Source organism: Equus caballus, chromosome 4 (genome assembly GCF_041296265.1).
Source record: "Equus caballus isolate H_3958 breed thoroughbred chromosome 4, TB-T2T, whole genome shotgun sequence".
Taxonomy (NCBI): domain Eukaryota; kingdom Metazoa; phylum Chordata; class Mammalia; order Perissodactyla; family Equidae; genus Equus; species Equus caballus.
In genome coordinates, this window is record NC_091687.1 from 83876046 (window position 1) to 83948134 (window position 72089).

The 72089-nt window shown below is 38.9% G+C and overlaps 1 protein-coding gene and 1 long non-coding RNA gene across 5 annotated transcripts in view; both read left to right on the top strand.

Annotated features, from left to right (window-relative positions):
• Window positions 1-896: 896 nt before the first annotated feature.
• On the top strand, window positions 897-24506 carry LOC100051243 (hyaluronidase PH-20). Of its 4 annotated transcripts, XM_023639595.2 has the most exons (7): window positions 911-1219; window positions 4913-4987; window positions 5763-5877; window positions 14864-14980; window positions 15444-16581; window positions 17256-17345; window positions 23145-24506. In XM_023639595.2, the coding sequence occupies exons 5-7, from the start codon at window positions 15640-15642 to the stop codon at window positions 23820-23822; spliced, it is 1710 nt and encodes a 569-aa protein (XP_023495363.2). In that variant the 5' UTR covers window positions 911-1219; window positions 4913-4987; window positions 5763-5877; window positions 14864-14980; window positions 15444-15639; the 3' UTR covers window positions 23823-24506. The 4 variants fall into 4 exon arrangements, with proteins under 4 accessions (XP_023495361.2, XP_023495363.2, XP_070121106.1 ...); XM_070265005.1 differs by lacking the exon at window positions 5763-5877 and having other exon boundaries at window positions 1087-1219; XM_023639592.2 differs by lacking the exons at window positions 4913-4987; window positions 5763-5877 and adding an exon at window positions 11249-11309 and having other exon boundaries at window positions 1087-1219.
• A 25771-nt stretch (window positions 24507-50277) lies between these two features.
• The window catches only part of LOC138923824 (uncharacterized), a 33785-nt gene continuing 11973 nt past the window's right edge, over window positions 50278-72089 (top strand). Inside the window, exons 1-3 of the long non-coding RNA XR_011437977.1 lie at window positions 50278-50466; window positions 50768-50890; window positions 51084-51136. This is a non-coding gene — a long non-coding RNA (uncharacterized lncRNA). The remainder of the gene's footprint in view (window positions 50467-50767; window positions 50891-51083; window positions 51137-72089) is intronic.

Here is a 72089-nt window from a genome sequence, read left to right on the forward strand (position 1 = left end):
GTGGAGAGTAAGGCTAAATTTAAGTCGCAGGTATGTGAGTTATCTCTTTACAAGACAAAGGGAAGAATATGTAAAAAGAGTTGTTAAAATGACATCAGTGCCGGTAGGGTCTGGTTATTGGGTGGTCCTATAACTTTTAGATAAGAATCAAACCAGATTGAGTAAATGGCAGAAGTCACCGCTTAAATATTATCTTCAGCTAAAGACAAAGGAGGATTTTGAGGAGATGTCAGTTACATGAGGTTGCCAGACAGTAAACAATTTAAGTTCTTGCCTTTGGCATTGATTCAGACTTTCTAGAGATAAAGTCACCTCCCTTCTTCCTGGCACAGAGAGGAGGCATCTTTACAGATGGAGGTTTCCCTCACAAAGGTAAATGTTTCCCAACAAAGGGCAAGCAAACTCCAGTCCTCAGAGCCTGCTTCTCATCTGCAGTTTTAAAATACACCAGCCTAAAATCCTCATCGATTGCTATTACCCCCAAACTTCTCTGTACTGTCAGTATCCATGGTAAATACTTCTTCAGAGTTTTGGCCTAGGAGTCCACAATCCCTACATTATTCTAGAGATGTCCTTAATCAAATTATGTATCTCTCCACACCTTAATACAGCTGCTTTTCTTATAGTTTGGGGTAAATGCAAATGAACTATAATAAGTAAGATTTAATAATATAGAGAGTCTGGGGGAAATAATACTGCACTTCAGATTTACAGAGCTTCTTGTAAAAAATAATTCATAGTTATCATTTCACACATCATCCCAGCATCCTCAGGAATTAGACTGATCTAAGTATTACCAATACATTTTTAAAGAGTTAAGTAATATCTGAAGAATGAATAATTTGAATCCTCCAGCTGTTGCATAATAGAGTTAAAAATGGAAATAAAGCCTCTATCCTTTTCTGGATCCGGGCTCCTTAATCCCTTTAGCCATGAGTTGGAGCCATGAGATGGAAGACTCAGTTAAGACAGAATAAAAAGGTTAAAAGTGAATTTAAGAAGAGGAGAGGAAAAGATCTTGTAAAGGGAGACACCAATAAATGTTTCCAGTGCTGCTGTGGCACAAGTATTCTAATCTCGGACTCTATTACACCATTAGCTAGAGAGAATGGTGGCAGTTGGAGGCAGTTGAGAGAATTAGATGAGATTAGAATTAGAGATTTTTTAAGTCCCTGCTAATTGTAACCTCTGAGATACATCTTACTTTCCATATAACAAGGTAAGGTCAAAAGTAGCTATTGTTACTGAAGGTTGATAACTGTTACCTCTTCAACTCTTTATCTTGTTAATGTTTAAGATATTACAAATTGGGTTTTATGCAATGCATGAACTTGTGCTTTGGGAGAATGGCAGGAAATTAAAAGTAATCTAGTGAAACTGGAGAAAAGGAAGAAATAATTTGATCAAGGAATTAACTGATGGATAGACAGTTCACTCATTCACCCACTGAATTAAGTACTTATGGATCTCCTACTGTGTGCCAGGCACAGTACTGGGAATTGGGAACACAACTGTGAACTTAGAGTCTAGTGAGGGAGACAGACATGTTTCAAATTTGAACATAAACTGTGAGTAGTGCTAAGAAATAAGTACAATTTTTTGAGAGCCTTGATACCTTTAAAATAGCCTTGGTGGCAATCAGAGATGAACACTTCAATAGGCAGATCTGTTTGGAAAGGCTGCACAGGGGGAACCGTGACTGAGAGATATATCTCTAGACTCCAAATAGAGACTAGAATAAATCTAGGGCAAAGAGATTTATACCAGAGGTACAAGGCAGGATCCCAGCGGAATGATGAGAACCTGCCATCATAAAACTCTTCTTCCTCAAAAGAATAGGAATTTTCATGTGGATAATGAAAGATTTGGGTTTTATTTTTCTTTAGATCCTATCTGAAAAGCTGGCCTAGATTGAGTTGCCACGCATTCCTTAGAAGTGGAGAAAAAGATGAATATGCTGGGAAGACATTTGATTGTTTGAGACTTAAGCCATAGTTTTGCTTTCACAAAATGTACATTCTTAAGGTAGACTGCAGAACATGGCTTTTTAGGAAGATAAATATTAAACACTTAAAACTGACAAAATTTTTGAACCAGTCTTTTATTTTAAGGAAAAATTCAATCTGCATCATAAGTGCTTCATTATCTCTATAGGCTCCAGATATCTTAAATAGATAAGAGAAGAAATGCCTGGGCTGGCCCGGTGGCATAATGGTTAGATTCATGTGCTCTGCTTTTGCAGCCAGGGGTTCAGCAGTTCAGATCCCGGGCACGGACCTATGCACAGCTTATCAAGCCATGGTGTGGCGGGTGTCCCACATATAAAGTAGAGAAAGATGGGCACAGATGTTAGCTCAGGGCTAATCTTCTAAAAAACAAAAAAGAAGAAGAAACCTGTTGTTATTATCTTTTGAAACTAAGCTCATATCTTTTTTTTAAATAGCATTTATCTTCAGCATTTTTAAATGTGTTTAGTTACATTTGATGCGATTGAGTCCCTATTGCCTTTAGACAAAGGAAGTTCAGGAACAGATAAGTGTTTTCTGTTTGTGTGAGACTGTGGTCGCCATTTGGATCTTTGCTATAATCCCATATGTAGAAGATTTGGTAACTATGACTTTGACAATTCAGAGAAATAAAAACCAAAAGTCAAGCGAAGAGAAACATTGGTTATTGCTAATAGAAGACCAATTGCAAACTCATAGCCCGTGTTATATACTATTATACTTTTGTGAACTTCGTTATTCAAGGCACCGGTGATAACAGAGGTGTTTGTTCTTCTTCTTAAACTTTGACTTGATTGGTACTAAGCCCTTTTGCCTATTCGTGCTAGGCAGCTGAGCCACTGCCATTACAGAACTAGGACTGGTCCTGCGTTTATGATGGTGCAATGTTGGGTTGCCTGCAAGTCAGGCATCACTGAGCTCAGCCTGGAGTTTGACCACTGGCATTGCAGAGAGCATCCCTAGCAAACCTATTGTGTTTTTAATTAGCCTCTGGAATTCAGAGACTCTTCAGGACTTTATTCAATTATTCAATTACTTAGTTTCAGTCATATCTGGGTGTGTTGGTGCCTCATGCTTGGCTCCAACTTCTGAGTCATGTTTGAACTCTGTGGCTTCAGGATGCTACTCTTCGTTTTCTGTTTGGACATCTTCATTTTAAAGCATCACCATGGACCATGATTTTAAGTTTACTGAAATTCAAAGTACATCAAACTCATCTATTTAATAACTAATTAGCTCATTTAGATGCACAAGTGGGGTGACTGACAAAGATTCTCTACATGACCACACTAATCAGGCTCATTGAGCTCTCTTTTTGATTAGGCCTCAAACCCTGGGCCCCTGAGTCCTTGTTGGTGGAGCTCAGTTGTAGCAAGAATCCTGCTAAGTCAGTTTAGCTAGAATCTCCCCTCCTCCATATCTGATCACCTGGGGTATCTAATCAGGTTCCTTATCTTCCACCACCCCCCAGGTAATGCTTGATCACCCTGGCCTGCCTTCAGCAAGAATCCTGTTAACATCAGTTTAGCCGGAAAGTCACCTTACTAATTTTCCATCTGCTGACCCCCTACATTGCCCCTTGGCTATAAATTCCCACTTTCCCTTACTGTATTCCGAATTGAGTCCAATTCTGTACTGAGGTCTCTGTTCCTCTATTGCAATAGTTTTTCTTCACAAAATTTGTCTTTACTACTTTTACTACTCTCCAGCTCTGGTTTTTCTTTGACAGTTCCATGGCTTCCGGATGGTATGTTTTGGTGTTTGTTTGAACATCTTCATTTTAAAGTATCACCATTGGCCATAATGTTGGGTTTACTGAAATTCAAAGTATGTAAAGTTCACTCAATTAACTAATAAACTAATTTAGCTTGTATCTATTGAGTATCAGTTAAGTGGCTCAGAAAGTTGAACAATAACTTAATCCTACAATTAAAGGTATATTATGTACGTTCTTTAATTAGGCTGCTGGGGTCTACAAAGATATACTGGACACAGAATATTACTATAGGCACATTCATATTCTTTCCAAAGGAATTTTCTTCCAAGATGAATTACTTTCTTATTTTCAATTAAACATTCTTAGTATTGACCTGTCATTCATTTTCAAAAGCTGAAATATTAATCTTATACAACATATCAATATAAATTGCCTAAGGACTCAATATTTAGAATTCATGTTTAATCAGACTTCTCAGATCTATTACTTCCTAATTATATCATGGCACAACAGGGTAAACGTTTATTGCATAAAATAAGCATGTATAAATTATATCTCGAACTACAGAAAGGATAGTCTTCATATCTCTATGTTCCACTACAGCAATTAAACAAAATTTGATTCTGGGAATGGCTTTTGAGGGATTTTATTATTTATTTGGCTCTTCCTTTTCTCCCCTCCCCTCTCTTTTCCCACCTTAGGGAAAGGAGCAGGATTCAAAACACCAGGATTTTCCTGTAACTAACAAATGTCGAACATGGCTTTCTTTACCATTTTGAAAAAGTTAATTCTAATTTATTTTATTAATTTTGTAAGGAGAAATTACTTTAACTTTTCCTATAAATGCTGTCCTTCCTTGAAACAGGTGTCTTAAAGTCATTAATTTAACTAAATACTTAACAATCAGAATAACTCCAATGAGGGCTTGTTTTACGACTGGGTTCTTAAACTCGTTTCAAATGCTAATAAAAAACTTATAGCATTCTTATGTAATTTACCATTCTCCCTAATCTTTTCTGCTACAAGGCACTTAAATTTGCTGGCATTCAAACACCACACACACACACAAACACACACACACAGGAGCCCCTTCCCCCATCACATGATTACAACTCAAAAGATTAAGTCTTTCTTTAATTGTCTGGGCAAAGATTTGCCTTTTCTCACCCAACATGTTCAAATCCTGCAGAGCTACTAGATTGTGTGGAGCAACTTCTGACCTACTGACATCTTAGAAGAAAACTTTTAAATTTTTACTTCAAAAGTAAGTTATCTTTTTTTTTTCTACTACATAGCCTGATCAGGAAAATCAGGTAAGGCTTTCTGTGAAAAAGGATTAGAAGTTCCATAATGTGCCATGTTTTGAAGGCTACCTCGTTAACTTTGGGAGTAGTTTGTCTGGCATTTAATTGTACTTGGTAGTGGACACACAGATTAAGGATTAGGAATTTCTTTACCCTTAAGGATCTCCAGTTTGTGCAAAATTTACCAGAGGAAGACACTGACAAAGTTAATACAAAAAGAGAAGACAAGGGGCCGGCCCCATGGCTGAGTGGTTAAGTTCGCACGCTCTGCTTTGGTGGCCCAGGGTTTTGCCGGTTCAGATCCTGGGGGTAGACATGGCACTGCTCATCAGGCCATGTTGAGGCGGCATCCCACATGGCACAACCAGAAGGACCCACAACTAGAATATACAACTATGTACTGGGGGACTTTGGGAAGAAGAAGAAGAAGAAAAAAAAAGATTGGCAACAGATGTTAGCTCAGGTGCCAATCTTTAAAAGAAAAGAAAAAGGAGAAGAAACCAAGGGAGGGGAATAATAATGATAATAATAATAAAGGAAGACGGAAAGGAAAAAGGAGTTGATGGAATGCCACCAAAAATGGTATTAACTTCTCTTGTTGAGTTAAATTTACCATATCCATTTCTCGCCAAGTTATTTATAAAATATCACAGCTTAACAAGAAATTTCCTAGAAAAACATCTTGCTTGAAGGGTCCTTTCTTTCCTGAAAATGTATTTAAATTTTTCCTTTAAGAGAAGAAACTTGCACCTGGATTTTTCTCCCTTGGGGAAATTACGCTGGTCTCTTACTTTAAAAGTTTGCTCCGAACTCAGCTTGGATTGACTGTGCCTTGTAACTGGAGGCAGAAGTAAGTGTTTGGATTGAAATGATAAACTAAGTACTCTGAGAATGATACACCCACTACCTAAGGGGATTAGTGTACAGGGCCTCAGGGCAATAAATTTGGGTGGGCCTGCTGCTCACTTGGAATTTTGCGTTTTACATTTCATGTTAAAGAACGATTCCCAAAGTATCCTGAGGCTTCCTGAGGAGGTGCCATGGGAATGACATTTTAAACTTGGGACTCTCTCCCTTGCCCCTCCCCCCCTCCCTTTAGTAAAGTTATATTCTGGTCACATTTAAAGCACCCTCATCTGACTTTCACCAAAGTTACAATCTTGGCTTTATCAATATTTGTCCATATTTCTGAATTCTCACCTTTATATTTGTAACAATAATTTATATTCAAAATCTATAACAATTTTAAGGGTAAGAGGATTTTATCTAAATTCAATTCTTAATTCCACTGAGGTGATATACACAGAGATTTTTCACAGGAAATAGGAATATTAAGAGTGGATTCTATGGGGCCGGTCCCATGGCACAGGGGTTAAGTTCGTACATTCTGCTTCTTGGCGGCCAGGGGTTCACTGGTTTGGATCCTGAGTGTGGACTTGGCACTGCTTGGCAAAACCATGCTGTGGTAGGCGTCCCACATATAAAGTAGAGGAGGATGGGCATGGATAGCTCTGGGCCAGTCTTCCTCAGTGAAAAGAGGAGGATTGGCAGTAGTTAGCTCAGGGCTAATCATCCTCAAAAAAAAAAAAAAGAAAGTGGATTCTGGAGACAGTCCCATGAGTGACTTCTTTATCTGTTAATTATGATTTTCTAGAAATAAAGTGTTTGTTGTGGAAATAAAGCGTTTGTTGTGGAAAAGAAGAGAGAAGAAATAAGCCAAGAAACTTAGCTCTTTGGTTCAGCTTTTTCTGTCTATGACTCTCTTTTCCTTACCTCAAAAATCTCGATCACCACTCCTCTTCCAAAAACTAAAACAAGAACCCCTTGAACAAGCATCCTAGTGAATAAGAAGTAAGGAGGCGGATGGTTGTTTTCCCTTCCCCAATGAAGAGAAGCTGAGCTTCAAATCTGTTCTGGCAAACAAATTTCTAGGATTAAATTTGATTTTGCTCCCATTTTTAATTTGAGAAACTGGTAGTTGAATGAAAGGAAATTAGAAGAGCAAAATATATAATGGACCCTCAGGAAATAGGAATATTTTTCACATTTCTGGATTTTCTTCTATTCTGTAAGCATGTGCTTAACATTTTTTTTTTTCATTTCATTTTCATTTCAAGGAAGATTCACTTTGAGCTAACATCTGTTGCCAATCTCCCTCTTTTTTTTTGCTTGAGGAAGATTGTCTCAGGGCTAATGTCTGTGCCAGTCTTTTTCTATTTTGTATGTGGGTCACGGCCACAGCACGGCTTGATGAGTGGTGTTGGTCTGCGTGTGGGATCTGAACCCATGAACCCAGGCTGCTGAAGCAGAGCATGCTGGGCTTAACCACTACACCATGGGGCTGGCCTCGATTGACACATTTTGGTATATCTCAGAAACTGCCTGTCTTTAGTAGCATCAAGGCAAGGAGCCAGTTGGCCCCTACTAAAGGGGTTCGGAACAGGCCTCCTCAAGATGCATCATTTTGACAAGTGGAATATTTTGAACTAAAGGCAATCAAGACCCAGCAGGCTCAAGACACTTTTACCTTGCCCTTAAAGAATTTAAATTGGGGGCCTTTCCCATAATAAGAGTTATTACCAGCAATAACTTTTTATGACCTATCTGTATGATAAAGCAAAAATCTAATTACTACTAGGCCAGCCCTGGTGGCCTAGCAGTTAAGTTCAAAATGTTCTACTTCAGCAGCCCGGGTTCGGTTCCCAGGTGCAGACCTGCACCACTCGTCTATCAGTGGCCATGCTGTGGTAGCGGCTCACATACAAAATAGAAGATGTTTGGCAACAGATGTTAGCTCAAGGTCAATCTTCCTTAGCCAAAAAAAAAAAAAAAAAATCTAATTACTGAACATCTGCTCTTCTTGTCATCCTGTGAATTATCCTACTCTCCTCAGAAGCCCCAGGCCCCTATTCTATTCCTTGGCTCAAGATGGCATAAATACCTCATTTTACTTTTCTGTCTTGGAACCTCTCATGTATGTGGCGTTCCCATACATATGCAATTAAATTTGATTTTCTCCTATTAATCTTTCTCATGTGAATTTAATTCTTAGGCCAGCCAGAAGAATCTAGAAGGTTAGAGGAAAATTTCTTCCTCCCCTACACTGTTCCTTATTATTTTAGGCAAACATCTTTACATGCTGCTTAATTATCTTTATAACTAGCTCTATTATCTGCAGAAATTCCCTCAGACTGAAATACTGTATTTATTTAAGTCATTATATCAGCATTGGGTATTGAAGTTATTTTTCACATTTTCCCATTTCATAGATGGTACAATACATAGTAGAGAATACTATATATGTGAATATCTCTACCTACCTATATAGTTTTAGACTAAGCCTCAAACAAGGGATTCCCGGTTGAAAGGATTTAGTTATCATGTGTTCTGTTGATAAAATTCCTTTACAACAAGAATAAGTTTAATTTAAATAGGATTTTGGATGTATTCAGATCTTAAGATTTTAAGTCTATTTTGAGATAAAAGAATTTTTTTAAAGCACGCTATGAGTTGCCAATGCTCTAGGAAGACATTAAATCTACAGCCTTCTTGCCTTGCCACTACTGAAGATGAGTTGGGTGCCCGAACTGTGAAAGGGTTTCTAGTAAGTATCATTGTTAGGGGTTGGGGGGATTTCAAAAACTTAGCAGAAGTGCTTTAAGAAGAAGTTATCCAGACAATGAGCAAAGAGGACATTTGGAAAGGGATCAAGAGATATGATTGAGTACAGACCTTATACATATTAGTGGAGAGAGAAGGTCAGATGTTAATTATGGGGACTTCAGTCAGATAAGATTTTCTAGGGAGTTGAGGTTCTTGTGTAAAATCCTCTATTAGAGGCTCTAAATAAAAGGAAGATGCTATTTTAGATGCTAACCTCTAGGTCTGCCCCCAATTCCGTGCCCTAAGGCTTTGTCCACAGATGTACACTAAAGAAGAGATAGTTTGTTTCATCAAAAAAATGTATATATATATATATGAAATAAATACATAAAAAACAGTATCTTTTACTTAGTGGATTCACCTTTCCTTGGCAAATTCAATAAAATGTGAATTCTCTGAAATATACTCAATGATTCTTTGATCTCACTGATGTTCTTCGATCCTATTGCTCTTCTTTATGATTGAACAGAATTAAAAAAAAATCATTTCTTTTAGATTTCTCCGGATATTTCTTATTATCATTAATAAATCAAAATATTCTCACATGATTTAGGAAGTTAAACAATATATATTAGTGTGCTTCCAAAGGAAAATAGTTTTAGAAAAAATTTCATTCTGTAAGCACGGGATTGATTTATTGTGTTCTCGTTAGGCATTGTCCATTGAGCTGAGAAGAAGTTTCACATGGAGAAAAAAAGTCAAAGGATAAAATAGTCAAAATAGAGTTGAGAAGTGAGCCCCCCAAATTTAGATTTTTAGATATGTAAGAGACTTTAAGTTATGTATTCCAGAAACCTAATGCAAGAATCATATCTACAAGATTCGGACAAGTAAACATAATTCAGAATTTTTTGAATTCTTCAAGAGGCTGTTTATCTTATGATATTTCACTAGCAGATGTCCTAAAACAAGAGGAGTCTAATGACTTTGCCACCATTTTCATTTTCAAAATTTTTTTACTCATACAAGACACGGCGCTTACTAGACATTATTTTTTGATTTGTTAAACTGCATTTAAAATTCGTGGAAATAGGTAGAAAAAGGAGGTGGTGCCAATGCTTTAAGGTTGATTTAATTTCTTACATTTATTTTTGTTTTATTAGTTTAAGAATTAAAATAAGATAAACTTTACTGATAATATAAATTTTGACGCATTTACACATGTATATATTTATAAATGAATATGCTTTATCAGATGTGCTCAAAAAAGTTTAGAGATCATTGGCTAGCAGTTGGATGTATACTTCGGAGTCAGAAACCTGAGTTCAATAACTATATACCAAAATGACAACACCTTTCATGGCTAAATGTTGGGGATTTGTGAACACATCTGCTGTAAAAGGATTTCTTGTTCAGTGGAATTTTGTTGAAGCCACATCATCAAAATGGTACTTGTTGAGACAAGAATATTTTCTCACATTGAGTGGAACATTAAAAACAAATGAACTTTACCATGTAAAATTCTGTGGGGAAGATAAGACTTTTCCTTTACTCTCTCTGGTTCTGTGGCTGGGCTTGAAAATTAAACTGACCGAAGATAGATTGACAGGAGAAAAGCATAAAAAAGTTTACTTAGTGCTAATATTTTTACACGGTGTGGGAGACTTTATAGAAAATAAATGAAGACCCAAAGAAACAGACAGGGCTGAAAGCTGATATACCATTCCAACAAAGAATGATAAATTCCAGGGACTGCCTAGTGGTGCAGTGGTTAAGTTCATGTGCTCTGTTTTGGTGGCCCAGGGTTCGTGGGTTTGGATCCTGGTTGTGGACCTACACACTGCTCATCAAGCCATGCTGTGGAGGCATCCCACATATAAAATAGAGAAGGATTGCCACGGATGTTAGCTCAGCAACAGTCTTCTTCAAGCAAAAAGAGGAAGATTGGCAACACATGTTAGCTCAGGGCCAGGCTTCCTCAACAAAAGAAAAAAAAAAAGAATGATAAATTCTGGAGATGTGACAAAAGAAAAAGGGTTGTGAACTAGGGGTGGTAAATTGTGGGAAAGTGATGAGGAAATGTATGGGGGAAATTCACAGAAGACAAGGGTATTATCTTGGGGTGATTTCCCCACCTCCAGAGATAAGAACGTTCTTTTCCTGGTACTGAAAGGGCATCTTTCTCAGGGGAAATTTTATGTCCTGCTTTTTGGTAGAAAGGGAGAGGTCAGAGAGCCCTTTCTGCATCTGCTGTTTTTCAAGTGCCTTAGGCTCAAAATAACCAATATGCCAAAGTGGCATATTTTGGGGTGGAATGTTCTAATCTCCTTCTATTCACACATACACAAAAGTAGAAGAAATGACCTCCATGTATTCATCACCCAGTTTCTATAATTATTAACTCATGGCCAATCTTTTTCACCTGAACTCAAATCGTCCCCTTCCTCCGCAGGTGCCATGCCACCTTCCCCACCCCCCACCCTGCCCAATTATTTATAAGCAAATCTGAATAGGACATATAACGACATCTTAAAAACAAATTTTTATGTTTATTTCAAGTATCTAGGATATTTTACTATTTTGAAAAAATTTCACATCCATTATCTTTATCGTTACAGCTACTATTACGGTTTTAACTATTCTTCTTACAAATGGAGAATTATGGGTATCAAGAAAGAGGTTGAGTGTTTGTCTTTTTGATGTACTTTGGTTCCATCTAGCTGTTCAAGCCAGAAACCTAGGAGTCATAAGTTACCCCCTTCCTTATTCTTTCAAATGCATTTGGTGACCAATGGCTGTCAAATCTTGTCCTCTTCCCGGCACTGTCACTCTTCTACTCTTCTATTTATTTACACAACTTCTACTTTGTCCCTCTTTAATTGTGTCTTGTATAGAGTGGTTATAATAATCATTCTGAAACAAATTTGATCATGTCACTATCCTAACAACATAGTCTTTTGGGCCTGGTATCCCTGATCGACAGCCCCAAGCCCTGTTAGATGAAATTTTCCCCCCACGATGTTAGAACAGTGCCAACATTTAAATGTATGGAGATTTTTTCCATATTTAAAATTGATATGCCCACATTTGGATAACTGACATAGTGAAAATTAGAAGATTTGGCACCATTCCAAATACCTCCAGCAAAATGGTGGATCTATTTTTAGGACAGGACATGAGATTTGACTTTTGCTATAGTCTCACACACGTTGCCTGCCTAAGGGCTGCAAACAGAATTCCTGGTATGGAATCTGAGTCACCTCATTGCCCACGTTATCTTTCCTTTTCAGCTCCTCCAACTTCTCCCATAATGGATTACCGACTACATCACCGGATCTATTCTTCTCTGTGTCTAATCCTGGCCTCTATCCCCAGCCCCGACTCCTACTTGGGTCTCTCCAACTTAAGTATCATTCTCTGCCTGGAGCCACATCTCGTCTACTCAGGTGTCTTGGGTGTTGGCGCTCATGGTGCTTTTGGCATATCCTAAAACACCATTATTGTGCTCTTAACTTCTGGCTATCAATGTTTGAATTTCTTACACCTGTTAACAAGTGTATACTGTCTTCCTTTTTTTAAAAAAAATTACCGTGCTTCCCCAGTACTTGACAAATTCTAGAGGTTCAATGAATGTTGGATGAATGATTGACTGGCTAAAATATCTTTAGACAATAAGACCCAAGAGAATTGAGAGGTGCTCAGGGCAATTAAGATAACAGCCAGCCCAAATATAGTCTTCTCTACTCATGACGGTCTGGGCTTATGCTACTTCCTCTAACTGGGTCTCAGAAGCGAATGTTGAGAATCCCTAAGGTTCCGCTGATGGTCTGAAAGGAATTGATTTAATTCTTTGACTTTAGTCATAAACCTATGATGTATGATTTCTGGATCTTGCCTTTGTACTTTAGATCTGAAAATGTTTCTGTCTCCTCTCTTCTTTTTTCCCCCTCACTTATATACTAACACTTACTCAGTCTCTCAGCTGTCTGTCTCTTTGCCTAGAGAAATTAAATTCCTTTAGAACCCTTGCCTCTGGGACTCAAACCTGCTTTCAATTTCAAGTTCAAGCAAGTCTTCCTGGCCTGGTGTCCTTTTGACTCTGTCCATGGCCTTGGCTCACACAGATACCAACTGTCTCGTTTTGTGTGAAACAGTGATGTTTGAGGAGGTTATATTGATAAGCATTAGGTGGTCCATAGGTTGGAGAATTTGCCTTTTCTCCTTAAACCCTGAAGTCCCCAAGAAGGCTCTATTCCAAGAATGAGTCTGGAAGATGTGGGTTCTGGTTCAGGCTCTGTCACTAGTTTGGTGTTCTCAGGGTTGGGTAAGAGTTACATTATAATACCTACAGGTATACCAGTCTTTCTCTTGAAGTTGAAACTGGTTTGTGGAAAGAAAAGAGACTTGTAGGAACTATAATCCTTTCTTTTACCCTTGGTGATTATAATGAGTTTCCTAGGGCTGCTGGAACAAATTACCACAAACTTGGTGGTTTAAAACAACAGAAACTTGGGGCCAGCCCGTGGCCGAGTGGTTAAGTTTTTGTGCTCTGATTCGGCAGCCCAGGGTTTCACTGGTTCGAATCCTGGGCACGGACATGGCACTGCTCATCAAGCCATGCTGAGGCAGCATCCCACACGCCGCAACTAGACGGACCCACAACTAAAATATACAACTGTGTACCTGGGGGCTTTGGGGAGAAAAAGGAAAAATAAAATCTTGAAAACAACAGAAATTTATTTTCTCACAGTTCTGAAGGCTAGAAGTTTTAAACTAAGGTGTTGGCATGGCCGTGTTCCCCCTCAAGACACCAGGGAAGAACTTTTTCTTGTGTTTTCCTAGCTTCTGGTGGCTTCTGGCAATCCTTGGCATTCCTTGGTTTGTAGCTGTATCACTTCAATTTCTGCCTCGATAGCCACATGGCCTTCTTTCCTGCATCTCTATGTCTTTGCATTCTCTCCTCTTCTTATAAGGATACCAGCCATCGGATTTAGGGCCTACTCTAAATCTAGGATGTTTTCATCTCAAGAAAGTTAGCAAGTTATATGTGCAAAGACTCTATTTCCAAATAAGGTCATGCTCTGAGGTTCAGGGTAGAAATGAATTTTGGGGGATACTTTTTAACCCATCAGAGGGTCTATCCATTGTATGTCAACAGTCTTATTACTTTTTAAGTTAGAAAAATTTAAATTCACAATTTTCAAGGATAGAAGTATCCATTCTTTTTTGAAGAGGTCTGTGGGTAGAGATTTTCCCAATAGGCTCATCCTACCCCATGTTTTCCTTACATAAAATGATCATGTGGAAATTAGATTTGAATGTTAACTTTTTCAATAAGCTAAACATTCTTCCCTGAGACATAAGGAAATCTAATCTTTTCTTTATTCCATTTACTTCTCCCACTCTCTGCCATTCAGGCATTGCTATCAGTAACTGGTAGTTCAAAGGAATTCATTTTTTCTTCCAATATTACTTTAGGTGAAGATTTTCTAGGTCCTGAGTAAGGAAATTTATTAGGGCTTAAACTATAAAAATCTTTAGGTAATTTGCTATGGTAAGGATACACTTTCCTGGGAAGAATGGCACAATGCCATGTACCTTTACATAGCAATAAACTACTAATCTAACTAAAAAGAGGTTCTTGTTTCCTCCTGGAATCACAGAATGTTTAAATATGTCTTCTTGTAGGTAATTTTTACAAATACCAATGTTAAATAAGACATAGCTTAATTTCTTATCCTTGGGTCAGACCATTTTATTGTACCATAAAATGTGCCATAACTCTTCACTTTGTGACAATCAGAATGATAACACAATATCACTTCTCAAAGACTGTATAATACCAAAATTCAAATATTGCTTTTATTAAGCTAGGCCAGAACCAATCCTCTTAGTGGAAGATGTAAATTAGTAAAATGTTTTATTAACTTTAGACATGAGAGTACTCTACTTTAAGCTATGACTGAGCAGGGTTCCAAAGAGCGCTCAGACTTGTCCTTTGGTAGGAGATTTTGGTTGATTCAATAGTTTCGAGCAAACTTTTGACTTATTACCTCAGGCAGAAGTTGACTTTTACTTCCGCCTCTCCCTGTTCTCCTTCACAAAAAAGGTAAAACTTTACAATTCTATGAGATTGCTGTTTTCACTATTTAGCAGACCACTAGAGAGTGGGCTTTCAAGAAATAGCAAAGAAGAACGAGAGGTTTGACTTGGACTTTACTTTCTTTCAACAGGCTTTTGGGAAGGCGTTGCTTGGTACAGCATTCTGCACGACTGAGAAGGCAAAACGAACAAATAGCTGCATTCACCTCTCTGCAGGCTCACGAATGATTTGGGAAGATGAGACAAACGTGAGCTGCTATAGAATTTGTATCATATACAGGAGGAGATAATTGTATTGATTCAAACATAGGAGGAGGTCCTCCCTCTTCAAAAATTGAATTAAACTGGGGCCAGCCTGGTGGTGTAGTGGTTCAGTTCACATGCTTCGCTGCAGTTGCCTGAGGTTGGAGGGTTCGGATCCCAGGTGCAGACCTACAACTGCTTTTCAAGCCACACTGCGGCGATGTCCCACATAAGATAGAGGAAGATTGGTACAGAGGTTAGCTCAGCAATAATCTTCCTCAAGCAAAAAAAGGAAGATTGGCAACAGATGTTAGCTCAGAGCCAATCTTCCTCCCCAAAGAAAAAGAAAGGAAAAGATTGAATTAAACTGCCTACACTTAAAGTTGAGAACTTCGTAAAGCTTACAATCTCTGATACAGAAATGTAGTGTAACAATACATTCTCTATTTCTTCTTTTTTCGGTTATAGATGAAGCAACTTGCAAAACATTCCTGAAATACAAAGAAGAATAATATTTAAATGTAAATCATCGTTATACCTCTTTATCCATCAGAGTGGCTTCGTTCGACCCTCTCTCTTCTGTGCTTATATCTTGCATCAAGTATTGGATAAAAAAAAGTGTGTAGGAAGAAATAAGTGATTTTCATAGTCATTACTCTTTGCAATGGGAGTGCTAAGGATCCAGCATGGCTTTGTTGGGTCCAGTGGAACATCACAGGTGGTGTTCACGTTCTTTTTGATTCCGTGTTGCTTGACTGTGGATTTCAGAGCACCCCCTATCTTCCCAAATACTCCTTTTCTCTGGGCCTGGAATGCCCCAACTGACGTTTGTGCTGAGAAGTTTAATGTGTCACTAGATCTGAGGCTCTTCTCTTTAGTAGGAAGCCCCCGAGTAAATGTCACAGGACAAAATATTACGTTATTTTATAGTGATAGACTTGGCTACTATCCTTACATAGAAGCAAAGACAGGCAAACTTGTGAATGGAGGACTCCCCCAGTCGGGATCCTTACCAGGTCATTTGGAGAAAGCTAAGGCTGACATTTCCTATTACATTCCAACAGACCACGTGGGCTTGGCTGTCATTGACTGGGAAGAGTGGAGGCCTACCTGGGTAAGAAACTGGCAAGCTAAAGATATTTACAGGCAGCAATCTATTTTGTTGGTTCAGGAAGAAAATGTACAACTTAACCTCACCGAGGCCACCAACATGGCCAAAACAATGTTTGAAAAGGCAGGAAAGAGTTTCATGCTAGAGACTTTAAAACTTGGAAAATCACTTAAGCCAAATCACTTATGGGGTTTTTATCTTTTCCCTGAGTGTTACAATCATTATAAAGGATCCGATTACAATGGAAGTTGCTATGATATAGAAAAGATAAGAAACGATGGACTTGACTGGTTGTGGAACGAAAGCACTGCCCTTTACCCAGCCGTTCACTTGAATAGCAAATTAAAGTCTTCTCCACTAGCTGCACTCTTTGTCAGGAATCGTGTTCAGGAAGCCATTCGAGTTTCTAAACTTCCCAGTGCTGAAAGTCCACTTCCCATCTTTACATATACACGCCCAGTTTTTTCTGATAAGCCTTCAGAATATCTTTCTCAGGTAAGTGAATCAAGGCATAAAGCCTATGAAAGAGTGTCTACAAATGATGTTTAGGGGAATTTAACATCATGTTTGAAAGGAATGAAATTTAGTTTTCAGTATCCTTCAGGAATATGCACACAGGTAGTTCTGCATCACTATATGAATGCAAAATAAGAATATACTTCACTTTTAATGTCATCATATAATATCTTAGCAACCATGGAGAATTAGGCAGTATTGAAAAAGTGTTAACTCAGTTCCCTTTTTTTTCTTTCGTGGGAATGCTCTCTTGTCAATAGAGGTAATTAAAATAATAATAAGGGGGGAGAGCAAAAGAGGTGATCAGGCTCACATGTGAGGGGATGAACTATCATTAGTTTTTGGGTGGTGAACATGATGTAATTCTCACAGAATTCAAAATATATTAAGATGTACATCCGGAAAAAAAAAAAGAAAAAACACCCCTATGCTTTAAAAAATAAAAATAAATAAATAAATAAAAAAGAAAAAATAATAATAGAAAATCTATTTTTGTTATAGTATGGCAGTGACTATGTAAAAGATAGAAATAAATAGTGGGGAAATATTTAAACTATTGTTGTTGTGTCAGCATGCTTAGCTTGGTGTTACTGTCCTAAGTGTAACATTTCATTGAGTTGTTATCTATTAACTCCTGCTATCACATTTGCCAGGATGACTTTGTGAATACAATTGGTGAAAATATTGCTCTAGGAGTCTCAGGAACTATATTCTGGGGAACCTCCGATTTAAGCAGCACTATGGTAAGTTGAATTGATAGGAAATGGATGAGAACATTTCTACTTTTAATGTTTTAACAATGAGGATTGTTGTGGTATTGAATAATAAAATAATTGCTGTGCTTGGCACAGACTGATAGGTACTCAATTAATACTGGCTGAATTAAACTATTGTTTGTGTGGTTATGTTGTAAGGCAGAAAATATTGTACCTGTTTTCCAGTGAGGAAACAGAAATTCAGTTAGATTAATTGAAATTCTCTAGCCTATGTGGCTAGTGAGTAGCAAAGACAGGATTACAATCTCAGTTTTCTGAATCCGTGTTTGGTGTTTTTTCTACTACTCTGTGCTGTGTCTCTTCTCAAAAGAGCTCCAGCTAGTCAATATTCATTCATTCATTCTTCCTTTCATTCAATTACTGTTCATTAAGTGCTTATCTTATGTATTAATTTAGTCATTTAATCTCCATGACTGTTTAGTACAGGAGCCAGCAAATGCTGGCCATGGGCCAGATCTGACCTACTGCTTGTTTTTGTACAGCTCCATGATCTAAGAATGACTTTTTACATTTTCAAATGGATGAAAAAAAAGAAGAATGGTATTTCATAACACTTGAAAATTATGTAGAATTTAAATTTCAGCATCTATCAGTAAAGTTTTATCGGAACATAGTCATGCTCATTCGTTTAGATGCCTAAGGCTGGTTTATACTACAGGAAATAATTGAGTAGTTACAGCAGAGACTGTATTCTCCAAAACCCCGAAATATCTACTAATCTGTTACTTTACAGAAAGTTTGCTAACCCTTGGCTGATTGAACGCCTGTTATGATTAAGTGCTAGGGAGTTGTTTAGGTACTAGAAACATAGCGTTGAACGAAAAGTCCCTTCACCATAGAGCTACATTCTTGTAAGTGGAAACACAACATAAACAGGTATGATATGTCAGGTAGTGATAACTGCAATGAAGAGCAGTGAGGCAGTGTAGGCAGAAATGGAGATTGATGGAATGGTGCTATCTTACATGGGGTAGTCATAGAAGGCCTCTGGTGGGGCACTGTTGGAGCACAGACCTGATGGAAATAAGGGACCAAATCTCTGGACACATGGAGATGGCAGTTGCAGTGGCCTTGAGGCTGGAATGAGCTTTTGAAGAAAGAGGGAGAGGTTTGACTGGAATGCCTGGGCAAGGAAGATAGCGGTAAGACGTGTGGTCAGTAAGATAGCAGAGGGTCAGAGGTAGGGCTTCGTAGTCCATGAGGGGGCTTTTACTCTGAGATGGAAAGCCACTAGAAGGTTTAAGGAGAAGAGTGGTAATTTCTGAAGAACATTTCAGAGGAGCTACGTAGTTGAATTGAGAATAGATCTTACAGAGAAGAGAGCAGGAGCAGGGAGAGGAGGCTGTTGATGGCTTGGACCACAGGGGCCAGCACGTATTTGGATTTTGAATATAATACGATAGCAGAACTAGAGGATGGGCTGAGAGGTTGGGTGAGTAGGTTGGATAAGAGAAGTGATTAAAATAATTCCGAGGCTTTTAGCTTGAAGTAGTTGCCATGGAGCTGGCAAAGATTTTAGGGGGAGTGGTTTGAAGGGGCAGGGAGTTTTAAGGGCTAGGGGAGGGAGCTGCCTAGGCAATTGGGAGTTGGTTTTGGAAAATCCTACTAAATTGTTCAAAGGGAGAGGAAAAGAAACCTTTCTTTTTGTCCTCCACAGGTTAGATTTAGTAGCGTCTATTTCAAGTAAAATTTTTAAATAATACTTGTTTTATTAGGAAAAAATGTTTATTTTGTTCTATATAGAATGAATTTTATTCCTTTTCTCCTAACACCTTTTCTTTAGCTCAAAATCCTTTCACTATCATGATCTAACCCTTTTCTCTCTTCCTTTCTTTTCATCCTTGTTTAATTCTCTGTAACAGGTCTTTGTCCCTCACCTCTTCACTCCTTTTCAAGAGTAAAGCTGTCACATGGGCACTGCTGAATTGGAGCTGAGCTTTTCCTTCTCTGATGGATGTGGAATTACTAGTGACGTATGCGCCATGGAGAATGTCTAATGAAGCTCATGGCCCAGAGGTCTGATCCTAGGATCTATAGCAAAGAGACCTTATACTCTAAGATCAGAAGACAGTTTTTGATCTTTTTCCTTTCAGATAGACTAGCCATATTTTTACTTCATTTATAAAAGTACTTAACAGCAGTCACCTTTGAGACATTCTTTCAAAGTAGTCTAGGCCCTTCTACCTATTTGATATAATTCTATTGTCTCTGGTTTGATCACTAATAAAGAGAAATAACAGAAAATATGAGTTTAGAGAAAAGCGTATGTTCTTTAACAAAATCTTTCATATGTCAGAAAATTATTTAAAAATTATACTTCTAAGTAGATTTCCAATTTTCATTAGTTGTTTTCTCAAATCTATAAACTCCTTTCTCAAGAGTCTTATTAATTCTATGATGGAACCATTTATACGTTCTCCACAATAGTTCCCTTTTTCTTTAAAGAACTGAGAACTCCACCCTTACTGTGATGAGAATGAATCAGGCATTTCCCAATTAGTAGGATAACGTGACATACTATTTACTTGTCACACATGTTTTTTTATTGCACTTTAATCTTAGATTCACATTCTTCTACCATGACTTCCATATTATTCATACAGGGACAGTCCATCAACTTTAATATGACTATTTTCTAGTTAATGACACTGCCTTGTGGATTCTTTTCTAAAGTTTCTGCCACCTTTCCCAACTTATGATTTTGAATGCTCGTTCTGTCATTCCTTCCACTTTTTTCTATGTCATTTGTAATCAATTGAGTCACGGATTATTTATCCTGTTTCCTCTGATTCATTGACAGCTTGAGAAACTGGTAATTGCAGATTTACTTGCAATGACTGGAATTGACTTAAAACAATTGTTATCAAATGTAAGCAAACCATTTTGTTCTATTCCATTTTATTAGATCCAGGAGTGTGACAGAGCCAGCTCCTACTGGCCCCAGCTCATGAGACCTGACTGTTAAATATTCAGAAATTTTGTGAACTGGTTGTAAAACACAGCCATTATTAAGAATTAAATTATAAAAACTTAGAATAAAATAAATTGTTAAAAATAGTAATAAGTACTCAAAATATATCACTTATTTACTTCATTTTACTATTATCCATACTGTTAGGTCATTTACATCTATGGTGTCTATATAAGTGGAAATACTATATAATGGTGTGCTGCTCCATACCATGCTACCATCCTGTGTAATGGTGGGGTACTTGATTCCCAATTCTGCATTAAGTGATGTCAGGTTGGTGGCTTAAAATTGTCCATGGTAGGAGTATTCACACCATGGATATTGACAAATGCTATAACCCAGGCCTTATCCTTTAGAGAGCCACTTTTATTTTGTTTTATTTTTGTGAGGAAGATTGGACCTGAGCTGACATCTGTGCTGGGCTAAAATCTGTGCCAATCCTTCTCTGTCTTATGTGGGATGCTGCCACAGCATGGCTTGACAAGCAGTGCCAGGTCCACACCCCAGATTGAACCTGTGAACCCCAGGCCACCAAAGCAGAGCATGCAAACCCAACCACTATGCCATTGGGCCAGCCCCTAGAAAGTTAGTTTTACATCTTTCCAAAGACCCTGCCTTGTGTAGGCTAACGATTCTCAAACTATTCTCATTCTTTTACTCTTCTTTTTGCCTAACCCCTATTTCTATGAACAACTGCAATGTCATCTGAGCTTGTTGTGAATTCTCATATATCCTCGGCACTGGGGATTCAGTGTTGAAGAATATGGACAGAGACCCTGCACTCATGGAGCTTATATTAAAGTTGGAGGGATAGAAGTAATACATAAACAAGAAAAATATTTTATGTGATAAGCGCTATGCAGAGAATTAAAATGGAGAGCTGTGAGACAATAGACAGGAAAAGTGTCTGAGAAGGGTATTGTCTAACTAAAGATGTGATCTGAAAGACAAGACAGAGTCAATCACGTTAAAAATTAGTGGAAAGAGCATTCCAAGCAGAGGGAACAGTTAGTGCAGTTTGAAGTGAACTGGCCATGCTGGGGAAACAACTAGTATGTCTAAGGCGGAGTGGTGAGGGAAGACCGTACGAGAGGAAGGAAGGACTACGCCACATCAGGCTGCATGCAAGTTGAGAGAGGTTGAATTTTATTCTAAAAACTATGCAAAGGTATTTGAGGGTTGAGAAGAGGTTTTCTACCATTGCCATAAAAATTACAGCGAACAATGATTTAAACAAGAGAAATTTATTATCTTACAGTTCTGTGGGTCAGAAGTCCAACATGGGTTTCAATGGGCTAAGATCAGGGTGTTGGTAGGGTTACATTCCTTTCTAGGGGAGGATCCTCACTTGCTCATTTGGGTGGTCAGCAGGATTCATTTCCTTGTGACTGTGGCAACGAGATCTTTATTTTCTGGCAGGCTGTGGCTAAGGGTCATTTCCAGCTTCTAGAGGCCGCTGCGTTCTTTAGCTCATGACTCACTCCTGTATCTTCAAAGCCAGCAATGCTGGGTTGAGTCTCCCTTACCTTTGGATTTGTTGTCCTTCTTCCATTTAACTTTGTTTTTATCCCCGTTGGAAAAGTTTCTACATTTCTACGGTCTCATGTCATTAGATTGAGCCCATACATATTAATTCAGCATAATCTTTCCATCTCATGGTCCATACCCTTAATCATACCTGTAAAGTCCTTTTTACCAAGTAAGATAACATAGTTCTAGGTTCCAGGGATTAGAGTGTGGACATCCTTGGAAGGCCATTATTCTGCCTACCATCAGTGACATCATCTCAAGGAAGGTAACAAGAAATAGATTCAACTGGAAGCTGCCAAGATTCCTCAACTTTCCTGCTGATCTCCCACCACCGCGTCTGTTGGTCAGCTGAAGGACTAGGACAGCCAGCTCACTCAACGGAACTGCTGATCATGAAAGAAAGTGACTGTCTTCTATGTTTTTAAAAGGACAATGTCCCAGTTTTAGAATGTACCAGTCTCAAGATGAATCATTTTAGTTACTCATCACTCGTACTCTGCCGAATAAGCATATTGGTAAAAGAATTGTCATAACCATAATTTCAACTATACATAACATTTAATATAAAGTATACTCAGTTGACCCTGTTTAGTTGTTCTGAGCTAGCAATTTAGAAACCACTCTTTCCAATGCTGTTTAAACTTGTGTGACAAATGCGATACTTACTACATTTATTTATAATTTCTTGAGGGCTAACCAATGATGTGGTGTGCCCTGGGCTAAGCACTTATATACTTAGTATCTTTTCATCTTCACAACAACCTTATGAGGTAGGTGCTATAATTATCTTTATTTTATAGGTGATGAAGCTGAAGCATAGCCAGGTTAATTAATTTGCCCAAGGTTACGTAGATAGGAAACTAAGACTTAGAAAGCTTGAGAGATTCCCAAGTTCACACAGCTGGTCATTAATGGAACTGGGACTCCAATTAGGGCAGATGGACCCATGAGCCTATGCTCTAACTGGTGTACGATCCTGCACCCCTCTCCATTAGTTTCTGGATTACTGAGGAAGACCAAAGCTAGGGTATGTTAAGCCTCAACTCTTCATTTATTCAGTGACATGAAAAGGCATGTGAACCTTACGAATGCTACAAAAAAGAGTTGGAATAATCTTTCTTGTTAAGGTAAAAAAGATAAAATATTTCCTACCTCTTGTTGGGTCTATTTTTTCGAGTTTCCTTAGAAATTGCTTATTGCAGTGAATTAATTCACATGTGAACTAACTTGGACCTTGATATTCTGACCTTCTTATAATTTTACAGCAAACTTGCACGGCCTTAGACAATCACATGAAGACCGCACTGAATCCTTACATTATCAACGTCACCCTAGCAGCCAAAATGTGTAGCCAAGTGCTTTGCCAGGAGAAAGGAGTGTGTACAAGGAAACATTGGAATTCAAGTGACTATCTTCACCTGAACCCAAAGAATTTTGCTATTCAAACTGGGGAAAATGGAAAATACATAATACATGGGCAACTCACACTCGAAGACCTGCAGCAATTTCCCCAAAAATTCTATTGCACCTGTTATGCCAACACCAGTTGTGAAGAGAGAGATAATATAAAAAACATTGGTGCTGTCAATGTATGTGTTACTAACGATATTTGTATAGATGGCTTTTTAAACTCAAAACCCGGTGATCAACCTCCTGGCCCTTCATCCTCTACACCACCTGCCACGGTGTCTCCATGTGTACATGGGAAACATCCCAAGGGGTGTTCCAAAGTCAGGTGTTCCGGGCAAACTATCTCCAACAATGCCCAAGGGGGCCGTCAGAGTGTTTACCGGAAAAATACCTCCAGTCATTTATATATTCAAAACAAGATAATTAAAACAACCCCTTCGAGTACAAGTTCAGTGCTTATTAAATTTCCTGTCTACATAGTTTATGTTTTGATATCTTTTCCATTTTTATATTTAATAATTTATCTAGCTTAAATTATTTTTTAGGCAAGTGATAATACCTATACACTGGAAGTTTTATATTTGAAATGTAAGTCAAAACTCGTAGCTAAGATAGCACTTTGGTATTTTGAGCAAAAATTGCTCTTTCATGATCAAATTGAACTTGAAATTATTATTGATTGATAAACAAAGGATGCTGACTAGCACTTTAATTTTACAAAATCATAGTCAGGACGCTGTTACTACTAAATCCAGTGATGCTACATTTTGCTTTTGAAACTCAAAGTAGAATTTTGATTGTTTAATATAGTATAGAATTTGTTTTGTAAGATGATATCCAATTTTGTATTTTCTAACTGGCATGAGTCTACAGCAAGTATTTCACATACTGGGAATGTATAGATAGAACTAAGAGGTACGTGTTATATTCTTGGTTCTATCAACGATGATTGTAAGGCCTAAAACACTTGGAGGTCTAGTTTTCTTCTGAGAAGGTGAGCATTTGAATAATGCCGATTTACTGCAAATGGATGTCTTTATAAGTAGTTTGCAATTTGTAATAAAGATGTCAAGAAAATATTAAGGTGAAAAATCTTATCTTTTAAAATGTAATATCCTAAATGTACTAGTCTGCCTCAAGCACAGAACAATGGTTTTAGTTATTTCCTCTTGATAGTTTGTTCAAGTTCTGTTTTATTAAAAGATAATCTTTAAAAAGCGATTGTCCTGTCAACTTTTGTACGTGGTTTAATGTCTTCAAATTCATATATAAACTATTCTAATTTTCTTTTCACTTTTGATCGTCAAATTTGATGATCTTGTGTAGCTAAAATGCCTTATTTCATCCAAGCATCCATTCATATCCTTCATATAGCATTTATTGAGGGTTTATTCTCTCCCAGCCTCAGTATTAAGGGTCACAGATTCAAGGTGACGTAGCATGTTTCTTGCCATCAGTGAGTTTGTTGTGTAACATTGAAAGTGGAACATTACGACATAGTGTGTGATAAATGCTATGAGAGAAGTTCAGCATGTTCTGGCATACAAACGACAATTTGGGGGTGTCAGAGAAGAATTTCAAGGGTTACATGAAAGAGATGTTATGTCCTTTGCCTTGGAGATTGCCTAGCAGTTAGGTAGCATGGGGCCATGAGACAGAAGGGGTGGAACACTGAGCATGGTTATTAGAGTAGTGTACAGTAGATGATGGCCATATGATGAAGCTTTTGTAAATCATACTAACAAGTTTGGACTTTATGAGAAAGACACTCCCAAACCTCTTAACTTGCCCTATTTTTTCCATGCACACACATCACAGCATGATACATTTATGTATTTTTTGCTCCCTTTCACCTCACTATAACATAAACATCATGAGAGCACGTGTTTGGTCTGTTCTACTTGCTGCTATCTCCACAGTGTGATGAACAGTATCCGAGACTTAGTAGGTACTCACTAAATATTTGTTGAAGAAACAAAAGCCACTGAGGAGCCACTAGAGAATTTTAAGCATGGAAGTTGTCATAACCACTTTTCACAGTTCGGGTCCTCTTGGACCAATGCTGCCCTTTTCCTTAGCTCCGTCCTTCATGCTCCACTCTAATTATGATTCTACTATCAAAGCCATGTTTTCATAAGTAAGCCACAAAAAGAAATAATTTGATAATGATCTGGAAAGGACGCTATGTATGGACTAGTTTCTTTAGAATACACAAATGGCTGTCAGGTTATCAAGACTTAGAAAGCATGGAGGCAGCAGGGTGAATTGGAAAAGGCATGGATTTGGGAGTTGGACAGGTATAAGGGCAAATCTCAGCTTCCAATATTTACTAGCTATGTGAGCCCGAGAGAGTTAACCTGGCTCAGCTTCCATTCTAATAAAACAGCAAAAATATATACCTTTTAGAGTTCTCGAGAGGATTGAATAATACATGGAAAGCATTTGGCCTTAGAAATAACACGATAAATGTCTGCGGGAGAAAGGGGGTGGATATGTTTTTATTGGGTGTGGGAAGGGGCCTGTATTGCTGCTGTTAGATGGAACGTAATAACAGTAGACTTCTGCCATGGCAGACTTGAACCAGGTAGGAAAAGAGGCCACTAAATAGAAAAAGAGACTTGGCAGGAATATTTTATGTGATATACAACTTTGTATATGATTAGGTTTACAGGAGCAAAGTTGTATTTCCATCTAGATCAAGGATTTTTGCCAGGGATCATGCTTGTACTTGTGGTACAAAGAGAATACTACAGCGTCCCTTCTCCTTAGGAGCTTGTGCACTGATAGAGGTGATGGACATGTGAGCAGAAATTGTCCATAGAATATGGCACATACACAAAGTGTAAAAATTAAAGGTCTATAAGAACACTTGTTCATCTCATTAATAAACACAGAGTGCTAAAAGAATTGAGTAATTTAGCTTCAAAAGATGTGGAATTAATTTAGTTAAGTGTAGACTGCAACCCTAAACTCTCAAGTGTCATACCAAAGCTGCCTCCCCGATACAGCAGAGGACTCAGTTCCAAAGTTATTAGAGAAGACACCTGCTTTTATTTTTGAAAATGAATTTGAAAGGACAATAGGTAAAAAGTAGACTATTGGATTTATTGTATAATTATATTCAATATTGTTGGAAGAAAAGAGATAGTCACTAAGACATCAGGAAAAATGATCTAAGAATATTCATTAAGGAGTGATGAAGAGCTGGCGCCATGGCTTAGTGGTTAAGTTTGGCACGCTCTACTTCAGCAGCCTGGGTTAGGTTCCCAGGCACATACCTACACCATGCCTTAGTGGCCATGCTGTGGCGGCAAACCACATACAAAAAAGAGGAAGATTGACAACATGTGTTAGCTCAGGGCAGCGCCTCCTCAGCAAAAAAATGAAAAAACCCAAACCAAAACAAAGAAGTGATGAAGACTTGAGATGTTGTTTTTCAAAAAAGCTCTTGGCAGTGAACTTTGGATAAATATATCCATTCAGGAAAATTAGTTGTTGGATTCTTAATATATGCAAACATCGTGCTAACACAAAAATGACTAACAGGAAAATGACAGCCTATAGGAACGTACAGGACAAAGTGAAATGTAGAAGGCCGTAAAATGAGAAATATTTCCAAACTGCTGACCTTTATTTGATAAGGAAGTAATAATGAAAGAAATGAAATTTTTCAAATTTTCCTTGAAGTTGGCTGCTGGAGAAGTAATAACGATCTGTAGACGGCGTCTAACCTACTACTCAAGAAGAGGCGGTCAGGCGCCATACTATTTTGTGACTGGAAACTTGAGGACCATGAGGACATTGACTTGCTGTGTGGTTTCCCACTGCAATGGAAGCGTGATTTCCAGCTCATATCCTTTCCGCCCCACTCCCAGGGAAGCTTGGTGAAGGGACACTGTGTGTTCGAGATCCTATAACATGGCACGATTCCTGGCACACAATTGGTGCTCAATGATAAGTTGAAAAAAATGTTGCCGTGACTATTAAGTCTACTGTTGAGTAGAACTGAGCAATAATTGAGCGATCGACTGAAAATGAATTTGATGTTTCGAATTCAATTGCTTAACTACCATGGATGAATGCATTTTTTTCCTTTGCCACGAGGATATTTATTCTGAAACACTTGATCTGAAATTATTTTTGATTTTGGAAATGCTCCCCACCACTCTCTTCTGTTTCTTTGGGTACCTGTCGCCAATAATCTCACTCCTAAATTACTGCCTGATGAGTCCAAAGTAACGGTGTATTAATCATGGTTTTTAATTTTTTTGTATCTTATGATGTTTTGACATCTTAAAAAAGACCTTTCTAGCTGGGGAGAGACTGCCCCTTCCAGGGCTACCAATTCTTAGAGGCAGCAAAGGGCAAGCTATTTGATATACAAACTAACCAACACAGAACCCTCCCTCCTCCATCTGGCCTGTACACCTCAGGAGGCAATATTCCTCTGCCTTAATCATCCCAGGGCCCGGTACCAGGCAACTAGAGACCACCTTTATAGCCCTCATAGGGTTCAGTACACACTACCCCCAAATATGGCACCTTAGCTTATTGACTATTTTAAGCTGAAGGAATTTGAGAAAACAGCAGAAGCAGGAAGATCACTCTGACCTCCTCCCACCTTGCCCTTCTTCCCTGAAACAGGCCATAAAACCCTCCCATGAAAGGTGGCCTCTGTATATACCTGGAGGAAAAGATCATCCTTATCTCCAAAGACAAGAGACGTCAAGAAGAATTCAAACCCACAGGCTTTGCTGTTTCCCCTGGCTTACTACACCCACCTCACACTCCTTAACCTATCATATTTCTATACTACCGCTCGTTCCTCATCACACCCAGAATAAAAACACACAAGTCTGTTTCTTTGGGTCTTTATTTCTTCGTGAAGACTCTCGTATCACGTAAAACTTATGTAAAGTGTATTTGTATGTTTTTATCCTCTTAATCTCTTTGTCGGTTTGATTTACAGACACAGCCAAGAACTCTAAGAGGGTCGAGGAAGAATTTTTCCTCCTCACAGCCCAAAGCCTGCTGAAATTATTCAAACTAGCCAGTCCGAAACTGTTCAGCCTGCCCTGCCCCTTCCTTTTCCCAAGGAAACTCCTATAAAAGCTGCTGGCCTAGGCTCTCCCTTTGCTCCTGCTCCTGCTTCTTGTCCTAAACCTGGTGTTCCCCTGTGTCATCACTCAGTCACCTTTATAAATTAAGACTCTGGCACAGAACAAATGGGAACTCAGAAATGCTTTCTCTTTCTTAATATTTTGTTTCTCACCATGACTTCTTCTGTAGTGAATTTATAACTTTACATGTTAGCTAAAATGAACAAATATGTCCTTTTTAAAGTATGCTTTTTAGACTAATTAACTCTGAAAGGAGCATCTTTCATTGAAAGGTCATTTTTGGAAGGATCTTTCTAAATTACTATACCTAGTGAATGGCAGTTTCCTTTGAACTTGACAACACTGCAAATCTCAACCCTGGCTTTAGGCTTCATATTTCAGCACTCAGCAGCTTGCCTATCAGTGTTCCCCAGCTTAAAACACTAGGACTCACATTATCTGTTTCACTTGCAAAACTGACAGGATTGTTTCACCACAATCATTCTACAGAAGATACTGTCATTTTGATGACACTGAAATTTGACGAAGAGTGGTTAAGAATTTGAACGCGAAGACCCATTGATAAAATCCATCAATAAAATTGAGAGCCTGGATATTTCTCTTTTCTTCTCTGCTTGCAATAAAAGAGAGAGTAAAGGAAGGAGGTGGGGGAGAGTGGGGGGGAGAGAAGAAAACAAAAGGAGAGAAGTGATAAGGGAAAACAACTCGAATTCTTTGCTTTCTCTGATTCCATTGAAGACCCTAACTTGAACAGGATTGAAAAGAACATCTGATGTAGACACAATTAGCCTTCAACTCCTTGCAAAGGCCAGGAGTGGTTGTACTTGAATGCCCTACTTGAGGTGCCCTGCACAAATGTCACTGCCTCCTCCTTCTTGTCCCCTGGCCTCAGATGAAGCCCCAAAGTGGTGGGACTGTCTGGGACGTGCCAAATCCACAGTCGGCTATGTACTTGCAGGTTGGGGTAAAAGTCAATAAGATCTTAAAGTAAACTCTGAGGCATTAAATTTCCTGTGAGGAAAACGTCTTATTTGTGACAGACCTTATTTCTTTATGTCTAAACTTTGTTTAAAGTTGACTTGAGATGGAGCTGCTAAATTAATTGAAATGATTCAAATTATTATTTTACATTTTTAATCTCCAATCACTTTAAAAAGTGGAAACGCTTGTACAGTTTTTCATATTATGTTGCTTTTAAATCTTTTTTATCCTTATAAAGTCATTGCCGCTTATGGTAAAATAAGACAAAGTTACACAGCGGACAACTAAAAATCTTCTTCCCTTCTCCTTCGACCTGCGATAACTCCGGGTTATAGTTTCTTGCATATAATTCCAAACATTTCCTAGGAATATGGAAGCAAAGGTGTGTGTATATTGTTAAAAGATAAACTGAGACATAATCAAAATTTTCAGAGTTTATTTGAGCAAAAATCGATTTGAATCAGACAGCCCCAAACCAGAAGCGGTTAGGAGTGCTTCACTGACAGGAGCTGGGGGAAGACTTGTCCGGAGAAAGTACGGAAGCAAAGAAAGGAAATTATTTGATTGGCTACAGCTTACAGCCTGGTTGGCTGTTCACGATTGGTTGTCCTTAGCATTTTGATTTCATAACTTTGAGCATTTACCGCTAAGATTTTGGTTTGCTTATATAGGTCAGCACAGCATCAGAGCCACCTCAGTCTAATAGCCTCCTTGTTTAATTAATTTAACAATATATTTAACACAAGTAGGGCTATGGTGTCCCATAATTGTCTATAACTTGCTCTTCCCACAAGATAATATATTTTGGGTGTCTGTCCGTATCAGTACATTTTGTAGTGACCACATTGTACGCCACTATACCACTATATGAAACCTTTTTTAGAAAGTTCTTACTAACAGACATTTCACTTTCTGGAGATTTTTTTCTCCTCTATGAACAATGTTGTAGTAGGATCCTGTGTACACATATATTTTGGCATACTTTTGGCAGGATGAAATGGAATTGCTAATGCAAAGCCTATATATTTCAATCTAGATAGACATTGCAAAATTATCTTCTAAAAAGTTTGTTCCAATTAAGAATCTCACCAATACTGAATGAGAGGGCCAGTTTTTCTTACCAACACTGGGCGTTATCAAATTCTGTAATTATCGTTCATCCGTAGGTGAAAATGGCTATGGTTCTCGTTTTAAGAACTTGCTTCTTAAATAATAAAGTTGACCTTTTTTTCATCGTTTGTTAAGGGTATTCTTTTCTTCTTGGCAAGATTTTTTTCCTTTTTTAAGGGTAAACCTTGTTTTGTTTCTCTTTTATGCACAAATTCTATTTTTAGAAGATTACTGCCCTGTCTAAAAATTAACGTATACTTTTTCAGATATCAATAGTTTTGAATATGAAACAGGAAACCAAAGACCAAGTTTAAAAAGAATATTTCATTTCTTCTGCCTATGTATTTCTTATATGGATTCAGCTTTGATTATCAGTAATCAAATAACTCTTGTATAAGAAGTAGCTTGCACATAAAATACCAGTAGTTTTTCATGGGATGCCTAATCCTTGGTGGTGGGATACAGGGAAAGGACAAGCCAATCCCAGCTTAGCCACCTGCAAGTTGTTGACTTGGGGCTAGTTACCTAGCCTCTGAGTTTGCTTCCTCTATTGTGGAAGGACAGCTGTTGAGAACCTGAGAAAAAATAAAGTCAGCTAGCACAGTGCTTGTCATAAGAATGGTAGGCACTTGACAAACAGTGATCATTATTTATTTGAAGCTATAGGGGAGGAAGACGTTTCCTCTACCCGCTGGGTCCTCTGGCTGGGCTATGAATTAAATCGACATGAGACAGAATAATGGGGGAAAATCAAACAAAGGCTTATAAAACATATACATGTGAAAGACTGAGGAAAACTGAGCAACTTGTCAAAATGGCACAGGCTTTCATCTTAAATATCATCTTCAGCTAAAGACAAAGGAGGATGTTGGCGGGGTGGGGTGGGGTGGGGGTTTGGGGCTTCCCAAGGGGAAGAAGACAATTCACATAGAAATGGAAAAGCAAATGTTTGGTAAATAAGATTTTGATAAGAGTGGACTTAGCAAGGATCCTCCCAAATCTACTGGATACCCAGAGTTATCTATGGTGATGGCCTGTCCTGGAGACAGCCTGTATTTTAAATTTCTTTTAGGCAGTTAGGAGAAAAGTCAAAGCTTTTTTCAGAGTCTTTTGTTCTTAAAAATAATCCAGGCAAGGCAGAGAGACACATTTTGGGGTGGCCCATTCTGATCCCCTACAAAGCCTTTACCTACTTTCCAGAATTTTCCTCTGTTAGATGATTTAGAATTTACATTTGAAATCTAAAACTGGCTTAAAAATTTTCATTTTGAGGGCTAGGATATTAAGTAAAATGTATTTATAATTGTTTTTACTTAAAAGGGGTACATATGTTTAATTTTACTGAAAACCACAAATAATCTAATTTTGGCACAAGGTGCTATTAGACAGATGCACAAACACTATCAGAAAAAAATTAGTACCTCTAGGGGTCTCTGTCTTATGCCTGATGTGCTACATCTCTAATTAGACCTCATAAAATTTTTAACACACTTTGTTCATTTTCTTGGTTCCCAATCATTTCATTACAGCACATATTTAATAACAAACTTCAAAGTAGTAGGTAGCACATATGGTGTTTGAACTTTTCAAACATATATTACTTCCTTCACACCAATGAACAAATCATTGTCAATGATTTTATTTTTCTCTCATTAGTTTTGATCAAAGACCATAGGCAAAAGAGATTTCTAGGTTAATCATTGTATAAAAGCAGGAAAAAACATTAAGATTGTAATATGTAGTATACAAATGCTTTTGAGAGCTGAGCAGCCAAAAACAAATATACTTTTGTACCCTATAGAAAATTTAATCCTTGTGTGGTGAGAGTTGAGTTCAGTGACTCATCATTTTGGTGACGTCTTATTATCCGTGCGAAGTTGGGGACTAGCCTGGCTGAAATTGTCAATCCCTACTTTATAACTCTTCATAAATAAGAAGAACTTCTGTTTGTCATTCAACACTTAATTATACGCTTTACCTACAACTTCTAATTTAACTATTTTTTTTCCAGATAAGGAAACTGAGCCTTAGATTAAGTGACTTACCGAGGGTCACATAGGTAGAGCTGAAAAGAAGACCTGGGTGGCTTTGACTCCCAAGCCTGTGCCTTCCACCATTACACAATGCCGCCCTCCCGTGAGGTAATGAAATGAAATAACATCTCGGCACATAGAACTTGGAACTAGTTCTGATTTCTTCTTTCTACTCCACGCTCCAAAACAGCATCTGACCACGGGTATCTGACAACTACTGAGAACTTCTCCGAGTGCTAGATCATAGGACACAGGTGATCAAAGGAGACTTACCTGTATATATCTTTTCAATAAGTACCTTTTATGGATTTATGGAGAAACTGGCATTCAAAGAAAGAGGAAGCTTAGCTGGGCTACCAGAAGTTTGCATCATCTTGACCTTTCCCAGGCTCGTTCACCACACACAAGGTGCACTTTGCATTTACAGCAGCAGGGGGCAGTAGGATAATGGTGTCCGTGCCCTGGGCTTCTTGGACAAAAATGTCTCTCTGTCCTGAAACCTTTTGATTTTGGCAGATGTGATAACTAGTCACATGCTAGCCCATTATATCACTAGAAGAAAATAAGCTTATTTTTCAAATAAAAAATGGGGTATTAAGATGCTAAAACAGAATATAATGTTGCTGATTTGTAATTGTTTTGGAAGTTATATGTTGTAGAAAGACAGCTTTTGAAAATTTTACTTATAAAACTGATTTAAAAAAATTTTACTTATGAAACTGATTTAAAAATGACTTTTGTTTCTTTTTTACAAGTAACAAATTTGATTTTGTGGGTGTTTTGGCAGTGAGGGAAATGGTGGGTGGAAAATAAATGATCATATCTTCCCTGTGGTTGTTTCATGTATTCTTAATAGATAATCTGAATAATGTTTTAAAAGGTAGACGCTAATATACTAGTTGTAAAACAGCATGGGACGTGTGTGCGCGCATGCCTGCATGTGCGCCCACGCGCGCGCGCATGTGTGTGTGTGTGTGTGTGTGTTAGAGAGAGAGAGAGAGAGAGAGAGAGAGAGAGAGTGAGCCTCTAGCGATTGTTGATGTCTGAGGGGGAAGTGGGAGTTGGTGGGAGGTGGGAGTTGAGGATGGAAGGGGAGACAGGAGTCAGATATGAACAGTCTTGTCTTGGCTATGCTAATGAATCTGTAATTAATCCTTTAGGCAGGATTGAAATGGTCAGATTTGAGTTTGAAATCTGTGGAGATGAGTTGAGGAGAAATTGGAGCCTGGAGGCAGGAAAACCAATTAGAAGGCTGTTGCAGAAACGATGAAGTCTTGAACTAGGGAAGTATTAGGGATGGAGAGAAGAGGGTAGAATTAGAAATCAATAATTGACTGACTGGCCGTGGGAGGGTCAAGGGAAAGCAAAAAACCTACTGTGACACTGAGTTTCTCACGAAGGCAGTGTCATCCACTCCTGAGGAAGGAGCGCGGGTGACAGCAGGTTTGGGAGGCTCACTGGAGGATGTTGTACCTGAGGTGTCTGTGGGGTATCCAGACACCTGGGTTTTTTTAAAGCCCTATGATTTGGAAGTTCAAGGGAAAGATTAGGGCTGTGTCATTAATAACGAATAATAATAGCCAGAGAGACATAGTATGCCTAATAGTTTGAGAACAAGGTCTCTGGAGTCAGGCTACCTGAGTTTGGGTTCTAGGTCCATCGTTTACTGACTGTGTGAGCTCGGGCAAGTTTCATGACTTCTCTGTGCCTTCATTTTCTCATCTGTTGTGAGAAGTAAGTGAGTCGATACAGCTAAAGCTTTCAAGTCCATACTTGGCATGTAGTAAGCACCACAGGCTTATTTGTTGCATTGTTGTTATTTTTATTTTAGCTGTCATTTATTGGATACTTGCTCCAGGCCAAGCCTGTGCTAGGAGTTTATAGGCAATTTGTTTCTTTTTTTTCTTTTTCTTTTCCCCAAAGCCCCCGAGTGCATAGTTGTGTATTCTAGTTGTAGGTCCTTCTAGTTGTGCTATGTGACACGCTGCCTCAACACGGCCTGATGAGTGGTGCCATGTCTGCACCCAGGATCCGAATGGGCGAAACCCTGGGCCACCATGTGGAGTGTGCAAACTTAACTACTCGGCCACGGGGCCGGCCCCGGCAATTTCTCATGGACGCTGCATAACACCCTGTGATGGTGATACTGTGACTATCTTAAGAAACTCAGACCTCAGGGAGGCTGAGCAACTTTCCGAAAGTAACCTGCTGAGAATTGAAGGGCAGAGCCAGGATGCAAACCCAAGGCTGAAGGACAACAGGAGTCCAAGTCCATTTAGAAGATATATGAAACCATGAGCGTGAATGGGGTTTATTCTGTCTATCTGTACTAGTTGGCCAGGGCTGCCATAACAAAGTACCACGGGCTGGGTGGCTTATACAACAGAAATCTATTTTCTCACAGTTCTGGAGGCTGAAAGTCCGAGCTCCATGTGTGGGCGGGGCTGGCTCCTTCTGAGGGCTGTAAGGCAAGGACCTGTTCCAGGCGTCTCCCCTTGCCTTGCAGATGACCATCTCTTTCCATTTGTCCCTGTGTCCAAACTTCCTCTTATTATAAAGACACAGTCATATTGGATCAGGACACGGACACAAGCCACCCTAACGACCTCATTTTAACTTAACTACCTCTGTGAAGATCCTGTCTCCAAACGAGGTCACATTCTGAGGTACTGCGGGGTAGGACTTTATGAGTTTTGAGGGGACATAATTCAGCCCATAACAATACCAACACTCCAATGACATTTACTTCAATTGTTAAAGACTTGGATGAAACCAGTATAGAAATGCAGTACAAGTAAAGAAAATATACTCTACCCTACCATTTTTTGGTATCAACCAGAGGAAAGAAGTTTTGGTTTTACATCCTCCCAGTCAGATCTTCCTTCTCTAATTCATAAGATGTTTAAGAAAGAAGCTTTCCTCGTTCTCTTGATAAGAAATAAAAATTTGCAGTCGGTTTTGGAGTCAAAATCTCTAGGTATCCCTGTTCATTCAGAAACTCTGTCTCTTGTGGTCAGTGTCCTTCAGCGAATGGGAAACCCAGGACTATCTTGACAACCATCCCTGGGTGTTAAGTGCAGACACTCTCCTAGGTGCTGTGGGGACGAGGCAGTTTACAGAGATGGCCCTGACCTCAAGATACTCACAATTCCATGCTCTTCTTCTTAACCTTTTTGGCATCATGGAGCCTTTGGGAATCTGAGGAAAGTTTGAGCTTCTCTTCCCAGAGATATTTATATAATTATAAGCAAAATTCTGTACACAACTTATTTTGTTGTATTGGATCAAAATATTTTATATGAAGAATTGTGCCTTTTTCCTCACCTTTTGCATGCAAAATTAATTTCAGGTAATATTCTAAAAAAATAGAAAGAAGGAAAGAAAGAAATCCAAAATGTGCAAATAAAATAAAAAAAAATAAACTTTGGTTTTGCTAAAAAATAAATTTCAATGATAAAGCATCTCTGTCTTGGCTTGAATAGGAAGTGGAAATTACCGAGGGGGTCCTTGGAATGGCAGCACATGAAGTTTCCGTTTTGATGGTAACTGAAATGCTGGGCTCACAACCGCACATTGTATCAGAACAGAATCAAACAGAATCAGTTCATGTTCACAGATGACATAATGACAAGCGAACACCAAGATATTCCAAGATTATCTGAATTGGATTTATGACCTTGAATTTCCATTGGCTTCACGTCACTGAGTTTCATCGCCAGTGAGGGGATGCTGTTGATGTCAGCAAAGGGAGGATTAAGGACTCATGTTTCCATTTTCAGGTTGTCTGAGCAGAAGTACTTTCCAAAGAGTTATGCAGAGTTTCAAGTTGTCTGCAACTTTTACAGATTTGTAAAAAGGAAGTTCATATTCTGCTTTCATTTCAGGAGAAAACATTTTGAAAATGCAGGGAGTCAGGGCCCTGGCTTTAACAAAGTTGATGCCTTGCTCTAGATAAGCAGGACCATGGAAGGCAATGGGTCATATAGCCCTAGTCGTGTAAAGATACTTCCTCTAAGAAGTGTTACCAAGCACCGCAGGTGTTCTGTCTGTTCACAGAGTCCCCAATGAGTTTTACTTGCAAAAAGAACTTCTCAGCATTTCAAAGATGTTGATGGATTTTGAATTTCAAAAAGGCCTTGCTAAATAGGAATTCATTTTTGAAGGCATCAGCTGGCTGTGTAAAGAAGCTTTCAATTCCTCCATCACACGCCTTAAAATATTACTTTTAAAAAGTCGACCATCGTGGAATAATTTCTTTTGTTGAGGCCTCCTCTGCTCCAAACCGCACACTAACTGACCATTTCTGAGGTGCACAGCTTTGCCAGTTATCTTGTTGCTATTTTAAGACCAGGCTGCTGCATCAGGGCAGATCAAATTTTGGGAAAGTCTTGCCTTTTCAACTCCAGCTTTTTTTTTTTGAAAAAGACCTGCACTAATATATTTTCGGGACTACAAGTATGAGATTCTACTTCAGCATTTTTGGCTTCAGGCTCCTTCCCGTGGCAAGAATGTTGTCATGCGACAAGCACTGGGGCTTTCGTGTTCAATCGCACACGGTGAAAGCAAAGCCAAAGCATCTTTGATATTTCTTCTTTATGATTTTATTCGAAATTTTCTAACTTAAGCCAATCCTAAAGTAAACAAAGACAGACAATCATGATCATAATGGCAGGGCACATATTTTTCTAATTCCTACCAGTGGAAAGCTGTTATGACATATTGTGCCAACACTGATGACTATACTGTGCCTGTCAAAAGGAGTAGCCATACTAGACATAAAAATAACGTATTCACCAAGATGATTTGGAAAAATCACATAAAATGTTACTGCTGTTTATGTGTGTGTGCATTTCTGTCCACGTGCATGTGTGTGCACGCATCTCCACATGCCTGATTCACAGACCTCTCTCTGATGCACTTCGGTGGACGTTGAGCTAAGAGCCCTGCTGTAAAGGCGTGGACAGTAGCTTCAACCAAACCCAAAATCCAATATGATGACAAAGATGGATGTGAGCCTAATGGTGGGAGAGACCCACTTGCTCTTGACTTTAAAAAAGGCCTCACAAGGACCCAGTGAGATAACATTGGAGCTGCAACTTGAAGGTCAATTAGTAGTTTATTAGATTGAGAAGAGGAGAAAGGACATTCCAGACAGAAACTAAAAAGGGAGATGCCACAATCTGGGAAAGGAGGGTAGTGTAGACAGCTCTAAGTTGTATGTTGGAAGCATTCACCTATGCAGACAGCACAAACTACTTAGGCTTGAATTTGAACTCTGCTATTTGTCTATGTGGTCCTGGACAAGTTACTTAATCTCTTTTTGCCTCAGTTTCCTCATTTCTAATTTGGGAATGGCCATTGGGAGGTCACCTCGTGCCAATTATCTTGTGTTTGTTCACATAAAATTTCTTTAATCCCTCTTTGCCATGCCATGAACATCCTATAAAAATGGATACAGCCATCCTTCCCTTTGTGTAGGGTAAATAACAGTAATAGTAGTAGTAATTCCAATCACTGGAATATAGTGAGCCTCTACTCTGTGCCAAGCATTGCGGTACTGTTTTGTAATACAGTACAACAACTTTTGTATACATGTTTTATACGTATCATCACATTTCGTCTTCATGACATTGACATAGAGGCTGCCATTGTGTCCATGATGAGGAACTGAGGCTTAGAGAGGTTAAGAGACATAGCCAAAGTTTCTCAGAGAGCAGCCATAGAGCCAGCACTTAAATCAGGCTCTTTCCCGTTCTGAGTTCTAAATTCCCTCCAGGAGCTGGTCTTCTTTAGTTGTGTCCAGTGAGCTCTGTGCCTGGATTCACTCTCTCTGGCCAGCCCCTCAGAAGGATGCTCCCCTTGGATGGTCTGCTCACAATCGATTAACTTCTTTTCATGAGGCTCAGATCACTCTGGCTGCATATACCTCAGTCTGTGTGCGAGTGACACATGCCCCACTTGACCTGGTTCTGGGGGACACTGTGATTCTGCTAGGGCCCACAGCTGCAGGACCCTGTTTATCTGGAAGAGGAGATTTGATGCACTAATGAGCTATTGTCAGGCCCAAGAAAAATACTTTCTTCTGGAATGTCCTGAAAACAAGTGCGCTTTACCTCTGAGTGAGATGAAAATGTGTGAAGCAAAAGCTGTGACTGCCCTGGGTCTCACTTGTATGTTTAGGAAACTGAGCGTAGGAAGGACAGAGAAAGAGAGAAAGAAAAAAAGAACACTCAAAAAAAAAAACACCCCAAAGCCAGATTTTTTAAAAAGGTTTCATGGCGTGGAGGCAAGGTATTTCTCTGGGGTCTGTACACACATTTGCTGGGCTCCTTTTCATTTCTTTTCAGGAATTTTGCCAGATTACAATCAATGGAGGAGCGCATTCTGCCTGAGGGAAATGATTTCAGCTGGATCTAGCTTGATTTAACAGTTTGCATTTCTGAATTTCCTCCTTCATATCTTTCCCTGTCCAATTATCTTATCCACCTAGCTCGAGGTTATAGGAGGACAGTATCTTAGCTGACGTCTTAGTCCATTCAGGCTGCTATAACAAAATACCACAGCCTGGGTAGCTTATAAACAATAGAAATTTATTGCTCACAGTTCTGGAGGCTGGAAGTCCAAAATCAAGGCACCAAGATGGTCGAACCTTGGCGAGAGCCCCATTCCTGATTCATAGCTGGTGCCTTCTTCCTGTAGCCTCACCTCATGGGAGGGGCTGGGCAGGCCTCTGGAGCCTTTTTGGAAGAACACTAATCCCATTCATAAAGACTCCACCCTCGTGACCTAAGAACCTCCCAAAGGCCCCACCTCCACTTGCCATCATCTGTAGGAATTAGGATTTCCGCACATGAATTTGACAGAGACACAAACATTCTAATCATGGCAGTTGATCTCTGCCTTTTTAATTTATTTAGGTTGATTTTGCAAAGGAATGTGGTAAAGAGTGAAAAGGACTGGAAGCAGAAAATTAAACTAAGGACTTCCCAACCTTGACTTCCTGCCCACCCCACCCCTCTGGAGAAGATTTGGGCTAAGGGTACAGTCATCCACAGCCCTGTCAACTCCCTGGGCTCCTGTCTGATTCCAATTTGAAAACAGTGTCTCATGCTCCCTGCCGCAGTGGATAAATCTTTCCTCCTGCCTAAGATAGTTACACTGAAAGTCACACAGATGGACCTTCTGAGGGGCATCATTTGCTTTCCTTAGTATTCCTCACCCAAATTTTGACTATACAATGTATTTTCAGCTAGATTTGTTGTCACTTCAAAGGCATGTTTACAAATATTAATTAGGGAGTGATTTCTTTCAGGAAAACATATTTAAAAAAAGTTTAATAATATGAGAAACCTCTCTCATAACTTACTTTCTGTACCATAAAAAATATTCATACACACCGTGGCATGTATTAACCACGGAGTCTCTGACATGAAAGGCTCTAAATGAGGAAGCCAGGATAAAGAAAATGTTCTATTTATATTTGAAGCAATCTGTACACAAGAAGGAGCTCAGTGCTAATCGTACTTGAGTTACCGTTACATCCGATGTGATGGCTGACCACACTGCAGTTTCATTTCAGTCTGGTCCTACCTCAAGGAAGTTGTTTCTAAGGCCCAGTCACGAGAGCTTGTTACAGGCTGCCACGTGTACAATGAACACGCGCAGCCACGCTGTCAAGAACTTCTGCTTCCTCTGCCTGAGACCAGGCAGGTTCTCAAAACACTTCAGGAGCTTTGAATGAGTCCTCAAGAATCCCCTGTGAAGTGGGACATTTTCATCTGCCTCCAAGCAGGATGTAAAACATTTATTTGACTTGTTTAAGGTCACAGAGAAAGAGAGCAACAGAGAGAGCCAGAGCAGACAGAAACAGGAACTGAGCTCCAGGGTGAACCAATCCCATAAAGTCAAGGAGATGAGCACAGGTGGGAGTGGCAGGGCTGGAGGTGTTCTTCACAGGATGACACTGTGAATTCAGGAGAATGTATTCTATGTGCCTTTCCTCGACTGAGAAGGCATCAGAGAATGGAGTGGGAGGAGAAAGAGGCAGTGTGGGGAGACAGGAAGAAGAAAGCAAGATCAAAGGTCAAATGTCAGGATAAGGGGCGGGGAGAGAGACACTGAGGCCGAATGCGGAGGTGATGGGGTTGGAGGAGTAGCATCGGAAAAGCAGACAGAAACAGGTCTCAAAAGAGTGGCAGGCAGAGGTTTGTTTTGTGTCTGGGTCTTAATTTGTGAAGGGGACTGAGTGACAACAGGGAGAGGTCAATGCCACTGGAAGAAGAGTTTAATGTTACTCACAGTTGTTCTAGAAACAAGAGGCACAGCTCACCACACATGGACACATGAGAAACACCAGGTTTTGGCCAGGAAGTAGAAGCGAGAGTTGGGGTGAGGGTGGGTGGATGAGCGCTTAGGCCGTGGCCTTTATTGGGGCTTCTGTGAGAAACCCACGGCAGGGCAGGTTAAATAGTTTAAGATTGACTAGTTTGAATAATTTTGGTGGGTTTTGGGCTTTAGGAGTGGTCTCTAGTTGCCTAGTGCCTGGCCCTGGGATGATTAAGGCGGAGGAATATTGCCTCCTGAGGTGTACAGGCCAGATGGAGGAGGGGAGAGCTCTGGGTTGACAAGTTTGCAATATCAAATAGCTTGCCCTTTGCTGTCTCTAAGAATTGGTTAGCCCTGAAAGGGGCAGTCTCTCCTCAGCCAGAAAGGCTTTTTTAATGATGTCAGAGCATCATAACATGCAAAAAAATTAAAAACATGATTAATACAAGATTTGGTTGGCCTAGGAGGTAAAATAGGGAGGTTAGAATGGATGGGCACGTGGCTGAAGGTCCCTCAGACTGTGATACTTAGTGACTACAATGGAAAAGGCTGGAGTGGGAAATTATCTTCAAAGGACATGGACCCATCTCTGACATTGATGTAGACTTGCTCCATCCACTGTGAGGTTTTGCTATTTTGTCTGTAGAAATATTTTCTGGCTTTTGTGTGGGTATGACGGAGCTTATAATTCTCAATTTGGAGGAACTGGTATATCTTGGAAAAGATTCTAACTTCATCCAACGGAAACTACTACCAAGTTTCCCTTTCCCAAACCTGGTTTAATTCTGCAGCACCAACTATATCTTCTCCTTGTTGAGCGTAGACCTTGCAGTTTTGATCTTCCCCATCCTGTCTGGCTTCTCCTACTTTATCCAAACCATGATTCCCAGAGCTGTCCACCAAGCCTCAAGCCTGCCCAGGCTTCACTTCAGAGACCTGTCTGCACTGGCTAACCTCCTTCTACTTTCTGACTCTTCCTTCCCCTCCTGATCCAGAGCATTTATCCTGAAGTGCTTTTCTCTTGGTTCTCTGTCTGTTTTACCTTTAACTCCAGCCCAAATTTGCCATGGTCTGTGGCTCCTTAAATGAGTTTCCCCATTCTCTGCATGGAAATCAGATTAAACCCCCCTGCTTCCTGCCAGTGGATTTGGTCTCTGGGGTGTGTGGAGATGGAAGGAGTGGACAAGTTTTCAATCCATTCTGTATTATAGTTTCTCCTCTAGCTCTATAAGACAGTTGTAACAGATCTCACAGCTCCAGAAAGATTATTTATAATCTTTGTGACCTCATAGCAAAAGTGTTCAACTCCCTTTTGAGCAAAAATAGTGAAAACAGTAACAACAGGAACAACAAAAAACCAGCTAATATTCATCAAACATTTACTAAGCCCCGGACACTGTTCTAAGCATTTTACATACTGAACTCACTTAATCCTCACAACCATCCTATGACGTTGGTACTCTTACCAATCACAATTTAAAGAAGAAGATTCAGGCATAGAGAGCTTACGTAACTTGTCCCATGATGCCGGGGAATGTAAATCCTACTTCCAATCTCTATCCCTCAGCGCCCTTTGCTTGTGGAAAAAAGCTGAATCGTTTAGTCACTAGGAAATGGGAATTTAAACCACAATGATATACTCACTAAAATGGCTAAAATAGCAAGCGGTGGTGGGGCTATAGAACAACTGAAACTCTCACACACTGCTGATGGGAATTTAAAGTAGTACTGCCACTTTGGAACACTGTCTGACACTGTCTTGTGAAGTTAAACACACATCTACCATCCAACCCAACCACTCTACTCCTACATATTTACTCTAGAAAAAACAAAAACATATGTCCCCACAAAGCCTTGTTGTGAATGTTCATAATGGTTGTGCATAATAGCTGAAAACTAAAACCAACCCAAATATCTATTAACTGATGAATGGATTAAGTGTGGTATATCCATTCAATGGAATACATTTCAGCAAGAAATGTATTCAGTAAGAAAGAACTAACTACAGATGCATGCAACAATATAGGTAAATATCAAAAGTATTATGCTAATCAAAGGAAGGCAGACACAGAAGACTGCAGAATGTGTGACTCCATTTATATGAAATTCTGGAAAAGGCATAACTATAGTGACAGAAAACAGATTAGTGGTTGCCAGGCGCTGGGGATGGGAGAGAGGATTGACTGCAGAGGGCAAGAAAGACTGTTCTCTTTCTTGATTGTAGAGATCTTACACAGTTGTATACATTTAACAAAACTCATTGAATCGTACATTTAAAATTGATGAACTTATTATATATAAAGTATAACTCAATAGATCTGATTTTAAGAAGGAAAATAATACACAGCTCAGTTAAAAAAAAAAAATCGAACAGTTCTAGTCCCAGAGCTACAACCAACATGCTCTCTGACTTTAGGCAAATTACTTAGCATTAATGGCAACAATTTCTCCTCTAATAGGAGGAAGCTAATAAATGTTTTCCTAACGTACAAGATTATTATGAAGACAAAATAAGATAATGGATAATAGGTAAGAAAATACTTTTTTTGTGTGTGCGTGAGGAAGATTGTCCCTGAGCTAACAGCTACATCTGTACCAATCTTCTTCTATTTAACGTGGGGTGCCGCCACATCATGGTTTGACAAGTGGTGCTAGGTCTGCGCTTAGAATCCAAACCTGCAAACCCCAGGCTACTGAAGCAGAGCATGTGAACTTAACCACTACGCCACTCGGCCGGCCACGAGAAAACACTTTAAAGAGAGAAAAAGGGGCACTGTTTGGCACAGGGCATCAAAGTCGCCCAGAGAGTGCCCCTCCTCTACTTGATGCTGTCACCAGGAGGCTCTACCCAAGATACAGCAGCCCTTCAACAGCCATCACACAAGACACCTGGAAAAGTGGCCAACCCAACCCAAATGAATGCTATCCATTTTCCGATGGGACTACAGCCGCTTGCAAGTCCATCAAATGAAGATATGTATCAAAATAAAGCAAAATGTGAAGAAGAGATGAAGACGTATGTCTATTTCTAAATTCTTAGACTTATTCTTGCCATGTAACTAGCCAGCATGGATTGTGGAGTCAGGCAAATGTGGTTTAAGATCTGGATGCACACTTCTGAGCCGTGGATGCTGCATAAGTGTCAACTCATCTTGAAGCCTCCTTCACTGGTAAAATCAGGGAATTGTAGAGAGGATTACACGAGATAAAGCATAAGGAACTCAGTGCGGTGCCTGGCACAGAGGAAGTGCTTCGTGATGCTAATAAATAAATAATTAGCTGATTTATTGTTATTGAGGGGTTATTCCTCATTTCATTTATAACTTCTACTTTATCATCGCTAATAATTTCTTCGAATCGTATTTCCTGGGTGTAGCTTGTTATTCCCACTTGATGAACATTGGCTAGGATTAAAGACGTGTATTTTAGGAGACCTGGAAGCCACTACTGACAGTGATAAGGACAAGCTTACTCATCCTCCTTAAGCCTCAGTTCCCAGAGGGTGAGAAAAGTTGCCATCCAGCATCTAGATGTCGATGGGGATGTCACCCACATTCGAAATCTGCTCAGCTGCATTTCAATCTCTGGGAAAGTTTTCCCACTAGAAGTACGTTCTTAACAGTAGATTTGCTTCTTTTTCCAAGATCGTTTCTGACCTGATAGTTTATTAGTTGGTCCCTCTAGTGGTCTGAAAGCAATAAGACACTCCACCAGTAGGTTCCTTGGAGGTGTCTCACAGCCCATGTTTATACCACTGAGGGGCCTCTGAAGGGGACATTTGACTGAGGACTGCCTTTGTTGTTGGCTAATGTACTTTTATCGTGAAGCTTTGTCTTTTCTTTTATTTTTCCATTAAACTCAAATAAGGATGTAGAAATATGTATTCCTTATAGATGGAAAGTTCTATAGTCTATAAAACTAAGTTCTATATAGTCTGTTAAACATCGGAACTACTACATTTTTCAGTTTATGATCAGAGCAGACCGCAGAATATAATTCCTACTGAAAACTTTAATACTAGAAAATTAAGCGGGAAAAACCAACTCTGAAGAAAAGTTGAAGTTCATCAAATTGCACTGGACTAGTGGATGTTACAGAGGCAAGGTTAATAAAAATATGAGAATGACATGTTTTAAAAATGAAAAAAGACCACATGATAAACAAAGTAATGGGAATTACTTCAAAAATAAAACAACTTTTACCTAGAAGAGAATTAATACACTAGTAAATGTCCTCCTGAATCAGAAATGTGTCGTCGTGTTAGGGAATTGTTTGAGCTGAAGTTCGATGATTCTTTCAGATCCTCTTCAGCTTTCAACTCTCTTAGATTTGCAGCTCATAATCAATTCCACAATTGAGGGTTATTGATATAATTTTTTTTTTGAAGATTTTATTTTTTTTCCTTTTTCTCCCCAAAGCCCCCAGGTACATAGTTGTATATTCTTCACTGTGGGTCCTTCTAGTTGCGGCATGTGGGACGCTGCCTCAGCGTGGCTTGATGAGCAGTGCCATGTCCGCGCCCAGGACTCGAAGCAACGAAACACTGGGCCGCCTGCAGCGGAGCGCGCGAACTTAACCACTCGGCCACGGGCCAGCCCCTTTTTTCCTTTTTTAAATTATTGTCTTATTGAAGTACAGCCTACATACAGAAAAGTACACAGATCATACATTGACAGTTCAAAGCATTTTTACATTGAATCGCTTTTGTATTTTTCCCAGTTATTCTCCTTTCCATCAAAGATAATTACTCTCTGGCTTTTATCATCATGGCTTTGCTTTTCTGTTTTATAAATTTATATAAACAAAATCATACAGTATTTACTCTTTTGTGCCTGCCGTTCTCTCACCCCCATATTACTTTTGTGCGACTCGTTCATATTGTTGTAATAGTAGTTTGTTCATTTTCATCACTGTATAATATTCTATTGTATGAATATATATATATATATATATATATATTAATTTGTGTAATAAGCCACTCCTACGTTATATGGTGGAGAAACGTATATAAAGTGCACCAGAGGACAGATTCCAGAATGCTGATAGCAACACTAGTCCAACCTCAATGTCTATCAGCATATTTTCTTCCAGTTTTGTAGTTTGCCCTTTTCCTTTCTTAATGATTTCTTTTGAAGAACAGAAGTTCTTAATTTTAACGTAGTCCAATTTATCAGTCTTTTTCTCTAAGGGTTATGCTTTTTGTGAACTGCTTAAGAAATCTTTGCCTAGACCAAGGTCATTAACGCATGGCCTGTTATCTTCTAGATTTATTGTCCTGTCTCTCATATTGAAACCTGCAAGCTGCCTAGAGTTTATTTTCTTCTGTGGCATAACGTAGGGTCAAGGTTCATTTTTTTTCCTATATGGACATCCAATTTAACCAGCACCATTTAGTGATGAGACCATTACTCTTCAGTGTCATGTTTTTCTACTGGTTTTAAATAACACTAACCAAATGGAGAAACACCTGAGACAAACTTTTTTTTCCATTATCTATACATCTTTTTATTTGTGTGAGTATCTGGAATCTATGGTAAAAGATTTCTCTATTTTTTGCTAAGGCAGACTTGCTTTTTAAGATACGTTTTAATGATCCTTAAACCAAGACCACCACCAGATTTGACCACGGTCTTGGATTTTTCCACGGTCTTGAGAAAGCAACCGAAATTGGTTTTTGTTTTGCTTTTATTTCTTTTTGAATAATTGTCATGAAATGAAAGGGATAATGCTTGAGGTTAAACTTCTTTCCCAAGATAAAATATATGTTTGCTGAAAAAAATCTGTGCTTTCATAAAAGGAAAAAAAAAGCAGACTTGTCACTGAAATGTAGTTGGCATCATGGAACTGAAAGATACATGAGTTTCTGGGATTATTGAAGAAATGTAAACATTTTTTTAAAAGTCTTGACTTCCAAGCTTCAAGAAAATCACACACTTGGCTTAGGTGTCAAGAGTGGTAGCCTGATGGGGAGAGAGTTGAAAGGGCACTGGACCGGGAGTCATGTCCCTGGGCCCCATTCCCGCTCTGCCGCTTGATGCTCCTCCAACTATTCTTCATTTTCTTCCTTCATGCAGTTAAAGTGCTCCAGGGCAGTAATCATTGTTTTCTTCCTGATGTGACTGTGTCACATGTGTTTCATTGCACAACCTGTTCCAGATGCATGCCTGGGCCACAGTCTGGTCAAGCTCATTAGTTTCATTTCTAGCTTTACCTTGTATTCAGGAAGCTTTCCTGAAGGCAAGAAAATAAAAGGCTACTACATAGCAGTCAGCTTTCACCCTCTGTAATTTGTTAAACCTAATTTTCAACTCATTATTACTATAAGCTCTCTAGTGACCACACTACACTGAGAACTTGGAATAGCCTATAATTCTTCATGGACCCCTCTCATTTTTTTTTCCTCAACTTTCGTAACCCCAAATCCTAGACATTATTGGCTTGTCTTGCGATAGGAAGAATGTTGATTTTTCCAGTAGTGCAAAGGAAATGTGTGGTTCCTCTTACAAGTTCCCAGCTAATTCCACCTTTGACCAGAGGCATGTATTTATTTGCTAAGAGCTTAAAGATTGAAGATAAGTTGTGCCTATGAAATACAGTATAATTAACTCACAACTTGTAACAATTGTATTTCATTGACTCTAATATATTATCAATTGTAAGATGCATCATTTTGTTAAGCATCAGTGAAAAGGAAAAAGAATGCTCTTAATTAAACCATGAGATGTCAACCATAAGATACATTCCAATTTAAAAAAAATATTAAAATTCATAAAAATGTCTTAGAATTTATGAAATGCAGTAATCATATTAGTTCTCTAACTAAATGATTTGCAGCATCATATCCAAGAAAAAAAGGTATAGATAGGAGCATGGTAGTCCCCAGACTCAGCTGTTTATCAGACTACCTGGGGATCTCTGGATCCTTCCCCTTGCCTGTTGAACTGGAATAGCGGGGGATAGGTCCAAGGAATGTACATTAAAATAAACCAGACAGCAAGTTAAACATTTCCGACTTGGTTCTGCTGGTCATTCATATTTGGAAACGATGGGAACAGAGGAAGCTTATCTCTGAAAATTGGCTTTTTGTCTCTATTGCTCTGTGGCTGTTGCCTAATCTCTAGAACCAGCAAAATGGGGTGTCAGTGGAAGAGCTACTTGGAATGTTACATTTTTTTTTTTCTCTTCTATAAAAAGTAAAAGGATTGAGGCCGGCCTCCATGGTGCAGCGGTTAAGTTCTCACGTTCCGCTTCAGCAGCCTGGGGTTGGCCGGTTGGGATCCTGGGTGCTGACCTACCTACACACCTCTTGTCAAGCCATGCTGTGGCAGGCATCCCACATATGAAGTAGAGGAAGATGGGCACGGATGTTAGCTCAGGGCCAGGCTTCCTCAGCAAAAAGAGGAGGATTGGGGGCAGATGTTAGCTCAGGGCTAATCTTCCTCAACAACAAAAAAAAGAAAGAAAATGGATTGATGGTGGTCTAATGCTGTTCATGTTTTCAAAAGCTGAGGGTGTGAGTTCTGTTAATACTGAAATTCATTCCTGGGAAAAAGTTTAAAACAAGTATTAAGCAGACAGTTTGGTATTTTAGAAAGGAATAAGTTGATCACAACAATCATAAGATAAATTTGATACCCAAATTAACTTGTTTTTTCTTCTTTTTATTTTTCAAGTAAGATTATTAGGTTATATACATAGTGTTTTTCAAGTGCAGCAAGGCTCTTGAGAAGCCTCCAATGATATCCTTGAGGATTCGATGATGAATGATGTACTAGATAATATTAAGTGAGTTTACTTCAAGGCTGGCCAAATAAATGAAACAAGGTTCTATCCTTGACCCTATCTTATTTATTTTTTGGGCAAATTATTTGACTGAAGACATAATAGCACACATTTGTCCAATTTGAATGTGACCAAAGCTGGGAGCGCTTACTAGCACTAAAATCAATCAAACTAACATGGGTTATATGATCTTGACATGCTGGAACATTAGGGGAAAAAATTAATTGAAAAACTGTGAGCTCTGATATTTTAATTAGAAAATTTAATCTGAACAGTTATGGTGTACGTACAGTTGAGAAGTCTGAAAAAGTCTTGAGCATTTCAGTTGATCTGAAGTTTACCGTAATTATAAGGTGCAATGTAACTATTGAAAAGCTAAAAATATTAGCATGCTACCAGGAAAGTCGCTAGCTCCCTTAATAGAATAACTTTCTAATTCTCCAGGCTTGGCAGTGGACGGAGTCTCCAGTTATGGAGGAGTGGATGGACCTCATTACTGTTCCCCTACTCTTTAGGAGATCCTGTTGGCACCAACAAGCTGTACACTGTATATTCTTATTCTGGAACAAGCTATAATTTAACTAAAGGCTCCAGGAAACTGGAGGGAATTTCCACACAAAGACTACCATACACAATCAGCCTCTAGGAATGGCACTTCTTAGAGAACAGAACCCTAGCTCTTCTCAGGGTCCCCTGTGGGGGTGACCTCCTGTCCAGCCAGAGGGTTATAGCCCCTTGATAACCATCCATTCGCTTCCCTATGCAGCATCTAATTTCTCCATCACCCAAGAGCCTCCAAACACTTCTAAAGACCCATAGTAGAGTAAGGAAGATGATCCGTTCCTTTTTAATTGTAGACTCCCTTCCAAGTTACAATTCTATTCCCAGGATGTTTCTTTTCCATGGATAACTGACACTACTCTGGGAATGACTACTTCATTACAATGAGACCTCAATTTCTGCTCATGTGATTGGCATTTCCTTGGCCTTAATAAGACAAACATGTCATAATACAATAAACTGATGTTAGTACAAGATACACACATACGAGCAGAGCGTGGATGTCCTTTCTATCACACTGTATTATTACCAGTATTAAGAAATAATGCCTCTGATTTTACAGTATACCAAATCTTTTTTCTTTTCTTTTTTTTTTTTGAGGAAGATTAGCCGAGTTAACTGCTGCCAATCCTCCTCTTTTTGCTGAGTAAGACTGGCCCTGAGCTAACATCCGTGTCCATCTTCCTCTACTTTATATGTGGGACACGTGCCACAGCATGGCTGGCAAGCAGTGCCATGTCTGTACCCGGGATCTGAACCAGCGAACCCAGAGCCGCCAAAGTGGAATGTGCACACTTAACTGCTGCACGACCCGGCTGGCACACAGTATACCAAATCTTGAATGTTAAATTCAATTCTGCACATCAAAACTCAAGGGAAACTTTAGCAAACTGTTGTGTTTCCCAAAGAAGCAGCCTAGATTGAAGAAATTGGGAAAATGAAGCTTAGAGAATCAGGAAGATATCACAGCTCTCTTCAAATTCCATTCAGATGAGGAAGCTCTTGAAGGACGTTCCAACAGTGTAATTTTCAAGGTTCTTTTCCTCTCAAAGATTTCTGATTCTCTGAGTTGTTCTGTTTCATTCTAGATATAACCAAGACCATTGGGTACAAATGCAGGGAAGCTGACTGGGTCAATATGATTAAAAACAAAAACTCGCAAATACATAGAAAGGTCCCCATAAAAAGGCGGCCTTAGGATGTATGCTGTCTATTGTTTACAATCTCTCAGGAATTCCACTGGAATGAGTGCTGGCTAGTGAGTGGTAAATAGCACAGGGTCTGCAGCTGGATTGTTTGATTTAAATCCTGGATCCACCACTCACTACCTGAGACCTTGGGCATGCTATTTAAACTCTCTGTTTCCCACTTACTTCTTTAGCTGTGTAATGGGGATAACAATAAGGTCGTTAATGGGATAAAATGAATTCTAATTGAAAACTTCATAGAACAATGAAAGGCATATATTAAACGCAATAATTGTTGGGTATTATTAGGTCCTTCCAAACACTAACATTCTGTGATTGTAATCTTAGTTGTTTTCATCTTTCCTGACATTTTTTATAGATAAGAAAGAGTTCATTAATATAACACCCAGATAGGGCAAATGCTTGGGTTGATGAGCTGTTTTGGCTGTGTGCTACGGTTTAAAGGCCACTTAGTAGAAATATGAAACAGGTTTTAAAATAAGTAAGTTTATATTGTTGCAAAAACTATTTATAATTTGGTGCTTCTTAGGTGACTTTGAATTAAATTTAATTTAGCATTAATAAGAAAAACTTAAGTACAAGAATAGTAAATACTGAAAAAAATGTAAGCAATGCAAAATTGCCTAAGTAAATGAAAAATTCTTCTGGGCTAATTTTTTTTTTTTTTTAAACAGGTTCTTCACATCACATCTATTATCTTCTTTAATTCTCCTAGCAATCCTGTGAGGTAGGTACTTTTATTTAACTCCATTTTCCTGAGGAGAAACTTGAGGTTTGAGAGGTTAAATACCTTCCTCAAGGTCACATAATTAGTAAGCGGAGTCAGGATTAACGCCAAGTCTGTCTGACATCAAAATCCATGCCCTTAAATGTTACATTGTTCCCAACATATTCAAGAAAAATCATGTAATTAGAAGCATGGCTATGAAAACTTATGGGGCACACGTCAACAACCATAACAACAGTTACAGTATAAGATTTCATCATCTTATTTGATAAGGATTTATAAAAAGAAAGATTTTTACATATTTATTCACCAAAGATTTACTGAGCACTGTTCAGAGATTCCTGTCCTTATAGAGCTTACATAAAGAGGTCTTTCCAGGAAGCAAAAACATTTCAAGGAAGTAGGAGAGAGGCACTACAAAAATGACAAAGAACCAAATGGAGATGGTAAGCATGAATAAATTTCACCCAGGTTCTGGGTGATCTAATTATCATTGGCTCATACATGAGTTGCCAGTGAATGAAATACCAAGAAAATAGTGAACTTGGGGACTACATTAAAAGCTTATACTAATTAAAGCCTGCATATGGAAATTAGTAGCCTTCGAATTTCTATAATTAAAATCCAATTATCTTTTTTCCCTGTATCTGTATAATAGTAATATTAGTGATTTGGACTCATCTTTATTGTAAACTCCTTAAGACAGAAATAAAGATATATTTATTATCTTTGACATGCTAACAGGTAGTCACTGAAATATGCTTGTGGGTAAAAATGGTCTGAATTAAATATGAATCCGTTACTTGTTACTTGTGTGACCTTAGGCAACCTACTTAACCTCTCTGTCTGTCTCAAGTTTCTTATCTGTAAAATAAAGATAATAAGAGTTCCTACTCATATAGTTTGTTGTGAGGGTTATATTAGATAATATGTTTAAAGTACTTAGCACAGGATTTGACACAGTAAGTACTCAGTAAAACTTAACTGTTATTAAGTACTGTCTCTCTTTTTTTTCCTGTTTAACATTATTTACTTTTTTTTAATTAATGTTATGATAGATTACAACCTTGTGAGATTACAGTTGTACATTTTTGTTAGTCATGTTGTGGGTACACCACTTCCCCCTCTGTGCCCTCCCCCCACCCCCCCTTTTCCCTGGTAACCACTGATCAGATCTCCTTATCAATATACTAATTTCCACCTATGAGTGGAGTCATATAGAGTTCGTCTTTCTCTGACTGGCTTATTTCGCTTAACATAATACCCTCGAGGTCCATCCACGTTGTTGTGAATGGGCCAATTTTGTCTTTTTTTATGGCTGAGTAGTATTCCATTGTGTATATATACCACATCTTCTTTATCCAATCATCAGTTTCTGGGCATGTAGGCTGGTTCCACGTCTTGGCTATTGTAAATAATGCTGCGATGAACATAGGGGTGCAACGGACTCTTGAGATTTCTGATATCAGGTTCTTAGGATAGATACCCAGTAATGGGATGGCTGGGTCATAGGGTATTTCTATTTTTAACTTTTTGAGAAATCTCCATACTGTTTTCCATAGTGGCTGTACCAGTTTGCATTCCCACCAACAGTGTATGAGGGTTCCTTTTTCTCCACAACCTCTCCAACATTTGTCACTCTTGGTTTTGGATGTTTTTGCCAATCTAACGGGTGTAAGGTGATATCTTAGTGTAGTTTTGATTTGCATTTCCCTGATGATTAGTGATGATGAACATCTTTTCATGTGTCTATTGGCCATATTCATATCTTCTTTTGAGAAATGTCTGTTCATGTCCTCTGCCCAGTTTTTGATCGGGTTGTTTGTTTTTTTGTTGTTAAGCAGTGTGAGTTCTTTGTATATTATGGAGATTAACCCTTTGTTGGATAAGTGGCTTGTAAATATTTTTTCCCAATTAGTGAGCTGTTTTTTTGTTTCAATCCTGTTTTCCCTTGCCTTGAAGAAGCTCTTTAGTCTGATGAAGTCCCATTTGTTTATTCTTTCTATTGTTTCCCTCAACTGAGGAGTTACAGTGTCCGAAAAGATTCTTTTGAAACTGATGTCAAAGAGTGTACTGCCTATATTCTCTTCCAAAAGACTTATTGTCTCAGGCCTAATCTTTAGGTCTTTGATCCATTTTGAGTTTATTTTGGTGTGTGGTGAAAAAGACTGGTCAATTTTCAATCTTTTGCATGTGGCTGTCCAGTTTTCCCAGCACCATTTGTTGAAGAGACTTTCTTTTCTCCATTGTAGGCCCTCTGCTCCTTTGTCAAAGATTAGCTGTCCATAGATGTGTGGTTTTAGCTCTGGGCTTTCAATTCTGTTCCATTGATCTGTGGACCTGTTTTTGTACCAGTACCATGCTGTTTTGATCACTGTAGCTTTGTAGTATGTTTTGAAATCGGGGATTGTGATTCCGCCGGCTTTGTTTTTCTTGCTCAGGATTGCTTTAGCAATTCGCGGTCTTTTGTTGCCCCATATGAATTTTAGGATTGTTTGTTCAATATCTGTGAAGAATGTTCTTGGGATTCTGATTGGGATAGCATTGAATCTGTATATTGCTTTAGGTAGTATGGACATTTTAACTATGTTTATTCTTCCAATCCATGTGCAAGGAATGTCTTTCCATCTCTTTATGTCATCGTCAATTTCTTTCGAGAAAGTCTTGTAGTTTTCATTGTATAGATCCTTCACTTCCTTGGTTAAGTTTATCCCAAGGTATTTTATTCTTTTCGTTGTGATTGTGAATGGGATTGAGTTCTTGAGTTCTTTTTCTGTTAGTTCATTGTTAGTGTACAGAAATGCTACTGATTTATGCACGTTAATTTTATACTCTGCTACTTTGCTGTAGTTGTTGATTATTTCTAATAGTTTTTCTGTGGATTCTTTGGGGTTTTCTATATATAAGATCATGTCGTCTGCAAACAACAAGAGTTTTACTTCTTCGTTACCTATTTGGATTCCTTTTATTTCTTTTTCCTGCCGAATTGCTCTGGCCAGCACCTCCAGTACTATGTTGAATAGGAGTGGTGAAAGTGGGCACCCTTGTCTTGTTCCTGTACTCAGAGGGATGGCTTTCAGTTTTTGTCCATTGAGTATGATGTTGGCTGTGGGTCTATCATATATGGCCTTTATTATGTTGAGGTACTTTCCTTCTATACCCATTTTACTGAGGGTTTTTATCATAAATGGGTGTTAGATCTTGTCGAATGCTTTCTCTGCATCTATTGAGATGATGATGTGGTTTTTGTTTTTCATTTTGTTGATGTAGTGTATCACGTTGATTGACTTGCGGATGTTGAACCATCCCTGTGTCCCTGGTATAAATCCCACTTGATCATGGTGTATAATCTTTTTGATGTATTGCTGTAATCGGTTTGCCAAAATTTTGTTGAGGATTTTTGCATCTATGTTCATCAGTGATATCGGCCTGTAGTGCTCCTTCTTTGTGTTGTCCTTGTCAGGTTTGGGGATCAGGGTAATGTTGGCTTCATAGAATGTGTTAGGGAGTTCTCCATCTTTCTCAATTTTCTGGAACAGTTTGAGGAGAATAGATATTAAGTCTTCTTTGAATGTTTGGTAGAATTCTCCAGAGAAGCTGTCTGGTCCTGGACTCTTATTTTTGGGGAGGTTTTTGATTACCGTTTCTATTTCCTTACTTGTGATTGGCCTATTCAGATTCTCCATTTCTTCCTGATTCAGTTTGGGGAGATTGTAGGAGTCTAGGAATTTGTCCATTTCTTCCAGGTTGTTCAATTTGTTGGCATATAGTTTTTCATAGTATTCTCTTATGATCTCTTGTATTTCATTGGTATCTGTTGTGATTTCTCCTCTGTCATTCCTAATTTTATTAATTTGTGATTTCTCTCTTCTTTTCTTGGTGAGTCTGGCTAGGGGTTTGTCAATTTTGTTAATTCTTTCGAAGAACCAACTCTTTGTTTCATTGATCCTTTCTATTGTCTTTTTTGTTTCAATATCGTTTATTTCTGCTCTTATTTTTATTATTTCCCTCCTTCTACTGACTCTGGGCTTTGTTTGTTCTTCTTTTTCTAGTTCTGTTAGGTGTCGTTTGAGCTTGCTTATGTGAGCTTTTTCTTGTTTAGTGAGGTGAGCCTGTATTGCGATGAATTTCCCTCTTAGGACTGCTTTTGCTGCATCCCAAATGATTTGGTATGTCATGTTCTCATTTTCATTAGTCTCCAGATAAAATTTGATTTCTTCTTTAGTTTCTTCAATGATCCATTGTTTGTTGAGAAGCGTGTTGTTTAGTCTCCACATTTTTGCACCTTTCTCTGCTTTTTTCTTGTAGTTGATTTCTAGTTTAATCGCATTATGATCAGAAAAGATGCTTGATATTATTTCAACTCTCTTGTATTTATTGATGTTTGCTTTGGTTCCCAAAATATGGTCAATCCTTGAGAATGTTCCATGTGCACTTGAGAAGAATGTGTAACCTGCTGTTTTTGGATGAAGTGTTCTCTATATATCTATTAAGTCCATCTGGTCTAATTTTTCATTTAATTCTATTATTTCCTTGTTGATTTTCTGTCTGGATGTTCTGTCCATTGGTGTTAATGGTGTGTTGAGGTCCCCTACTATTATTGTATTGTTGTTGATGTCTTCTTTTAGTTCTATTAAGAGTTGCTTTACAAATTTTGGTGCTCCTGTGTTGGGTGCGTATATATTTATAAGTGTTATGTCTTCTTGGTGGAGAGTCCCTTTTATCATTATATACTGTCCCTCTTTATCTTTCTTTATCTGTTTTGCTTTGAAATCTACCTTGTCTGATATTAGTATAGTGACACCTGCTTTCTTTTGTTCATTATTAGCTTGGAGTATTGTTCTCCATCCCTTCACTCTGAGTCTGTGTTTGTCTTTGGGGCTGAGGTGTGTTTCCTGGAGGCAGCATATTGTTGGATCTTGTTCTTTGATCCATCCTGCCACTCTGTGTCTTTTGATTGGGGAGTTCAATCCATTTACATTTAGAATGATTATTGAGATGTGGGGGCCTACCACTACCATTTTGTGTCTTGTTTTCCGGTTTTCTTCAGTTTCCTTTGTTTCTCGTCCCATGGTTTAATCTGTTCTGATGAAGAGCTGCTACTCTCTGTTGTTGTCCTTCTACTTATCTCCTCTGCTCTTGGTTTTGTAGCCCCTTTCCTTTTTGGATTTTTTAGGAATGAGGGTTTTCCTGAGGATTTCCTGAAGAGGAGGTTTTGTGGCAATGAACTCCCTTAATTTTTGTTTATCTGGGAAAGTTTTTATTTCTCCATCGTATTTGAAGGATATTTTCGCTGGGTAGAGAATTCTCGGCTGTAGATTTTTGTCCTTCAGATTTTTGAATATATCATTCCACTCTCTTCTCGCCTGTAGGTTTCTGCTGAGAAATCGGCTGATAGCCTGATGGGGGTTCCTTTGTAGGTTAGTTTCTTTTGCCTGGCTGTCCTTAGTATTTTCTCCTTGTCGTTGACTTTTGCTAGCTTCACTACTATATGGCGTGGAGTTGGTCTTCTTGCATTGATAAAGTTTGGAGATCTATTGGCTTCTGTCACCTGAAGATCCATCTCTCTCACCAGGTTTGGGAAGTTCTCAGCCATTATTTCTTGAATAGGCTTTCTGCCCCTTTCTCCTTCTCTTCTCCCTCTGGTATACCTATAATCCTTACGTTGCATCTCCTAATTGTGTCTGATAATTCTTGGAGAGTTTCTTCATTTCTTCTTAGTCTTGCTTCTCTCTCCTCCTCTGCCTGCAGCAATTCTATATTGCCATCTTCCAAATTGCTAATTCTTTCCTCCATATTATCGGCCCTACTGTTCAGAGCATCTAGATTTTTCTTAATCTCCTCTATTGTGTTCTTCAATTCCAATATTTCTGTTTGGTTCTTCTTTATCGTATCAAACTCTTTTGTGACATAGCTCCTGAACTCGTTGAGTTGTCGGTCAGAACTCTCTCTTAACTCATTGAGAATTTTAATGATGGCTGTTTTGAAGTCATCATCATTTAGGTTATATATCTCATTTTCTTTGGGATTGTTTTCTGTGTATTTGTTACTTTCTTTCGGTTCTGGAGATCTAATGTATTTTTTCATATTGCTTGATGTTGTTGATTTGTGCCTCCGCATGGAGATAGAGTTTAGTTGCTCCTTTCACTTGTTTCAGCTGCTGCGGTGGGGGAGCAGCTGTTTATACTGCACCAACCAGGAACCCTGTCCGCAGTTGCTAACTGGGCCTGGACCCCTCCTTGTAGCCACAGTGGCCCTTTGGATTCCCTCCTCTGCCATGGGTGCCGTCACAGGGGGGCTTCAGGCTGCTGGTGCCTACTGTTGCAGCCCACCTAGATGTGCTCTCTCCTTGGGGTCTGCAACGGTGTTATGGGCTTTTCCAGCGGCCAGGGGTGGGATCACTTATATTTGTCGCTCCGTTGCTGTCGGCACCCACAAAATCTCACTTGTCCTCTATGGGTCGCAGGAGAGCTATTGGCATCTTCTACAGTCTGTGGTTAGTTCACCTAGCTATGCTGCTTTTGCCCTGGGGTCTTCCAGCCTTGTGGCTGGCGGCTGGGTGCCTTCTACTGGTGCTGTGCAGAGGCTTTCCCTAAGGCTGCTGTGAGCCTGTAGGGTTTCCCCCTAGGCTACGAAGCTGGGTCTCTGGAACTCCCCCCAGCCCCAGTCCTCTCTGAGATCTCCGGCTATCCCTAGTCCCACGGGGTGGGCAACGGCAGCTGGGGGTCGCCCCGCCCTCTGGGATTCTCTCCGGGCCTCTCCCAGAGCCGTGAATGCTCGGCATGGCCCCTCTGCTAATGGCAGACAGAGAGTTTTGTTTGCTGCCCGGGCGGAACTCCGGTGCTTCCCGTCCGGGTCGCAGAGCCGGCCTTTGAAAGTTCCCCCAACTTCTGGGCTAATTTTTAAGCATATAAATTAACATATATAATTTTATACAGTTTGCCAAAAAATGGAATCATTCTCACACACTGATTTGAAATTTCCTTTTTTAAAAAAAATTAAGACAATTTTTTTGGAGTAGTTTTAGGTTCACAGCAAAATTGAGGGGAAGGTACAGAGATTTCCCTGAGACCCACTACTGCCACACAAGCACAGCCTCTCCCGTTGTCAACAGCCCCCACCAGAGTGTGCGTAAAAGAAACATCTCAGACTATTTCTTCAAACTCTGAGCCTGTGCCCAGTTGGGACATGAGCTGTTTGGTTTTAAGCAACAATGATGCCTTGCCTTTTTAAATAAGAGTAAAGAGTCACTGATTTGGAATATTAACAATGAAGACCACATGACAAAGGAGACAACGTGTCAATGTATGGAGTAAGCGGAAGTTTCTTATGTGTAAACAAAAAGTGAAGGTTGTCGTCAATTGAGAGTGTTTACCATTTTTCATGTGAATTGATGATGTGAGGTGCCATTTTCACTGTCTGCTTAAATCCTATCATGAAAGGATTTTTCTATTGGTCTGGGAACAGCAAAGAAGCAAAATTAGTACATCATATTCCTAATAGGTTTGAAATTAATAGAAAAACAGTTAAGTCAATTCTTTTTCCACTCCAGGTTTCCTTTGAATAATGAATTTCTTGAGCATTTAAAATGTGATAGGATTGACTCTAAATCAATTTAAACATTTTGTGACTGGAACAATCCATTTTATAACACAAGAATAATTTTTCATGTCACATTTCTAAAAAGAAATAAGTATTCACATATGGAAGAGAAGCCATGACTTTTTAAGAAAGATCATACATATGTACACTAAGAGAGAAGTTATATGCACTACAGTGTTCTAGTTTCTAGACATATCTGGAAACCACGTAAAGATATTATTCACATATTAGATTTCCACTTCCTATTAATTTTGACACCGGTTTAATTAAGTCAATTGGTAACACTGAATAACTGATGTGACCTTTGCAGAAGTAAAGTGATAGCTTAAGCTTAATTCTGAAAATGTGCATTATGAAGACAAGACATTGATTTCTACCCAAACATTGCTTATTGGATCAGAGACTTTTAAATTCATAAATGGAAAATTATCTTGCTAATTCTGTGCAAATCATCATGGGAATTGGAAGTAGATCCTGATTTATTCCTTTGCAGGGTCATTCCTATGTTGCCTAGTCATGCACCAAGGTCAACCCAGCTCACTTCTTAGTGCCATAGTTAAGCTCTTTTCAGTGCCTGAAGTATGGACTTGTATAGGATACTAAGATACTATCTTCTATACACTACTATTTCCTTTTATTTTTTGCTTAAGATTTTGTTAAATCTTTGTAGGACATAACTCTTCTATAGGAAGGCATTTTGTAGTCTATGTTGTCTTTAATTCTTTTATTCGACATGTATTAATTGAGTTCCAACATGGCCAGACACTGTTCTAGACAGTGGGGCTACAACTGCGAAGAACAGAGACCAAGATTCCTGCTGCGGAGATTCTAGTGCAGAGAGAAAAAATAAACTATAATAAATAGACAACTTAAATAGAATGTTGGAAGGCAAAAAGTGCTATGGAAAACAGGAAAAATGGAGTAGAAAAAGGGAGGTCAGGAGCTCCTGGTAGAGTTGTGGCGCAGTTTGCAGTGGTAAATGTGATAGTCAGGGCGGGCCTCACTGAGAAGTGATATTTGAGTAAAGACTGGAAGTGGTGAAGGAGCATTTGACAACAACAACAAAGACATGCTTTTCATTAAAACAACATGTTTTTAAAATATTAAGAGAGCATCGCAGATTTCCCTACGCCCAACCTGTTTTCCTATTAACCCTAGATCTATGGGTTAGCATCTTTTATATTTCTATTCCTTTCAGCTGCATTTATGTTGCTTAAATATAGAATTGAGCTTATTATTACATAATTGTTTCCTGATTTTTTTTTTTTAGATTTTGTATTAATTGAAGGCAGAAGGAAATGCTGAAGAAATGATGCTGTATTTTAAGCTAGGAAAGATATTTTGGAAATCCTTTTCTTCTTGATTTTTTTAAGAAAATGTTTCTGATGTGCATAGCATTGCTTTCATCTTCACTAAGAAAATGTAGCACGTAAATTATATAAATAACACTAAGAGCAGTAATGAATATTTATTCAGTGCTTATCATATACCAGTAAGATCTGGGGCTTGGTATTTACTCCACATTATTATCCTAACAAAATCCTTATAATAGTCCTGTGAGGTAGCTCACATTATCCCCATGTCACAGGTAAGGAAACCCAGATTACAGAAGTTAGTAAATGGCAGAACTATGAATTTAACTCATATCGCCTTCGATCCAAAATTTTACTGCTTAACTTGCCACTGAACCCAAGTATACACAGCACAGTTGTAAAAGGCAAGATCATTTTGGATAGCATGGACACGAACAATTTTTATTTTAAGAACTGTGTATTTACATGAAATTGACATTCTCACTAGGTCTCACGAGATGTGAGAGAGAAAGAAAGAAAGAAAGAGAAAGAAAGGGATCCTGACATTTGGAATGGTGACATTTGGGAAGATTTGGAGAAAGCTAAATCTCCGAACTGCCCAGAATCACTCACCTTTTCTCTTTCATATCTTGAGGAAGATATGGAAATCAACCTTTGATTGTTGAAAACAGCTAAACATTTCTCTTAAGAAAGTACTATCTTTTCACTAGTTACAAGAATATGAAATTACAGAGCCTCAGGGATAAAATGCATATTTAGATTTGGAAAAGAAAAGTTCCAACCAGAATTGACTAGTTTATATCTTTGAAAATTTTAGTTATATCATTTTCTCATTCAGTGTAGTAATTATTGATGAGAAGCTTCTGTGGTGAGGTAACCTGTTAGATCCTGATCCCTTGACTTCAAGAAGATGGCATAACACAGAGCCATTAATATTCCAGCCAATATAAAATGGCATTTGTGACATGTACATCCAAAGAATGGTCTGCTGCTCTATGAACAGCTGTGAAAGGAGGCTTGATTGTTCAGGGGGAAGTCTTCCCTGATGGGTTGGCGTTAACCAAGCAAAGAGGCAGGGACTAGCATTTCAAGTAGGCCAAATGGCATGTGCACGTACTCTGTGGTGGTAGGGATAATGTAAGAAGGAGGGACTTTAAGAAGGCCACCATGGCTAAGGTGGAGAGAGCAGTGTGAGCGAATGAGGTACAGTATGAGACTAGCTTTTTAAAACATTTTTTATTTTATTGAGGCCATAATAGTTTGTAACATTGTGAAATTTCATTATTTGTCAGTCACCATATATATGTGCCACTTTATCACTTATGCCCACTCCCCAACCCCCTTCCCCTTTGGTAACCACTAATCTGTTCTCTCTGTCCATATGTTCATCTTCCACATATGAGTAAAATCATACTGTGTTTGTCTTTCTCTGTCTGGCTTATTTTACTTGAAATAATACCCTCAAGGTCCATCCATCTTGTTGCCAATGGGATGATTTGGGGTTTTTTTATGGCTAAGTAGTATTCCATTGTATATATGTTCACCATATCTTCTTTATCCAATCATCAGTTGATGGGCACTTGGGTTGCTTCCACTTCTTGGCTATTGTGAATAACGCTGCAGTGAACAGAGGGGTGCATAAGTCTCTTTGAATTATTGATTTCAAGTTTCTTGGATAAATACCCAATAGTGGGAAACCTGGGTTGTATGGTATTTCTACTTTTAATTTTTTGAGCAATCCCATACCATTTTCCATAGTGGCTGCACCGGTTTGCATTCCCACCAGCAGTGTAGGAGGGTTCCCTTTTCTCCACATCCTCTCCAACATTTTTTATTTTTTGTCTTAGTAATTATAGTCATTCTAACAGGTGAAGGTGATATCTCATTGTAGTTTTGATTTGCATTTCCCTGATGATTAGTGATGTTGAGCATCTTATCATGTGGCTGTTGGCCATCTGTATATCTTCTTCAGAAAAATATCTGTTCATATCCTCTGCCCATTTTTTGATCAGGCTGTTTGTTTTTGTGTTGTTGAGTTGTATGAGCTCTGTATATATTTTGGACATCAACCTCTTGTTGGATATATGATTTGCAAATATTTTCTCCCAGTCGGTGGGTTGAATTTTCATTTGTTCCTGGTTTCCTTTGCTTTGCAGAGGCTCTTTAGTCTGATGAAATCTCCTTTGTTTATTTTTTCTTTTGTTTCCCTTGTCCAACTAGACATGATATTTGAAAAGATGCTTCTAAGATCAATGTCAAAGAGTGTACTATTTATATTTTCTTCTTGGAGTTTATGGTTTCACATCTTACTTTCAAATCTTTAATCCATTTTGAGTTAATTTTTGTGTATGGTGAAAGATAATGGTCTACTTTCATTCTTTTGCATGTGGCTATCCAGTTTTCCCGACACCGTTTATTTATTATTTTTTTGCTGAGGAAGATTAGCCCTGAGCTAACATCTGTGCCAATCTTCCTCCTCTTTATATATGGGTCACCAGCACATCATGGCCGACAAGTGGTGTAGGTCTGCACGTGGGAACCAAACCTGTGATCCTGGGCTGCCAAAGTGAAGTGTGCCAAATGTAACCACTATGCCATGGGGCTGGCCCCCCAACACCATTTCTTGAAGAGACTTTCCTTTCTTCATTTTATGTTCTTGGCTCCTTTATCAAAGATTAGCTGCCCGTAGATGTGTGGTTTTGTTTCTGGGCTTCCAATACTGTTCCACTGATCCATGTGTTTGTTTTTGTACCGGTACCGTGCTGTTTTGATTACTATAGCTTTGCAGCATATTTTGAAGTCAGGGATTGTGATGCCTCCAGCTTTGTTCTTTTTCTCAGGATTGCTTTAGTTATTTGGGGTCCTTGGTTGCCCCATATGAATTTTAGGATTCTTTGTTCTATTACCATGAAGAATGCAACTGGGATTCCAATTGGAATTGTATTGACTCTATAGATTGCTTTAGGTAATATGGACATTTTAACTATGTTTATTCTTCCTATCCATGAGCATGAGATATCATTCCATTTCTTCATGTCATCATCAATTTCTTTCAATAATTTCTTATAGTTTTCATTGTATGGGTCTTTTACCTGCTTGGTTAAATTTATTCCTAGATATTTTATTCTTTTTGTTGTGATCATAAATGGGGTTGTATTCCTGAGTTCTCTGTTAGTTCATTATTAGAGTATAGAAATGCAAGTGATTTTTGTAAGTTGAATTTTGTCCCCTGCAATTTTGTTGTAGTTGTTGATTATTTCTCATCATTTTCTGGTGGCTTATTCGGGTTTTCTATGCATAGAATCAGGTTGCCTGCAAACAGTGAGAGCGTCACTTCTTCCTTGCCGATTTGGATAACTTTTATTTCTTTTTCTTGCCTAATTGCTCTGGCCAAAACCTCCAGTACTGTATTGAATAAGAGTGGTGATGGTGGGCACGCTTCCTGTTTTCAGAAGGCTGGCTTTCAGTTTTTCCCCAGTGAGTATGATGTTGGCTGTGGGTTTGTCATATATAGCCTTTATTATGTTGGGGTGCTTTCCTTCTATACTTATTTTATTCAGAGTTTTTATCGTAAATGGATGTTGGATCTTGTCAAGTGCATTTTCTGGTTCTATTGAGATGATCATGTGCTTTTTATTCCTGATTTTGTTAATGTGGTGTATCACATTAATTGATTTGCAGATGTTGAACTATTCCTGCATCCCTGGTATAAATCCTGCTTGATCATGGCACAGTGATCCTTTTAATGTATTGCTGTATTCGGTTTACCAATATTTTGTTGAGAATTTTTGTATCTATGTTCCTCAGTGATATTGGCCTGTAATTTTCCTTCTTTTTGTTGTCCTTGTCTGGCTCTGGGATCAGGGTGATGTTGGTCTAGTAAAATGTGTTTGGAAGTGTGCCATCTTCTTCAATTTTTTAAATAGTTTGAGGATAGGTATTAAATCTTTGAATGTTTCGTAGAATTCTCCAGAGAAGCCATCTTGTCCTGGACTTTTACTTTCAGGGAGGTTTTTGATTACTATTTCAATCTCTTTATTTGTGATTGGTCCATTCAGATTCTCTAATTCTTCTTGATTCAGTTTTGGGAGGTTGTATGAGTCTAAGACTTTATCTATTTCTTCTAGATTGTCCAATTTGTTGGTGAATAGTTTTTCATAGTATTCTCTTATAATCCTTTCTATTTCTGTAATATCCATTGTAATTTCTCCTCTTTTATTTCTAATTTTATTTATTTGAGTTTTCTCTCTTTTTTCTTAGTGATTCTGGCTAAGGGTTTGCCAATTTTGTTTATCTTCTCTAAGAACCAGCTCTTAGTTTCATTGATCCTTTCTACTTTTTTTGGTTTCTATTTCATTTATTTCTGCTGTAATTTTTATTATTTCCCTCCTTCTGCTGAGTCTTGGGTTTATTTGTTCTTCTTTTTCTAGTTCTGTTAGGTATAGTTTAAGACTACTTATTTGAGATTATCCTTGTTTGTTACGGTGGGCCTGTGTTGCTTTGAGTATCCCTCTTAGGACTGCTTTTGCTGCATCCCATAAGAGTTGGTATGGTGTAATTTTCATTTTCATTTGTCTCTAGATACTTTTTGATTTTTCGTTTAATTTCTTCATTGATCCATCGGTTGCTCAGTAGCATGTTGTTTAGTCTCCACATATTTGTCACTTTCCCAGATTTTTTCTTATAGTTGATTTCTAGTTTCATAGCATTATGGTCAGAAAAGATGCTTGATATGATCTCAATCTTCTTAAATTTATTGAGGCTTTCCTTGTTTCCCAACATATGATCTATATTTGAGAATGTCCATGAGCACTTGAGAAGAATGTGTATTCTGCTAATTTTTGATGGAGTGCTCTATACATATTTATTAAGTCCACCTGGTCTAGTTTTTTGTTTAATTCCACTATTACTTTATTGACTTTCTGTCTGGATGACCTATCCATTGATGTAAGTGGGATGTTGAGGTCCTCTACTATTTTTGTGTTGCTGTTATTTCTCCTTTTAGGTCTGTTAATCGTTGCTTTATGTACTTTGGTGCTCCTGTGTTAGATGCATACATATTTATAAGTGCTATGTCCTCTTGGTGGAGTGTCCCTTTTGTCATTATATACTGCTCCTCTTTGTCTCTCATTGCCTTTTTTCTCTTGAAGTCTACTTTGTGTGATATAAGTATGGCAACACCTGCTTTCCTTTTTTGCCATTAGCTTGGAGTAGCCTCTTCCATCCCTTCACTCTGAGCTCCTCGTGGTTTTTAGAGCTGATATGTGTTTCCTGGAGGCAGCATATTGTTGAGTCTTGCTTTTTAATCCATCCATCCACTCTCTGTCTTTTGATTGGAGAATTTGATCCACTGACACTTAGAGTGATTATTGATATATGAAGGCTTAATACTGCCATTTTATCTCTTGTTTTCTAATCATTCCATATTTCCCTTGTTTCTCATCCCATATGTTTCCGACTGCCAATTCAGTTTGGTGTCTCTGTATGATTACTCTCATTATTTATCATTTGTGTCTCTATTTTGATTTTTTGTTTAGTGGTTGCTGTGAGGTTTGTATAAAAGTTCTTATAGATGAGATAGTCCATTTTCTGATAGCCTCTTATTTCCTTAGTCTAAGAAGGTCCCATCCCTTTCCTCTTCTCCCTTATTCTGTTTTGTATTGTATTTGTGATTAAAATGAAGTGATTATATTTATTATTGATGCTTTCCTTCCTTTCACTTTAATATTATAGTTAAATGTTTGCTAACCTGTTCTGATAGAAAGCTGCAATTTTCTAATTTTGGCTGCCCATCTCCTTGCTCACGGTTCTGTAGACCCCTTCTTTTTTTTTCTAGTATGAAGGCCTTCTTGATCATTTCTTGTAGGGGAGGTCTTATGGTGGTGAACTCCCTCAGCTTTTTTTCATCTGGGAAAGTGTGTATTTCTCCATTGTATCTGAAGGATAGTTTTGCTGGATAGAGTATTCATGGCTGAAAGTTTTTGTCTTTCAGAATTTTGAATATATCATTCCATTCTTTCCTAGCCTGTAAGGTTTTTGTTGAGAAATCTGCTGAAAGCCTAATACAGGTTCCTTTGTAGGTTATTTTCTTCTGTCTTGCTTCCCTTAATATTTTTTCTTTGTCATTGACTTTTGCCAGTTTTACTAATCTATGCCTTGGTGAAGGTCTTTTTAAATTGATGTAATTAAGAGTTTATTACCTTCATTTGCATGTAATTCTGGCTCCTTTCCCAGGTATGTGAAGTTCTCAGCTATTATTGCTTTAGAAAAAGCTCTCTGTTCCTTTCTCCTTCTATTCTCCTTCTTGAATACCTATAATCCTGATGTTGCATTTCCTAACTGAGTCAGATAGTTCTCAGAGAATTTCTTCATTTCCTTTTAGTCTTAGTTGTCTCTCCTTTTCCATCTGCCGTATTTCTATATTTCTGTCCTCTAAATTACTAATTCTGTCCTCCACAATATCAGCTCTGTTTTTTAAGGATTTCAGATTTTTCTTTATCTCATTTACTGTGTTTTTCATCTCCAACATTCAGCTTTTTTTAATAGTTTTAATCTCCTTTTTGAAGAATTCCCTCTGTTCATTAATTTTATTCCTGAGAACTGTCTTTCTGAGTTTTCTTGTAACTTGTTGAGTTTCATCATGATAACTCTTTTGAATTCTCTGTCATTTAGATTGTAAATTTCTGTGACTTCAGGACTGATTTCTGGTTACTTGTCATTTCCCTTCTGGTCTGGAGTGGTAATATACTTTTTCATACTATTTGATGCAGTGGACTTTTGCTGTTACATAGCGGTAGTATCTGGTCACAGATTCCACCTATCACCACTAGGGGGTGGGGACAGGAGCTGTGTTTTCTGAGCCTGCTGCAACCCCTGGCAGATGTGTCCATCTGTTGGAAGCTGTGCTGACAGGGCCTGTTTGCATTTGCCCACTGGCTGCTGCTGCTTCACACACATAGGTGTAGGCTTCTTGTGGGAATCCTCTGCTCTGGCCAACCAGCCGAGCTGGTGTGCCATATGGGAAGGGGTAGAAGGATGCTTTGTTTTGGATGCACAATCTCCCATGCTCCTGCTCTGTACTCACTGTCTGCCTGCCTGGGCTTCTTGGCTTGGTGTGGATGCCCTCATCATTGCTTAGCCACCTTGGTGTGGAGTGTTTCCACAGGCTGTGAGGCTACTCCGAGAGTGCAAGCATTCCTGCGGACATCTGTCTTCCCCCTTCTCCTCTAAGAGTCGCATGCCATCTGCTGCATGAGGCCCCATGCCCTAGATCACTGCCACTCAGGAGGGAGGGGACATACACTTACCTCCTTCCACTACCTCCCAGGGGGGTTCAGCACCATCACCTTCAGATATATGGGTATGTGCATCTCTCAGACATCAACTGTGTTGTGTGAATGTCCTCTGTTGGTTTATGAATGTCCTTTTGCTTGTATCTTAGTGGGGAGAGACTAAGGGAAGAGCTCACTTTGCCGTGATGCAGACATTACCCTGAGCATAGCTTTTTAAGGAGTTTTGCTTTTAGCAGTAAATCTTTTCCTCTTCAAATTTCAATTATGACTTTAATTGCGATGTTTTGTTTTAATTATATTTATTTTTAACATTATCTTTTTAGTACATACTAGTTTTCCTTTTACTATAGTAATATAATTTTTATTTGGCAACAAGTTTATTTAAAAATAGAGTGAGCTTTGATTTTATAATCATTATTATTACAGATGTGCACAGATTTAGAAAAAACTATGAATGTGGTATGGACATGACTCAAGTTTGAGAAACATAAGACTAGGCCAGTGTTTGGCTACTTATGGCCCTTGGGCCAAATCCAGCTCTCCACCTGATGCTGTAAATAATATATGATTGGAACACAGTTGCACTCATTTGTTTTATTATTGCCTATGGCTGCTTTCCCCTATTCTGGCAGAGCTGAGTGTTTGAGACAAAGACTATATAACCCCCAAATCCTAAAATATTTACTATCTAACCTTTGACAGAAAAAAATTTTCTCACCCTTCCACCAATCTATACTATTAAAGCATTTTTAAAAATTTAACAATCAGTATAATCATGGTGTTTGGAGAGGTTCAAAACAGGAAGCTTTGTGCCACTGTGGCATGTGATATATTTTGAGCTAAAGGCAATCGAGACTCTGTGGGCTCAAGAGAAACTATTATCTCTCCCTTAAAGAATTTGGGAGCCTTTCTCATAGTAAGAGTTATTACCAGAAATAACTTTTTACGACATATCTATATGATAGGACAAACACCTAATGCCTGAACATCTGGTCTTCTTATTATCCTGTGAATTATCCTTCTCCCTTCTGAGCTCCCAGGCCCCTATTGCATTCTTCAGCTCAAGATGGCATCAATACCTCATTTTACCTTTCTTTTTTCAAACGTCTTGTGTATGTGGGGTTCCTGTACATATGAAATTAAATTTTATTTTTTTCCTGTTAGTCTGTCTCATATCAATTTGATTATTAGACCAGCTGAACGAACTTTTGTAGGGTGGAGGAAAATTCTTTCTCTCCAACGTTTTACGAGGCACAGATACATTTAGCAACCAAACTTGTCCTTTCACTATATTGCCCCTTTTCTATATTCAAGACAGTTAAGTGCCTTTCTACAGATCAGGGGCATTCCAGGACACCTAAGTCTTGAGGCCATGTGAGAAGACTGGGCTATTATGAGAGGTTCTTTGTTTACTGTTTGACAGGATAGAGTCTGTCTTCTCCTCAAATTCTGTTTGATCAAAAACACTGATGTAATAACAGGAGCAGATGCATTACCAAGGCCCCAAGGCTCCATTAAAGATTAGAGTAAAACTTACGCTTCAAAGGATCCTAGTATGGAGGGAAGGTCAATGCTTTGAATTCTAAGTGGGGATGAGGCAAGGGGACTTGGGATGATGGAGGTGGAAAATATAATTTCTAAATGAGCATTTTCAGAGCAGTGTGGAGATTTCTTCATCTGGTGGTGTTACCAAACATAGGTCATTTTTGCCTGTCACTTGGAAAGCCAAACACTGAGATGACAAGATTGCAGCAGAGAGAAGGTTTTAATCACAAGGCAGCCAAGTGAGGAAGCAAGAGAATGAGTCTCAAATGTGCTTCCCTGAAAATGGGGTCTCAGGGATATTTATGGGATAGGGGGCATGGTGGTCTTAAGTATGGAGATAGATGATTGGAGGTGAGGAGAGGTGAGGTAATTGATGATCTGTGCAAGCATATTCAAAATTCATGCTTCTTTGTAGGACACGTGTTCACAAAATGGTGGTGTTAGCATGATCTAAGGGTAGATTTTTTAGCCTCTTGATGTCAAAAGATCACTTATGGGCCCAGTAGATGAGTTGGTGGTCTCAACGGACCTGAACTAGACAAGAGGTCCTAATTCCTGAAAACAGTTGAAACACCCATTACCATGGTGACCCAGGTGCCAGGGAGATGTTATCTATAGGAACCTAGTGGGAGTCAGATAGCATATTGCCTAAGCAGCACAGTTAACAACGGGTTAACTATGGGTTTTCTAACAATGGGTGGGTGAACGAATAAAAGCTATAATCAGTAATTGCAAAAAGGAAAAAGCACCTTTAGTCACTAGCTACCTAATCAATGGCTAACTTTTTACTGGTTTCAGTGGTCAACATTCTACCATGCTCTAGTTTCATATTCCTTTTCAGCTTAACAAATACATTCTGACCAAGTCTTCCATAATCAGTATTCTTGCAGAGAATGCTTCTGATTACCTGTGTGTGTCCTGTGAAGGGTGGTAGGCGTATCTCTGCATCACATCTAGTTGACATTAGGAGCCCTTGCTGTCTTAAGCACTGTTTCCAGTGTTTGACATCTATTATCTCACTTCATCCTTCCTTTGAGCTCATGAGGTAAATACTATTATTATCCCTATTTTAGGGCACAGAGGCATGGACAGATTTAGTAACCTGCTCAAAATCATATAGCTGGTACTTGGTAGACTAGGGATTTTAACCCAGGATTTGACTCCAGTGGTGTATTTTAATTGCTACCCTATCTGCCTCTCTTCTGACCTGGACATCCAGCTGAAGGCACAGTGTAAAGTCACACCCCATGCTTAGGGGGCAGAGCCTCCCTTGAAGGGGCGAATTTTCTTAGTGTCAATCTCTGAAGAAGAGACAGGGCTTTAGGCAGGAAGCTGGGACTAGGAATGCTGGCTTTGGAAAGGCTGGAGAACGAATTCCTGGCCCCACACTTGGTCTTTTTCTCTTCAGACTAGACTTTTAGGGAGGCAAGGGTTTAAACATTAGCCCTTGAAAGCTGCTCGCCACGGTCAGCCCCTCTACTTGGAAACAAGGCATTGAACCTTAGAGAGCAAGTGGTAACTTGTATCCCAAATTATAGAGTTTCAAATTATTTTGTGGATTTATTTTCCTTTTATTAATCTCTTGCAAAGTCTTGTTTAAAGATCCTGGCTTGTGTTAAGGGTATCAAGGGAAGAGACAATGGTCCATATTTAATCAAAGAGAACCATGTGTCTTGACTCTGATCCTAACATGTTGACGCAACAGCACATAGAGACTCATAAGGGGAAATGTGACTTTCCAGAGACGAGTGGAGGTTACAAGTCAGAAACTTCTCCCATGGACGAACGCCCTCAATCACTGGCACTGGATGATATGTGTTTTATTGTATTAAAGCATCCCCTTGCGGTTGTGTGAAGCTCTAAGATAGAAAAGTGATGATGTGGTCCCCATTTTGGGGAAAGTTTTCAATCCATTAGAAAACAAGTGAAAATTCAACTGAGTAAATTTAAAGATCAAATTGGCTTTATTAAACAATTCACGCATCAGCCAGCATCCCATCTAGGAATAGACAGGAGCTGCAGAAAAAGAAAGGTTTTCAAAGGCAGAGAGGGAGTGAATGAAAGGAAATTATTAGCAAAGAATGCATTGTGTTATGCAATGTCGCCCTCCTGGGGTAAAAGGAAAGAGGTCTGTGGGTGAATTACCTCCGAGTGCTGACCAGGAAATCCTATCTTGGCTGGTTAAAGGTCACATTCCCGGGAAGGTTGAAACTACAATTAGGTTAGGTATTATGTCTCGGTTTGCTGCCATGGGGCCTAACATAAGTGACTCACTTTGGGCCTATTGTCTCTTTTTTAACTATAGTATATACACATAATATATATATTATCCACAATAAAATATGCTAAGTTTCATAATGGCAGAATGAAACATAGTGTGTGTGTTGAGAGGTACTATCAGTTATGCCTGGGTTGGGATAGATAGAGCAAGCTGGATGAAGTTGAATGAAAGTTAATCCACACAGAAAAACAGCATGAGGAAGACTGAGCCCAGACTGAGCCCAGACTGGCCTTTGCACCACATTGTAGGCCGTGGTAAGGAATTTTTAGGGGAATCAAGGGAAATGGGGAGGTGTTGGAAATTTTTAGTAAAGGAGTAATATGTATGCTTTAAAGAGAAAAAAAAAACGTGGGACATTGTTGAGGATATATTGGAGAGAGACATGTAGGGGAGCCTCTTGTAGAGTGAAGTACACACTGTTGCCCACCTGCACAGAGGGGGAGCAGGGAGAAGGCAGCGTTGGGGCTGCTGCCACCCTTGCTGCAAGGAGGTCAGGGAAGACAACATTGATTGGCCACCAATATTTCAACTTGGAGGTCATAGGTGAACTTGAAAGAGCAATATCCATCAGTGGTGGAGACCAAACCTAGTCAGAGTGACTCCAAGACAGAATGAGCAGTGAGGAAGTAGAGATTGTAAGTGTGCAAATCTCTTTCATGGAGTTTTGCTGTGAAGGAGAGCAGAGAAATGGGCAGTAGGCAGAGAGTTGTGAAGTCAGGGGACACTTTATCTTAGAGATATCTTTTTCTTAGAGACGGGAGCTATTGATGTATGTTTGTCAGCTGATGAGAGGATGTAATGGAGAGAGAAAATGTGGTGATCCAAGAGGTTATAGGAGTACTGTAGGAGCAAGATGGCGGATATACAAGAAGTGATTAGACACAGTGCACAAGTGGAGGAGTTGGCTGTATATTGAAACA

Bases quoted from the DNA above. Each gene is read 5' to 3' on its own strand.
- LOC100051243 (XM_023639593.2), top strand. From the start codon at position 15,640: ATGGGAGTGCTAAGGATCCAGCATGGCTTTGTTGGGTCCAGTGGAACA. The intron at 16,582-17,255 runs GTAAGTGAATCA...CACATTTGCCAG, and splicing joins CTTCAGAATATCTTTCTCAG to GATGACTTTGTGAATACAAT. The intron at 17,346-23,144 runs GTAAGTTGAATT...ATAATTTTACAG, and splicing joins CCGATTTAAGCAGCACTATG to CAAACTTGCACGGCCTTAGA.